This window comes from Oryzias latipes, chromosome 15, assembly GCF_002234675.1.
Source record: "Oryzias latipes chromosome 15, ASM223467v1".
NCBI lineage: Eukaryota > Metazoa > Chordata > Actinopteri > Beloniformes > Adrianichthyidae > Oryzias > Oryzias latipes.
Window position 1 is genome coordinate 30,330,120 of NC_019873.2, and position 71,369 is coordinate 30,401,488.

Below are 71,369 nucleotides of genomic sequence, written 5' to 3' on the forward strand. Positions count from 1 at the left end.
CTGATGGTGCACTGACAGGTAGCAGACCTTGTAGTCTGTCTGGGTCCACAGTGACCGGCTTCTCCACAAAGCACTCAGCAACAAAGCTCAGGAACTTTTGACAGTCTTCAAATGTCGACATGTAGCCAAAGGACACTCGAACCGATCCAGTGGGCTGGCCATCCACCAGGTCAATGCTGTCTCCACAGACGTGGCCCGCCTTAAAGAGCATCATGCTTTTTAAAGTCTGTGCAGACCCTGAACAGCCACTTTAGTTTTCCTCCGTCTCCCACCTGAAGGTTTCTCTTCATCTGCTGGTTTGTGATGCCGATCAAGGCCTGACAGGCCCCTGTGTTACAGAAACAGCCTGTGCGCACATGGATGTTGTACAGACTTGCCATCCGGTCCACCTGAGGGTAAAAGAGGATTTGCTGTCAAACGTAAATGTCAACAGTCGGAACCAGAACCAGACTCAGCAGAAGCTTGTTCATTGGAGGCACCTGGGAATATCCGATTATTCTCCCGTTAGAGTCCAGAAGGTTGAAGTTCAGGATCGATCCCTGAGTGGCCGGACTGTCAAAGTGTCCATCTGCATATATCTGAGCCGCCCGCCTCCCGTTGCCGTGGCAAAGACCGGAGAGCAGTATGAATGTGTACCGTGCCAAGCCAAACGTGTGCAGCTGGATGTTGTGCATGTTTCCTGAAAGCAGATAATGATTTACAAACGACACCAAAGCAAAGATTCTGTGCGTTAAGTAAAGAGTTCCAACTGAAATCCTCATGGTGCTCCTTCCCTTCACCTGCTATCCTGTAGAGAGACTCAAAGCCATGGTTTAAAGCAACGATGTCCAAAAATGATATGGTCCCATCTTCAAACCTTTAATGTGGAAGGAGAAGCAGAGGATTTCAGAATAAAGGTGTGGACATGTGTTTAGAATATTTCTACCAGGCTCTACCTGTCAGAAATGTTTGCTGCCTCCACGTAATAATCTTCACTGGTGAGGTAAGCGGCTGCTGTGCCTCCTCCAAAGTAGGTCTTTCTCAGAGATCCTGCTGTGCTGTTTCGGACCAGCAGAGCCCCCAGACCGGTGGGGAAGCCAAACATCTTGTAGAAGGAGATGGGGATGAAATCCGCAGGGCAGTCCCGGAGGTCCAAAGGGGAACAGCTGACATAGGAAGCTGCATCCAGCAGAACAAACCAGCGGCCTCTGCGGTGGCTCGCCGGGTACAGACGTCTGGTCTGGATGCCCCTCACATAGCTCAGGGGGTACTTTCTTCCAGAAAAATTGCTCTGTGCTGGGTAACAGAACAGGTGTGCTGTTTGGCAAAGAGCATCTTCCTCTGGGCAGTCCTCTTTTTCTTTGTTTTCCATTTCTTCTGGAAGGACAGACAGGGCAGCGACCCCCAGGGCAGAGGTCTGTCCCCTCATGCCCACAACCGAGGTATGGTTGTCCGTCAGATATGAGAAGACACTTCCTGTTTCCTGGTCTGTCTGTGGGCTCCAGGGAAAAATCTCAGCCACTAACTTGAGAGCAGCAGTGCAGCCAGAAGTGAAAATCACAGAGTACTCGTCAGGGCTGGAGTTAAAATGCTGCAGGATCCTAGAAGGAAACGCTCCGATTTCACTCACTTCCTCCAAAACTCAGTGGTCATTACGGAGGACGCCATGGACCTTACCTGTATCTGACCCGCTCCACGGTGTCATGGGTCAGCCTGCTGCTGGGGCTGTGGCTGTGGGGGTTCCCTGCAGGAAAATCCACCAAGTTACACACAGTGGAACAAAAAAATGGAAAACTGTCCAGTCTTACCATAAACGTTAGAGGAGATGTCCTGGAAGTAACCCCTGAGCAGAGAGTCTGGGTGCAGAGTGGCTGCTGCGTGGTCCAGGTACGTCACTCCTGTTTACAACAGCAGGTCAGCGACTGCAGAGGCTGCGTCTGCGCAGATGCTGCGCGTTAGCTGGAACTGCTGCGTCTGCGCAGATGCTGACCGCGGTGCGTGAGCCATTACCCGTCATCCTCGGAAACTCCCGCTCCCGCAGCTCTCCAAAGTCCCGCTCGTAGCCGTAATGAGGCCAGAGTCGCTGGAAAACCCCGAAGGTGTTCAGTCTGTGGAAGTCCATGCCGTCTCCTCCCGCACACGCTGCGGGTCCAAGGTCCAGAACTCAGAGAACGGACTTCCTGGTCCGTCTGTGCTCCCGGTTTGGAGGGCGGGGAATCACGGGAGGAGCCGCCACCTCCCCTTGTGTCCCCGTGGACGGGAAGCCCCCAACACGAGCTCGAGTGGAAACGGTGTTGTTGCGGGTCAAAGTCACGTGACCCGTCTCTGACCGTCACGTGGTCATACTCAGAAACCACGTGTTCTTATTTCCATCAATCAAATATTTTACAATAAAGTTGTAAAAATTCACGAAGACTGCGAGTGGATTTTTCCACAGTTTTTGTCAAAATCCTTGAGATTAGAATACCAACCTGGATGGAACCTGCAGGTTCTGCATACTTTAATCCACTTTGCTGATGGTTATTTGAAACTAACTTTGGGACAATCGAATTCAAATGAGCCAAAATAAAGACTAATGATCAAATTCGGTATATAATTGTATGACTTATGTAATTCGGTATAAAAGTGCTGAAACATGATCAGCACTGTCAGCTCTGTTACTGAGGCTGAGCTCTGAAGGTCACATCTTCACTATCAGCTGGACATTTCTGACTTCCAGCTGCTCTCCTCAGAGAACCATCCGCCTCCACCCTTCACACCTCCATGAATCTCCTCTCTAGTTGTCCCTGGTAGCTCCAACATCAGCATCTTTTTACCACCACCATCATCATCATCATCATCACCATCACTGTTCCTTACAGAAACACAATGAAACAAAAGGAATATCATATTTTTGTACCATAAAGCGCATGAAAAATCCCGAACTTTTCTCAAAAATCTGCATTTTATCATCCTGTTCAAAAAATACACAAATTGTTATTTCTGATGTGATTCTGAGTCTGTAGAATGAGTGAATCTATGTCTGCTCCTTCATAAACCACAATAATTCCCCAAGAATATGGTGAGTCTGTTTTAATGGCCAACAATCCACCTTGAAATCTGCTTTTACCAGGGAAACACATCTGACATGAATTCCACCTTTGGCCGGGACGGACGGACGGACGCCAGGAAGGACGTCCTCCTGACTCCATGGTAAATGTTTCTGTCCTGTTCAGCTGGTAGACGTTAGCATCTCCTTCAGCGTTCAGCCTGATGTAAACATGCTGGAAAAAGATGGATCAGGCTGAGTCTGCTCTGTCAACAATGACAGGAGGAAGGGCTGGTCTGACAGTCCTCCCATGTGTGGTGGGGCCAACTCTTCCAGAAGATTTCAGGACTTTACAGCAAAATAATCAGAGCTGAGGATTGATGCCAGCGATCAGTGAAATGATCACAAGACAAGGTTTTCTCTCCCAAGTCCTGTTAAACAGAGCAAGGAATTTGAACACAGCTTTTTCTAAAATCTCAGCTTTATTATGAATGCTTCCATTTCTTTCCTTTGCATGTAAAAACAAAATAATTTCACAAAAAGGAAAAACTACCAAAATGATTAAGAATTGACCTTTTAATTGACCTTTAGGACAAACAAATGTTGTGCAATAATGTCTTTTACCTTTGTTTCATATTTCTCTATTTACAGTCATAAAAGCGCTCAGTACAGGTTTCAGCTGTCACTTAAGAAAGCATCAAAAACAAACAAAAATCAGTTCAGACTTGAGAAAAAAGATCATTGGTGCTGAAAGCAGGAGGATTTACAAACGTATCCCAGCATTTCCAAGTGTCAAGAACCAGGGAACAAGCCTGGCAGAGGTGGGACGACAAAATGTGTCTAAAGACCCCAGAACAACTGCCAAGAGACTAATTAAGGACTTAGCTAGGTCAGGAATTGTAGTCTGAAAGAAGACAACCTCTCGATCTGGAAGGGAGAGGAACACAACCCAAAGAACACCATCCCCACAGTGAAATATGGTGGTGGAAGTATTATGCTGGGGGGAGGCTTCACTGGGTCTGGAACTAGGAATCTCCTCAAGGTGGAAAGAATAATGAAAGAAGGTGAAGATTTTGAAGGAAAGCCTCCAGCAGTCAGCAGCCAGACTGGGTCTGGGTCATCACTTTGTCTTCCAACACGACGACTCAAACATCCGGCGCTTCTGGTGAAGAACGACCTTCAGAAGACCACAGTGAACGTTTCCGGCTGGCCTGCACGCCTGAATCCCACTGAAACGGTGAGGGTGAACTGAAGCCTAGGTCTATGGCAGAAGGCCATCATCTCTGCAGGAGCTTGAGAGATTTGCTAAAGAAGAACGGCTGGGATTCCTCAGGAGACGGGTCAGAGAAACATGTTAGCATCAGGGGGCTAATCAGTTTTTTCTTTGTTTCCAAGTAAATCGCAGTAAGCATCCACAGTAAAGCTAGGATGTGAGGAAAAGCTGTTAAAATTCTTTCCTGTTTAACAGAACGTAGGAGATGGGGGTGAAAAAAGGACTTTTTCATGAAGATGAATGTGACAAATATGACAACCAACCATACATTTGCAGGGAAACATGCTGAGGAGAGAAGTGCAACGTCCTCCTGCCTTTTGGGAGGGAGGCCGTCCTGCAAAGGGACTGAATGAAAACCTTCCACAGATAAAATCACTTCAGCTGCAAAACTTGTGCTGAAATTCCGTCTGCTTTATAAAACTGTTGGACATTGAAATGTTTCCTGTACAAGGATGTTGTTTTATTTATTGTGAAAATAAATAATAATTCAGTGTGTCAGTTTTATGAGACAACAAACGCAACATTTTAAAAACCAGGCGAGGTCTGAGAGAGGACAGGAACGTCCGCCACACGCTGCCTTCACAGCACAGTTGGCGCTCTGACTGTATTTTCAGTGGAAGCTCAGACTTTTGTATATTTTTCTAATTTAACTGAACGCTTTCTGACCTTTATCAGGTAAAAATGTTGACCTCATGTTGAGCTCCAAAAGTGAAAAGCTGCGAAGCTTCAGCCGGACTAGAAAAGATGTTTGGTCTGCTCACTGATAGAAACTCTGGTTGTGATTCTGCTGAGAGGATGTGGATGACTGTGAGGCCATTACTGTGTCCACACACTGAATGTTAATTCAATTTGCCGCTTCTGCTTCACTGGTTGGTTTTCTTGGCAGTTTTGAGGCTCGGCTGAAAACATTTTTCTGTGCAGGAAAGGGCCGTATTGTATCCAGTATGCCCCCATTGCAAGGGCAGAGGGGCTTTTGTGTAGGAGGGCAGAGGCCACGAGGGGGGAGGAAACCCCCCATGAAGACATTGTACTTAACATCACTAAATACCTGATGTGGTTTTGTCCTCATTTCGTCTTCTTGTATGAAGCTGTGGTTTCATACGCAGAGACAGTTCCTCCTCGTCCTGTGGAGAAGAAGACCTGCAGTAATGGAGTCATAAGCTGGCAAACAAGCCTGGGATCAGCAGCAGTCTGTGCCGATGACTGCTTTCACGGGGGGTTTTCTCAGGACAAATACAGATTGTTGACGGCAGCCTTCTTGCCCTGCAGACCTCCTCTGCTCGTGGATCTTTGTGCAGAGGAACGCCTCTTTGGTGGTTGAGACACGGACACTTAGGCAGGAGATGCGGGTTCACTTGCCCTGCGTAGGGGCTTATCCCGGGTTAAGCTGAGGGACTAACAGCAAAGCCTGCCTTCGCTCCAGCCGGTCTGAGGGCAGAGGGAGCCATCTGTCCACTCCGGGGATAACTGAAAACAAAGGGAGCAAACACTGAACAAAGACTACAAACTGAGGGCCACTCATTTTGATGAGGCCGAAAAAGAAGACGAAGACTTTGCAGATCAGGTTTGTGCTTTACTCTTATGACTTTTCAGGCCTACAAGAGAGCGGTCGCTGCAAATGTCCTCATTGCTCACAGAGCAGTTTTTGTCGCTAAAACCGTCCTAAATCGTTGAGGCAAAGCTGAAGAGAAACTCAGCCATCAGTTGTGTATTTTTAGCAGAGGCTAAACAATGTGAGGCTTTGTTTTAATGCGTTACCCATGACTCCCATTAGATCGCAGAATCAGAGTTGCTTGTTTTTCTGCAGGTTGCTGTCTTGGGCTGTAAATGAAATGCTCTCCGGTTTTGATAGTTTTGCTTTGAATTTATGAGCACATTCAATGTGATACAAGCTTTATCTTTTCTACTGTAACCTTCGTGTTGACAGAGGAACGTCACGCAGCCTCGTGTTCATCGTCTGATTTGCTGTGGCGTACAGACAGTTATAAATAGTTTTCAGTCTGGATGCTTAGGGCGCTAATGGTCTTGTTTGGAGGAGATTTTTGTCATGACAGACCAAAAGCTGCTTGAATGTTGTTGGGTAGAAACACATTTAATGAAGTAGAGCTCTGCTGGATGCAGTGATGTCCTAAATGATGCTCTGAATGTGTCGTTACATGGTCTCACACGCAGCATGTTCTTTGTGTCTGCACCAGATCTACACATGAACACGCTGTGAAGGAAATCCCTCCAGTAATCCACTTAGACATTGTTCATCGTTTCTGATGCTGTTGTGGCAGAAACATCAAGTTTCTCTAAATGATGGGTTTTATCATCAAACTTGGTCAGGCCGCTTCAGAACCCGCCTTTGTTCACAAGTCTTGAAGGCTGACTGGCTAGAGGTGACAGAAATAGGTCAAAAGGGTTTTAGCGTTAACTAAATAAATCCGGGGCCTATAGGATTACAGACAGAAAGATGCTGCTGCTTATTTCATGCATTCATTGTAACTTTATAATGATGCACAGAGTGGGGGAGGCTGCAGCGGGGCTTTTGTTTGCAGATAGAAACACTCATTTGTTATTAAGCTGGTGTACTATCAGCACTGAAATGTAGCCGAACAATTCAGTCCAGTCTTCTCAGCTGCTTAGTTTGAAGCTGCTGTAGCTTTTTCAGTTCAACCTTTGGATTTGCTGGGATGTTTGATCCAAACACTTTTCTTTGCAGCAATAGGATGGAGAGAGTCCTGTAGTAAGTTGAGTAAGTACCAAAGGTTAATTTGTGCAAAGGTCAGACACAGTGGCGGTTCTACACTAACTTACTCCCTGGGCGAGTAACCCCACCAGCGCCCCCCCACCCCCACCCCCACATACAAAATTTGACAACATCCTGCTGTGTTCCCTATCTTCTATTTAGCTATTTTACACAAAAAATGCATGAATTTTCTAGACTCGTATTACAGGGGGGTCAAACTCAGTCACACAGGGGCCTAAGTTAAAAACACGCTTAAGGTTTTGGGCCGAAGAAGATAAATGTTTACTGAACACACTAAAGCTAAACTTTTAAACCTTTTAAACTGAACTTTTTGAACATAAATATGAATAAAAACAGGAACACAAGTTAAACCTTAAATAAATTGTAATATTTTGTTCTCCATATAAATATATTCTGTCAAAATTATACAAATATGAACATGCTGCAGAACAAAAAGCAAAGAAAGCCTGGAAATATTAATAAGAAATTATATCAAATAATTCCATTTTTTTTGCTCTATCAGTTTTTAGAGAATTTTTTTTTAGAGCTGGACTCCTGCTTCATTTTTAGCAATAATTTCTTAATGTGTGACGTCCTGTGTGTGTCTTTGTGAAACATAACAGAGGGATTAGATCTAAAAAATAAAACTTATTGTGATTAATATGTTTAGGTCTTATAAAACATTAAAGACTAAATCATAAAACTCTTCAGTGGGATTACTCCAAAAATATTTGGCATTTCCCTAAATTTGTGCAACACCAACAGCAGAAATCCTCCAAAAAAACTCAATCCTAAAAAAATAGTCTGATCTCATCCCCCCTCCCCCTCCCCTTCCCTCTGACACACGCGGCTCCGTCTCTATGACGACAGCGCGCAGCTGCGGCCCAGAGTTGATTGTCAGATAGAAAAAGACTCCCAATCACCTGTTAGTGTGATTCAGCCAGCCACCGGCGAGTTGCGCCCGCCTCTCGAGTTTTTTGACTTATGTTCCAAAGACTACCGCAAAGAGGTGTGGCCGCAAGCGTCTTGCAGCAGAGGGCGGTGGTCACGTGCGCATCGGGTCTGCTGTGTCGGAGCAAAGAATTGTGGGAAATAATCTCCATTGCCTGCTTTTTTCGAAATTGGGTTGAGCACGGGTGTTTGTTCTGCCTAATTCCTTTTCATGTGCCTGTTTTACGTTGTTTCACTCTGTGGTATTCTTTTTTTTTTTTTTTTTTTTTTTTTTGCACCATAAGTGTGAAGAGCAAATAGGAGGAAGACATTCTTAAGAGTCTGATGTGTCAAACAAAAAGCATTAAGTGTCGGCTGCTGAAGCAATTTCAAATTAAAAGCTCCAAGCTTCCTCTTTGAATATAGTATGTAGCACATTAGGTGTAACGCCCCAGGCACGGCAAATGCCGCCCCCTATGAAGTGCCGCCATGGGCGACCGCCCACATCGCCCATATCAAAAAACCGCCACTGGTCAGACATAATGGATTTAAGGAATAACTTTGATCAGTTCAGTTTTACGCTTCGCTCCGAAACATTTATTGACATGTAAGAAGCTGATGAAATTGTTTAGCACAAAGACAGACTGGCTGAGAAAAGGAAGTACAATAGACACGTTAGATGTCTATTTATTTACTACTAATTTACCACAGTGGAGATAAAAACTACCGAGGTTGAAGTAAAGACTGATTTGGGTCAAAATGTGGTTCTAAAGATCTGATGTAGCTAATGCTCATTTTTTAGTTCTAATATTGTTAATAACTAAAGGGTAATAGTCACCCCCCCACACCTAAAATAAAACAATGGTCATAGCTTTGGAAGGGAACCGTTTCTTTGCAAGGAAAACAGACAAAAAATTGTAAAACACAAATTTCCTTTTCCTTCTACGCTCTATACTTTTGAATTTTAATACTTCAGTCCAAAAGTTCCTGCAGTGAATATTTAATTCCGTTTCTGTTTCTTCTTCATGGATGAAACCCAGAATTGTGGGACATTTTGGGCTGAACCACTTGTGACCATCAAACCCTTCTTTGGCAGACAGACTGAAAGGCTGGAAAGCAGTTTTGGAGCTTCTCAGGTGATTCGGACCATTTTTGGCACATTGTGAAAACTTTTAATTTTTCAAAGTTGCAGGAATGAGAAGATGTAACAAGAAGTCAAAACAGCTGCTTCCATTTGGAGACAATCTGGAAGCTTTAAAATCTATAAATCATGTTTGTCTTGATGTATACCATCTGCAGAAAACTGTACTTTATTTTCTTTTGGGAATTTGTTCAGATCAATTCCAGATTCAAATGGTCAGTGATTCACAGCATTAACAGTTTGTCCTTCGCATGGTACCTTTAGAACAGGGATGCCCAAATCCAGGCCTCGAGGGCCGGCCTCCCACTGGTTTTCCAGAAATCCTGTCTCATCTGCTGCTGACTACCTGGATCAGGTGTGTTTAGCCAATAAGGATCTTCAATGGGAGGTTGGTTGGAAAAAATGTTGCAAATCAGCCCTTGAGGCCTGGATTTGGGCATCCCTGCTTTAGACGGTAAAACTACATTTCCATAAAGAAACACAACATGTAACGGTGGGGGGGTTGAGCTGTGTGGGGTCTCCTGGTAAAAAAATGAAAAATCCAATGAAGGACAATGTACATGAACATGTTTTCTGTTACCTCCTGTTCGCTGAGCGGTCTACCGCCTTGATATCTTGTGTGGGTCACCTGCGAGTCCCGTACAGGTTGAACTGTTTTTCACCTGAAGACAACCCGTAACCACCTGTAAGGACAGCCAGGACTACGGCTGAACCCAGCATGAAAAAATGCTGGAGGATGAATGGATGCAGAACAAAGTTTTCACCTGATATAAACATGGAGGCAACAAATGTATCATCTTTATAAATGAATTAGTAGAACTTCAGTTTACTTTCTCCGTCTAATTTAATTATTACTTTTCCAGCTTAGATCAGGTTGTTCCTTCGGCCTTCTCCAAAGGTAAATGGAAGAACCGCTCCTTAAAAGCAGGATAATCTAATGAACACAGTCGCCTTGGTCCTCCAAAGGATCCATCTCTGTCTCTGCGTCGTGGTTCTGTAAGCAGATATTCCTGCACTGCATACAGACATTCTGCTAATACAACAAATTGGATCCACGGCCACAACAGAGACCTCATTGTGCGAGTCACACACACATCATTTGATCTGCAGTCCTTTGCAGCACAAGTGGCTTCCTTTGTATTTCTTCTGATACCAAAGAGTCACTCAAATGGTATCCAGCTGTGACTAAAGACGCGGCACCATGTGAAGATTGCACCCAGTGATAGGCTTATCTCCCCACACACAGCCATGTGATCAAAACGAAAGCAGCAATGGTCTGTACATCTTCAGGAAGCAGCAGAACCCTGATAAACTCCGTAAAGGGCAACTGGCAGTGGAAAAAGCTCTCCTTTACATCGGCTGTAGTTAATTTAATGATCTTAACAGTTCAAGCAGATAGATTTCATCTCTACTGTCATTAGATTTCACAGCTGAAATGTACAAAAAGGCATTTCTGCAAGTTCTGGTTGTTCTTTACCATGAAGACCCAGTTCAGTCAAACTAATTATGAGTTTCTACATCATAAGGATTACTATAACGCTACGGTAACCATACCATCACCACTACCACAACTCGACCGTGACTTTAGTAAAACCTAACATAACCTTACCTTACTCTATGGTAACCCTACTATAACCCTTACATAACTCTACCATAACTACCATAACTATAATACAACTCTGTGTGGCAGGACAAGTAAAAGGGTCAACAACGCCAGAAAGGCAGGTGTAGGTCCTGCTCTAAACCAAGGCAGAGGCTGTGGTTTGCTTTAAAAAATAATTTATTAGATTTTAGTTAAAGACAATGTTAAGAAACCCCTCAATAAAACAACAATCCTTGATCAAAGTCGGTAAAAATATTCTGGAGGAGGATCTTACAGAGGGGGTTAAAACAACGTAAAAACAAAGCAAGGACCTTTTTGTGAAGCACTGCACACGTGATGGGAAACCACACAGCACACTGGGACCCACCACCAGACACAGCAGTCCACCACCTCGGGCTCCCACCTCCTGAAACAAGAATAAAACTGACAATAAAACCCACACAATTAAAATTGATTAATGTTCAGGGGCGACGAGTAAGCCGCCCAACCACTGTCGATCAGCTGGTGGGAGCCGTCCACAGTCCGGAGAGACGCCACAGCAACGAGAGGTCTCCTGGGTGAGCTGAGCCAATCTCTCCAACCGGTTCTGTCGTGGCGGGGGTGGGAACCCGGACAGAAATCCCAATTGAAAACGGTAAAGGCAAAGCAGCAGCTTTAATCCCCTATTTGCGGGAAGATGAGAAGGGCGTGCAACCAAAACACTTTCTGAAAAAAATAGGAAATAAATAGTTTGCAGGAGCCTTAATTGTACGTGCCGGAGGAAGGCCGGCTTAACGTACCAGTCACTGATGGGAGGGCGGATCTAGGTGAACAAAGTCACGTCACGCTTGCAGGCTTTTGCCGCCATGCCGCAGATGCACCAAAGCCTGGCTGATTGCTTGTGTACCGGGAACTGTGAACAAGTCTGCTCAGAAGTTCCCACTCCCTGTTTCAGCTCGGAGAACTTAAAGCCTGGCTTACCTGCCTCCCAACTCCTGTTCCACTTCCTGATGCCTTGATGTATGGCAACAACAAGAGTTCATGTCCGAACGGGGAGGAGGAGGGCTTTTAAAGCACTGAAACCAAATTAACACGTGTGTTGCCTGCAGCCTCATAATTAGTAGGTGTGTCCTACTTACCACTTCTGCCATAACTCTACCATAACTCTTATATAACTCTACGGTAACTCTATCATAACTCTACCATAACTCTATCATAACTCTATCATAACTCTACCATAACTCTACCAGACCTCTAACATACCTCAACCATAACTCTACCATAACTCTACTGTATCTCTACCAGACCTCTACCATAGCTCTACCATAACTCTATCATAACTCTACCCTAACTCTACCATAACTCTATCATAACTCTATCATAACTCTATCATAACTCTACCATAACTCTACCAGACCTCTACCATAACTCTACTGTATCTCTACCAGACCTCTACCATAGCTCTACCATAACTCTATCATAACTCTACCATAACTCTATCACAACTCTACCCTAACTCTACCATAACTCTATCATAACTCTACCATAACTCTATCATAACTCTACCATAACTCTATCATAACTCTACCCTAACTCTACCATAACTCTATCATAACTCTACCATAACTCTACCAGACCTTTACCATAACTCTATCATAACTCTGCCATAACTCTAATATAACTCTACTGTAACGCTATCATAACTCTACCATAACTCTACCAGACCTCTACCAGACCTCTACCATAACTCTATCATAACTCTACCAGACCTCTACCAGACCTCTACCATAACTCTATCATAACTCTACCAGACCTCTATCAGACCTCTATCATAACTCTATCATAACTCTGCCATAACTCTACCATAACTCTGCCATAACTCTATCATAACTCTACTGTAACTCTATCATAACTCTACCATAACTCTATCATAACTCTACCAGACCTCTACCATAACTCTGCCATAACTCTACCATAACTCTGCCGTAACTCTATCATAACTATACTGTAAATCTATCATAACTCTTCCATAACTCTATCATAACTCTACCATAACTCTGCCAGACCTCTACCAGACCTCTATCAGACCTCTACCATAACTCCACCAGACCTCTACCACAACTCTATCATAACTCTACCATAACTCTATCATAACTCTACCATAACTCTACCATAACTCTACCAGACCTCTACCATAACTCTGTCATAACTCTACCAGACCTCTACCATAACTTTGTCATAACTCTACCAGACCTCTACCATAATTCTATCATAACTCTGATATAACTCTACTGTAACGCTATCATAAATCTACCATAACTCTGCCGTAACTCTATCATAACTATACTGTAAATCTATCATAACTCTTCCATAACTCTATCATAACTCTACCATAACTCTGCCAGACCTCTACCAGACCTCTATCAGACCTCTACCATAACTCCACCAGACCTCTACCATAACTCTATCATAACTCTACCATAACTCTATCATAACTCTACCATAACTCTACCATAACTCTACCAGACCTCTACCATAACTCTGTCATAACTCTACCAGACCTCTACCATAACTCTGTCATAACTCTACCAGACCTCTACCATAACTCTGTCATAACTCTACCAGACCTCTACCAGACCTCTACCATAGCTCTACATTAACCCCGCATAACCCTACTATAATCCTAAAGTCCAGTCTTAACTGAGGTCTAATCAGATTGTAGTTGCATTTTTGCCTCCAAACACAGAGGTAGAGCCGAGGAAAGAAAGAAAACAATAAATATGGACAACATGCACGGCAGAAACATGTTTTTCGATGTGACTGATTACCTCCTCAATTTTACACATCATTTCCAGAACATCCCGCGGCACATAACCACCTGTGACTCACACACAATGTCTTTCTTATTGCAGAGTGTTTACTTTAAACATCTCATAACACAGAGGATGTCTGACAAGGAAGAAATGGCTTCAGATGGGAGTCTGAATGTTACCCTGACTCTGAGGCTGCTCATGCACGGAAAGGTAATTACCCGATGCAAATCGTCAAGATGAGTCACAGTTTTTCCCCCAGAACTAACCTGTCTTATAATAGCATGTAATTCTGCTCCAAATGATCACATTTGGCTCTAAATGGGAAGGGCTGTGGTTTGTTTTGCTCAAATGCTGATATCTTTTCTTTCCCAGGAAGTTGGAAGCATAATTGGAAAGGTATAAAATCCACACTCATCTCTGCAGATCTGAAGTTTCTGTCTCAATGCCATTATGGAACTAATAAAGCAGATTTTCTTCTGTATGATTCCAGAAAGGAGAAACAGTGAAGAAAATGAGAGAAGAGGTTTGCATCATTTTGACTTAATCAGGATGGGGTCGAGTGGGCAGCAGCATAACTCTGAAGCTTGGTTTGCAGAGCGGCGCCCGCATCAACATATCCGAGGGATCGTCTCCAGAGAGAATCGTGACCATCACTGGCCCCACAGAGGGAATTTTCAGAGCCTTCTCCATGATTGCACAGAAGTTTGAGGAGGTAGGCCAAGAAATGCGCCAAATCCATGCCAACTTTGTTCCATGTGCGTCACATCAGTCGCCTCAGAAAGAAGTATTTCTGAACTTTCTCTCAGGATATAACAGCAGCAATGACAAACAGCAACGTGACAAGCAAGCCACCTGTGACTCTCCGTCTGGTTTTCCCGGGGAGTCAATGTGGGTCACTGATCGGGAAAGGAGGCTCAAAGATCAAAGAGATCAGAGAGGTGCTCATCTTTTTCGTTTTGATGTTAATGCAGGACATAATTGTTTTTTTATTGTTTCTTGTGATGCATCCAAACAGACACAACACCACCCACCAACACCTTCAGATGTCACACATTCCTGTCTTTTTCTGTTTCCAAATATTCCAGTAAACATGACGGGTTTGAATCTTTACTCTGAACGGGGAATATTTATGGGGCCTCTGCAAATATCAGGGCACACATTGCCGTTTGTTTGGCAGCTGCTCACTGCACGCCAACACGTTTCAGCCTAATTTGCGTGAATGCTTGAAACAACATTTCAATGTGGCTGATTGTGCGCTGGGCTCTGCAGTAACGAGCCTTTGTCTCCTCTCTTGTCTGCTGACGTAAAGACCACAGGCGCCCAGGTTCAGGTGGCCGGAGACATGCTGCCAGACTCCACGGAGAGGGCCGTCACCATCTCTGGCACTCCGCAGGCCATCACTCAGTGTGTGAGACACATCTGCTCTGTGATGCTGGAGGTGAGCGCCATCATGCAGCCGCTGATCTTCACCTTCAAATCTCCGTTTAGGAGTCAAGCATGCCACATTTATTTAGGTCTTGGTGAGACATGTTTAGTGGCTCCGTTTCTTTACCTCGGGGTATTTTAAAGGCCAATGCAGCCGATTACTGTGTTTCTTTAAAAGATGTACGTTTCAATACCCGAATAAAGAACTGTGGATGTGTGATGAAGAAAGAATCAAAATGTTATAACTGTACAGGGATGTTTACTTTGCATCCTTGTCATAATCTGACTGAAATCATCAATCATTTCTAACTTTATATGCAAAGACACAGCCAGGAAAGACTTGTAGCAACATCTGAAATAGCAAAACGAGACATCAACGTACCTGTGACCTTCTTCCACCCTCCTTAAAAACACTTCTGTTATTGCAGTTATTGCAGTTCTAAACATGAGGAATGCAGAATTATCTTGGTAAAAGTTTGGTCACAAAAAAGCATTCATACCGGTAAAGGTAGAAATATGTGGCATGGGGTCCAGGATTATAGTACTTTTACTTCTAGCAGATTCCAATTAATAGAGTTCATCGTTACAATACACACTGGGGGGTGTCGATTTTCCACCCAAAATTAAAGAAATCTACTCTCTTTTTCTGCTACGGAAGTTCAAATCCTGCATGTTTGACCACAGATCATTTGTTCAGGATAAGAATGATCTTCATCGCATTTTTCTTTCTGTCTGTCTGTTATGTTGGGACGACATGCCTTCAATGGAAAATACTGGATTTCTATAAGTGTTTGCAGCTCTAATTCTGTTTACTGCATCACTTTAAATTGCCGAGGCCGCTGACTCAACTAAGTGACATGACAGATCCTGGATTTCTATTGGCTGCTGTGATCCAGATCTTCTGATGGATCCTGATCTTTGCTGTTTTAATCATTTGAGCTGAGAGGTTTCCTCAGTGTCTGGACCCGTTCCTGATGCTCTGCAGCTTTCTTTATTCCTTTATCTGTAGATCAAAGTCAACATTTTTCTGCACTGATTACTCTTCTTCATCCTTCATGATCGATTATTGATTACTGATAGTTTTGTAATGCGTAGACTCAGGTTTAATTTACGTTCATATCTATATTCTCTGTAGATTGCTTCAGTATGGATACATTGTAGAAATTCAAATGTCCTCAATTATCCAATATTTCAATTTTTTAAAAGGGAAACTTTGGATCTTCACTTTTTCTGGTCCTCAAAGTTATCAAGATTTTTCTCACAATTTTACAATTTTGACACCAAATCTCAAATGTAATCACCTATCACCCTAAAATGAAAGTATTCTAAATGTTTTGGTTATATTGAAGGTTAAAAGAAATCACAGAATGAATGAGTTAAATGGTGTGACAATTTTTTTCATAACAATAGGTTCAAAAGATAAAATAATCTTGATCTTTGTTTGAAGTTTTAGCTGCAGTTTTTAAATGGCTTTTCCAATATGCAAATAGCTTTTTATTGTCTTAAAACAGGCATATTAGGTTTTATTGTAGCCCCAGAAGGACGACCAAGCATTTCAATGCTCTATTTACAATAAAAACAAAAAAAACCCCAATCAGCAGTATTTGTTTTTTTATCTTAGTATTCTTTCCTGAGAGGATAAACAAAGACAACTATAAGACCATCACAAAATGGACCAATGCAAACATGTTTGCATCATTTCATGTCTGTAGTCTCCACCAAAAGGAGCAACTATTCCCTACCGGCCCAAGATCCTTCCAGCTGGAGCCCATGCGGTTTTGGCCCCGCAGCACTCTGCACACGTGAGTGTTTAAACCTGTGGGCCCACTGGCCTTTAGCATCCCAGCAACCACACATCAGCGTACAGAAGTAGGGAAACAGGAGCAGTTGGTGATGATGTTATAGCAACCTCATTTATTCACTGAGGTGAATAAATGAGGTTCAGATGAATAGTTGCGCTCAGAGAGAAAGTTGGTGGTTTCAGCGTCTGGTAAGCTGCTGCCCTGATTTTTGCCCGCTTTGCTCTGACCTATCAGACATCTGTTTATGTTATTGGATTTTCAGCCACAGTCAAAGAGGGCAGAAAGCAGCAGATGACATTTAGATGAAATTCCACTAGATCCATACACATTAGAGCTGGGGGAAAGTAGAAGGGAATTGATTTTTGCTGTTCTGAGTTTACTTTTCATTTGCTGTGAAAATGTATTTTAAATGACACGTTATAACATGTCAGCACCGCCCACATCTCATCTCCTGTCTTCTGCAGGCTTTTGCAATTCCAGGGCAGTATGCTTTTGCACATCAAGATGTAAGTAGAAGCATCACATCCATTCTTCTGCCCACCCCCTCCAAAACACCCCATCTGTCCTACTCTGCAAAGACGAATCTTCAGTAGTTGTGAACTTTTGACTTGACTAACACTAACCCAAGACTAGCGACATATTTGGATTGAAATGGAAATCTCTGAGTGTTTCTTGGCTGTAGACGTGTGGCCGTTTTAATAACTGTACTTGTAATGAAGCATGTTTTGGGAGGGACATGAATCTCCTTTGCTGACACCGTCTGTGATGTTTGTCAACTTCAGATTATATTCCAGTTTCAGCTCCTCTGAAATAATCCAGTTTGATTGGTTAGCTCTAACTTCCTTCCTACCCTGCAGTTGACCAAGCTTCACCAGTTGGCTATGCAGCATATCCCCCTCCCTTCCCTTGGGCAGAGCAACCCTACCTTCCCTGGTACGTACCCACGGCTCCCCGGGGAGGTCCATCTACCCCTCTGTCTTCACTCCTCTTCGACTCACATCATCAATACACTGCTGTCACTTCAGCCAGGATCAAGGATGTCTTCATTTCTGCGAATGAGACAGACTCACAGGTTTTGTTGTTCTTGTTGTAGTGGCGTGATGCAGTGGCTTGGCAGAGATGTGCTCAGAACAAATGAGCTGTCACGCTTTTGACCCGTATTTGCATTTATTTGCACATGAAGAGAAAAGTGAAATGATAACACGCTTTAAAGGTTGAGAAGCCACCAAACTATTTTGTTATGAACAGCCTTGAGAGTTTGCCACTGAAATATTTATAAGCCAAAGCACCATGAAGACTGAAAATAATTCAAATAAGCACAAAACAAACAGTGCAGCGTCACCTGAGATCATTGGGAAAAATGACAGAAATATTTCCTCGTTTCTTGTTTCCTTCCAAATTTCAGCTCTATTATCATTTAGCCTCTCAAGCCCTTATGTCTTGACCCCATCCTCCACCTTTACAACAGTTCTTCTCCAATTCTAACATCGACCATCCCTGACCTCAACCATCCCACATACTCATATCTGCCACAACTAACTCAACGCAAAACGTTGCAGCATTTTGCCTTTTCAGACAGGATTTGTGTTGTAGCCTACAGATGTGTGCCATAAATACTTTGTTCCGTGTAAATGTTTATATGAAATTCATGCTTTGGTTCTGGCATCGTAGCAGCACAAAGCTTGTCAATGTGGAACAGTTTGTCATGTCAAAGTGTAAGCAGCGTTCTTGTCCTACTTTGCAGGCTTGGATTCCTCTGCCTCCACCAGTACACAAGAGCTGGCAATTCCTAATGATGTAAGTACAGCATTGTTTGTGCTCAGCCACTAAGCGCGACTTCTCACGCTGCAGACTTCATTAAAACTTTCAGGAGGACTGCAGTAATGAGGCATTGTGGGAAACGCACCTTTTAAGCCCCAGAAAGTCATGTATTCATTTCCTCTGCTGGAACCGATTACAGGAGAAATTAAGAGAAGGAACCGCCTTTCTCAGAGTCTGCTGCTCTGTGGATGAAGAGAACACACACAAATACACACCCTGACTCACACACACAGATGGAAAACTGCTTGTGGATTTTCCGGCTGTCATCTCCGCTGACTGGACAGAGTGGCATCACTCCATCACGCGTCTCTGTAAAGATAATAACATTTTTGGAATCTGTTTATGGATTTTCTCATTAAAACCTGAGGATGGAGCCACAGCCAACCTGAGGCTTAAAGTAGGAAAAGTGAGTTATATGATCATCAAAAAAACAAGAAGGTGTGTTAGTTTTTAGGTGGGGTGGGGGGCGGGGGTGGATTGGCTGTGTGTACTGCCTGGTGTTACCAAGCAACCACTGGAGAATCCATCATGGTGTCCAAGAGACAAACACTTCAGGTTCATGTTCAGAGGATTTGGTGAGAGGTCCTGAATAAAGACGGATTTGACACGTTAATGGCGGTTAATTATGGAGAAATGCGTCCTGTTTTATTTGTTTCTAAAGACAGGAAGCTGATCTTTTTCAAAGGAAACTTTCTCAATATGTATAAAAAATGACCATTTACTCATTTTTCCAGTAAGTGAGATGCAGTTTTCATCTGATCAGACAGAATATTGCTGCATGCATGTGTTTACTATGACACAGAAAGTTGTGCCTCGACTTCCAGCTTTGCCGTCATTCCCATTTTCTTTTGTCCTTCCTGAAGAGCCTGAAAAAATGAGCGGTTCTGTTAGTTACATGTGTTCAATTCCCTCCTTCTTAGCTTATTGGCTGCATAATTGGAAGGCAAGGCAGCAAGATCAATGAGATCCGACAGGTCTCTGGGGCTCACATCAAAATTGCCAGCGCCACTGATGGCTCAGCTGTCCGCCAAGTCACCATCACGGGTTCGCCGGCCAGTATCAGCATCGCCCAGTACCTCATCAACGCCAGGTGAGCCGCTCTGGAGGCCGCCGTGCACACGAGTGCAGCATGAGGGCAGATTAATGTTCATGAATTTGTTGACACTCACTGCTCATCGTCTGCTTTTTAACACATTCCTTTCTTCATTCTTATGTTTTCTCCTCACCTCCCTTCTCTTCGGTGTCACCCGATCGTGTCATAACCCTTCGCCGTCATCTCAACGCCATGACGTGCAGCTTAGAGATGGCTAGATACACCATGCAGGCCGCTGCTTCCTCGACCCCCGTTGACCTGAACATGAGCTTCTCCCAGTCTGCTTCCACAGGCTCTTCTGCTGCTTCTTCAATGGCTGTCCTGGCAGCCCCCGCCCCGGCCCCCACCACCATTAACGTCCACTCCCCCTCCACCTTATCAGCAATCCAAAACCCACATTACGCTGTCCCCATTTCCAGCCTGCTTGGCATGAAAACGCTCCCCATCCTGGCGGTCCATCCGGCAGCCGCTTCCAGCCTAGCGCAGGGTTTATCCCAGTACACGGCAAAAATGCAGACGCCTGGCGGGAAAAAGTCTGACCGGCAGAAGTTTGCTCCCTACTGATTCCAGTTTTAGGCGGGGTTTCTGTAGCTGACTCAAATGAACAGATGTCAGACAAGATGAAACCCACAGACAGGTTGGAGTGTTTCTGTGTAGCATTTGTTTTATAAACTATGTCAGGAAAACGTTTTCAATGGAAGGAGACAGAGGAGAGATGCACATTACCTCAGTATTTTTGAGGACAATCGGTTATTGAGGGGAACTCAGGCTTTATTTGAATCCAGGGAAAAAGATATTTGAAATCCAGAGCTTTACACAAAAAGGTAATTTAGAAAACATCTTTTTCATTTTCCTTCTTTTTTTAATGTGTGGAAGTAGTTTCCTTAGAAAAGGCCATCATTGATCCTTCTAAGTCCTGCTGAGTTGTTGCAGCAGACTAAAGATGTTTGTGTTAGAAGTGTTTTTTCTTTTCATGCGTTCCTCTTTCTTCCACTGTTGGCTCTCATCAGTGTTTACAGGCTTGGGGGTTCGATAGTAGCTGTGCTGGGATTATCTTAAAGCCACAATGGATTGGAGTGGATTTCCCTCTTCCAGTAATCCTGTAGAACCGGACCGGCCCGACTCATTTACTGGTGTCTTGTTTGTTTTCCAACATGAACAAGTGGAGGGCTTGGACTGAGCACTGATGAGAGACTTTGAGGGACATTTCATGAATGTGTTTTTTGATGTGCGTCCATCACTGGACAGATTAAATCTGTAATATTTGTAAATTAAATTGAAATAAATTCATCTTTTTATGGCTACAGATTGGTTGTTTTTTGCATTTCTTAATGGGGGGGGTTTCTCTGCTCTCTGACTACTTCATTTAAACATCGCTCTGAAGATGGATCTCTTGTTTGATGGGATGGAGGCACCAGAGGGCATGACTCAAGAGCAAGGCTGCGAAGCAGACAGATTTGCTGGAAGCAGGAGCGAGGTGACAACCGGGCCTACACTTCATTAAACTGTCCAGATGGAACAGAGATCCAGTTTTCCGGTGTGCAGTGAGGTAGTATGCAGTCCTGCTTTAGGTTCAGTGTAGTTCAGGATTTAAAGCATTGGTCTGCCAGACGTCTGATCACGTGTCTTTAATCCCTTGTGAGGTTAAGCAGGATGACATGATGTCTTCATAGGAATCAGGAAACTTTGTCATTTTATCATGATAAAACGAAATAAGGCTCTCTGGTCCCGGGCCAGCCGTTTACATTCAGACATAAATAAATATAGTATCAATAATGATATAATATCAGACTGTTACGGAGTATTGCACAGAAGTATTTTTCAATTGCACAGTATGTTATGTTAAGCATTGCACAGCCCTGTGATATTGCACTTGGGAATTAGCTTGTTGTCCATGGAGAGGGGGGGGGGTGCAGTGATCAACCGGAGTTCAGCAGTCTGACTGCTTCAGGGGGGTTTTATGCACAATACTATGTTTGTGCATAAAAACCCCCCTTTTTTTTAATTGAAAGGTCGGGGTTAACGCCAGCCTTGACTTTGTATTTCTTCAACTGAAAACAGAAACTTGCCTTACAAAAGTAGCTGTGCTGAATGTGTGGCCTAAATCCCACATTTCTCCTATAAATCTGACAAACTTTTAGAGGTTTTTCTGTATCAAGCAATTTTTTCTGACATAAAACTTTATCTGCTTTTACAACAATGTTGCTAAACGTGAACATTACAGTGCAGTCAATAAATTTACTACAATTTAGACAAAACTCAATGAATAAATGTAAAAAAGGTAAATCAGTATTTAAAAAAACAAAAACAAAAAAAAACATCAAATCTTTATTCTGCATCAGTTGCAACAGTTTGCCATCTTGGGATAATAATTCATTGTTGGCGCAGGAACAGATCACACCGCATAAGGAACCCCACGCATTGCTCCGGGTCCCCGTTAAATTTGTCCAGAAGCGCCATTCTGGCCCGGTGCGTGAACGAGAGTTGCTCTAGTTACTGCAGTCGGCCGTTGTTACCGGAGGAGTCGCGGCGGATGTGTTGCTGGCAGGCGGGTTGACATGATGGCTTCGGTCGCGGAGTTCAGACCTTGGAGCTGGTGACTGTGATAACAAACCCTGTCGGGTTCATTGGGCCAGGAACTCCTGCTGCTGGATCCATGGTTGGCAAAGGATTCTGTCACAAGAACAGGCAGATGGCTGGTTCCAAATGAAGGAGGGTTAATAACTCTGCTGAAGGTCCACAAAGCTAAATCAGGGTGGCAGGAGTCAATAACGGGCATGAGATCATCAGAGGAGAGACAGCGTAGTCAGGATCCAGGTGAGGGTCCGGGCAAGGAAGCGGGGTCAGAAGACAGAAGATCCGGTCCAGATATAACACTCAGTAATGCCGGCAGAGTGGCACAAACAAAACTTCACACTGCTCTTCACTCATTGCAGTGCTTAAGTATGCTGTAGTTGATGAATGAATGACAGTCAGGTGTGCAGCATCCAGGAAGTGAGCGCTGGGGTTGCTGGGAGTTGCAGTTTAGCAGAAACTCTGGGGACGGCTCCCACTGGTGACCAGAGGGGGAGACAGAGTTCTGACTTCTGACACCACCAGACCGGCAGACGTTTAATCCACCTAGTCAGGTGCAGTGTTCCCAGCCTGAGGCTCTGACCTTTTAGCTTTGAACCTGCCTGTCTCTCAGACTCCAACCAAATATCAAACAGAGACCTTGTCCTGTTTGATGCCAAAAACTGTATTTTTTCATTTTCACACCCACCTCCTCTGTGGTCGTTTTCATGTTTTAGTGCCATGTTATACGTTTTTTTTCAAGGTGTTGTGTTGCTTTTAAATGGAAAATCATTTATTCAATTCAATTCAATTTTATTTGTATAGCCCAAAATCACAACAACAGTCGTCTCGATAGGCTTCGAAGTAAAACATGAAATCAGAAGGATCATGAATACAAAGAGTTCAATAGGAAAATACTAAAATGAACTAACAAACTGACTAAGCTATACTGGCATCCCTGCCCTTAGACCCCCCTTCGCGGTAAGGAAAAACTCCCAAAAAAAACGGATTCCGGAAAAAACGAAGAAACCTCAGGGGTGCCCACATGAAGGAGGGATCCTCCCCCAGGACGGACAGGCGATTTACCAGAACTCTTAGAGAAGAATTAACTTATCTAAATCTACAACTACATATATAAAAGTCCAGCAGACGAGCTTCATCCAGCCGTGGTTGGGGGGACAGTCAAAGGCGCGAGTCGAGCCGGAGACAGGAACCACAGCCAGGTGTAGGAGCAGGAGCAGAGACGAGGTAAACGGTCAGGTACAGAGCAGAGACGAGCCAGAGATGAGCCAGAGGCAGGATCGGGATTTATCGGGAACATCGGTTACATCTCTCACAATATTTATCCCGTACTTTCTGAATTTTTGAAAACATACACTCCTGGAAATCCTGGAAGATGTAGGTCTAAATAATTTGTCCTTTGATTGACTTTTGCTCCAGTAAAACTTGGTCTTTCTGCCTATAAATGCAAAAAGCCTCTTATTAACAAAAGACCATGTGAAAGTTTAGCTTAATGGATTACATCCTGATATATTGATGGTTACTAAGACGGCAGTGGTCTCTGGGGGTGAATTCATTGCAGGAAAACAACTGTCCTGTGTTCTGATAAGATCTTTGTCTTATTTTCCTTGGTAATCACAGACAGTCTCCCTTGAGAATATGTTTGTTAACTGCATCATGTTGTAAATTGTCCTTAATTCAGTGAGAATGATGAAACTTTCATTTTTTGAAACGATTTGTGCCCCAGAAAACCTAAAGTTCTTTCAAAAGGCAGGCAGAACATCTTTCCTGACCGGCTTTTTTGAGCGTCGAAGTGAAACTAAACTAAAATATACACACATAAAGACTGAACATGTGAGATATCCAACCAAATGGAGAAATGTTCAGCCAAATAAGACAGAAACTACATACGGTTGACTGTTTATAGTCTTAAAGGAAAAATCCGTCTTCCTGCCATGAAACGGTTTTCTAAACGAAGGAGAATCGGAAGTTTGATGTAACGGATAAATAATTGTATAAATAAACCAAAACACTGCAGGCTAACAAACAACCCAACAAGACAATATGATAATTCATCAAAATGAACGCTTTCATTCAAAAGGTCATGTGACTGACAGGACTGACAGGAACAGGAGCTGCAGGTGAAGCCAAACCTGCTCAGCCTGAGAAACAAGCAGCTGATCTCCAGGAAATCTCAAACATGGCATTAAGTCACATGGATCCTTGACTGTGACGCGTCATCCACTGCCTCCTTGCTGCGATAAACTCTGCACTGTTTCTAAAAAGCCTAATCAACAGGCTGAAAACATCCCTGATGCGTCTCCGCCCTCCCCTTACCTTTGTTAGGTACGAGCTGAACTTATGGTCCCTGCACTGTTGGACAGAACCCGGAGCTCCGACTCCATGCATTACAAGGAACTGGTTGCTGTTAATTAGCTGGAGTTGAAGAATTATTATTACTTCAGGGATCCTCTCTCCTTCCATTCAAACTTGGACTGAGTGAGGCGCTCTCAGGTGCTGCTGTGCAGTCAGGATGTAAAATGTGAAACTTTAATGAGCTGAATGAGATTTAGGACCAGAGAATCTCACAGAGAAGAAAATGGAGCAGTCAACAATCGATTCCATCGTGTCTGTACCAACACGCCTCTTTGATTCCACAGATCCACATCCTTTAAGGAACAGTACCAACATGTTTGGACTCGGACCAGGCTTTGACTTTACAGTCTTTGTACTTTTATTTGGAAGCCTCCACAATTAACCAGCCGTACAGATTTTTGTGGGAAATAAATGAAGCTAAGGCCCGCAAGGTGTTCAGGTTCTGAGTCTGAAGTAAATCCAACTGATCGACCTTCAGATGATCAAGTTCTCATAAAGCTTTTTTATTCATCCTTCATCTTCATTGGGAGTGGTTCGGGGGCTTGATGGGGTCCATCTCAGCTACCAAGTCTGTGGCACGACAGGCAGAAACGGAGAACCATATGGTCAACCCTGACGACAAAGCATTATGGATCAAGAAGGTGCAAACTCAACAGTGAGGCGACGGTTCTGACTGCTCTGCAGCCGATGACGTATCCGGCTTTTTTCACATCATGCGTGACGTGTTGGGTCATGAGGAGGTTATTTCTGTCATGCCGAACTACACTAGGCAGACCCAGATGCTGGAACCCGGAAGGAGGACAGGAGGAAGATGAAGGTAAGCAATGGAATTTATTTCTTTCCAGAGATAAGTGGTTTAGTTGTGGCAGTTGGGCGGCGTGGTAGGAGAGCCATCGAGGTTTCCGAAGCGTGACTTGCGGTTCGGCGGAGGCACGCGATGAGAGGGAAGCTTCGGCTGCGGCTCTTGACGTGGCTGGAGGTTCGGCTGTGGCTCGGGCTAGAGGCTTGGCGTTTGGATGAAGCTCTGTGGAGAGGTTGGTAGCTTCGGGTGAAGTTCTGCTCGGTTGTAGCTGATTCGGGGCGTCCACTCGTGGGCATGAGAGTCCTAGACACAGGATAGAGACACGTGAGATAATGACTAAGATACTTGGCATGAACACTGAGGTAAGACTAGACTGGCACCATCAGGGTTAACGAACTGGCGATGAGTGATGATCCTGGAGCTCCTTATGAAGGTCTGGTCGGTTGATGAGTAGAGTGGACGCAGCTGTGATGAATCAGTGGCCAAGCAGAGAGGAGAGGGGGAGAAGCTGACAGAGGCACCATGACAATTTCTCTGATACTCTGTTTTCTTCATGTCATGACCTGTTCAAAGAAAAAGTGAGCAGCTGGTAAAATAAGAAAAAACACGTTTGAATGAAAGTCAAGTCTGAAGACACTTTTGTTTCCTCAAAGAAGAGAATGTCGATGTTTCAGTCTGATCGGAAGGAAAACCACAGCCAGACTTATCAGTCCAAAACCCTTCTGTCCTCTTCAGATGAATTTCACAAACACACAGCTAAAAATCACAGAGATGCTCAGGAGACAACATCAGCTCTTCTGCTGCATGCTTTGGCCAGACAATTCTCCCACAGCAGGCTAACACAAATGCATAAATGAATTTGTTGAGGGCGCAGAGCCCAAACAGGTCTTCCTAACTGCACTCTCTGCAAACAACAGAAGCAAACCTGCAGTTTGATGAATATTCAATATTCGTGCTTTAGCAAACTTCCCATGGGAATAAAAAAAAAAGGAAAAGCATCTACTCAACCCTGTTGTAGTTCGCTCATGCATGCAGCTAATGGGCAGGTGGGGCGCAGCTTTGCCTTTCCTGCTGTCCTGCTTTGGCCCCGCCCCTCTCTGAAGCCGACTTCTGCCCATTTCCAGCACAAAAACACCGAGCTGGGCACTTTTGTTCTGCCTGCTCTGTAAAGTACCGGAACTGAGGCATGCGGGCCATTTCCACAGCTGAGCTCCAACTGCTGAGGTGGAGAGAATCAATAGTTAATGGGGGAGAAATGTAATGACAGTGAAGGATGACATTTCAACCTCAGGGAAGGTGTGGCTGCAGAGAACAGTGCTGCGTGATGCTGATGTGTGCCCACGGCAGTTAGCAGTTCACAGCCACCCTCTAATGCTGTATTAATGATTTCCCTTCCACAGCGCGGGTGTGGAGCGGACCGCCACCATGCATTTCTGCACAAACATAGGTGTTGGGGTACAAACCCATTTCTCTTCTGAAACTTTGTCACAATTTGTAAGCAGTGGTGCCAAATTCCTGCAGCAGTCTGGCAAACCTGTCTGTGCTTGACTACATTTTGTGTGAAAAATGGTTGAAACGTTTTGGTGCTGTGTCCAAAGATAATCTTTTAGAATGCATGGACCTTATTGGAGCGGTCCCTTTGAAATATGTTTGTGATCCGTGTGAAAGCAGCGATTGACATGTCCCACTGGGCTTCATTATGAACTGCAGTGGATCCGATTAGTGGTTCTGTAAAGCATCAGATAACCGCTCTGTGGTTATGCAGCTGTCTGCTTGACGTTATAGCTTCATATGTCTGAAAGCTTTCTAAGACACTTCATCCATCTATTATTCTAAGAGTCCAGATAAGAATAGATTTTATTTATTTGCACCTTTCATGACCTCTGCCCTCCCCAGATAACTAACCAACTATAAAGACCCACTATGATGAAAATTGTCTTTTTTGTGTTTTATAACATGTGATTGTGGCCTTTTTCTGATGATGGAGTACATAAAGAAAGAAAAAGAAGCTTAAAATTGCATTTCTGAGTATTCCTTTATCCAAATCAGGAGCAGAAAATAATACAGTTTGAAAAAGATGGAATTTGGTATGATGGGCGGGGCCACATCCTCTCTGCTCCGCCCCACTCTGATGCATTATGGACGACTTTGTTTTCCTGGTCTGAGGTGGAATCTGGATCTGAACTAGATGGCTGGATAGCTATGATATTGCTGCCGTTTCTGTTGCACCACTAAAATTATGGTTTTGAGGGGCTGTAAGCTAGTGGGAGAGAGTGTGGACAGATGACTGATGGGAAATGGGGGCGGGCTTACTCCACCCAAATAGTCCCGCCCACAACTCAGAGGTGAATTTCTGATGAACTCCTGCCGCTCTGCAGAAACTGTCCTAGAAAACGACACGTTTTTAGAGTAACACCATGGTGAGAATGAACAGACCAATGGGAACGCTTTAACCACGATGATCCGACTTTAATGCTAAAACACCAACATTTGTGGTCTCCAGAGAAAAGTTACAGGAATTTGCTAAACAGAAATAAAAAACAGCCAATGAGCAACAACTTTGAAGCCGTTTAATATTCACTGACACATTAATTTCTAATCTAAGTTCACGTAAAGGAGTGCAGGTATGTATAAACACAATATATTCACGAATGAACACATATGTTCATTAATGATTCTGTTTCTTGGGGTAAAGCGGTTCATCAGAGCAGAGTGTGAATCACGTGATCACGTCAGTGAAATTTCAGTTTGGCTCACTAATTGACTCTGTGGTTCCTGTCGGCGAAGCGCCATCTAGTGGCCGCCGGAGTCAGAGAGCGGTTCCGAACAGCCCCCACCTCTCAGGGAGACTGTGGAGCCGGTGTGCGGCGGGGACATCAGCATCTTTGCAGCCACACCGCCGGACTCTGGGGCGCTGTCCTCCAGCCGCGGTGCAGACTGAAGTTACGCGCAGCGCGCGCTGACCTGCGCGTGCCCCGGGACGCTGTGCATGTGAGCGGCTGTGAACGCGAAGGCTTCCATCCCTTCTCCGCACAGCAGTTGTTGCTGTCACCGCTCGGTCCGAAGGCTGCCTCACGCGCACGCGGATCCGGACAGACGCCGAGGATCGCAGGTGAGTCGGAAGCATGACGCTTTTCTTCATTCTGTCATTTTTCTGCGTTTTCATGAACTTTTGCTCTTTAAACCCAGCTTAGCAGCCTCGGAGCTTCTTGTCACGTCTCAGCTGCAGAAAACTGAGTAAAGCATTAAAAAGCTGAGGAGGACGGTGCACCTGTGGAGGCGGCAGAGAACCAGCAAACTGTGTGGAATCCCAGATGTTTGCAGATGTTTCCTAAATGATGTCAGTGCAGGTCTCAGAGAAACACCAGCACATTATGCATTTAGCATAGCAGGCAGGTGGAATTATCTTTATGAATGGCTTCATTAGAAAGTGACTGAAGGGAGATTTGTGGACGTCTCTCCTTTTTTCTCTCTGGTGTGTGTTGATTGAGAGTTGAAGCGAATGCCGATCCATCACATCCTGTTCCTTAAAGCATGCTGGAACAGCCATGCCTGTTTGCACTCTTCACACAAACATTGTGCAGGAACAAATGTGCAGCCTGTTCTTCTGCAAACAAGCCTAAGATTTTAGGACAGTTTTTCAGAAGTGCTCAGTGTTTTTATGCGTAACATGTTGCTGTAAACTTTCATCTGATTTGGGTCACTTGCCAGATTTACAGTGTGAAGATGAAATTCAATCAGACATCCCTGCAGCAGTCTTTACTCAATGGCAGATGGCTTAATGCTCTTGGATCTTGCATTCGTGCCTCTTCATGCCCTCGTTGGCCTTCATCATTTCATTCTGTCCGTCAGAATAAAAAGGAGATTGCTTGAAAGCCGTCCTCTTCAGGTCCAGCCCCACTAGCCACCACTGTCTAAACATTTAAGGTGGGATTGTGATGCGTTGTCAGAAATGGAAGTGGAGCTCAGAGTAAATGCTTGGAGTCCCTGTGTGTCTTAGATGTTGGCTTGCTGGAACAGTGGAAGTTGGAGAATCTGTAATGCGCGGTAAATGAACTGTGCTCTCTGGTGAGGGCATGTTTGTCTGTCTGAGTTAATTCCAGCCCTGAGGAGACAGTTTTCCTCTCTGACATCTACAGCAATTCTGTCAGACCAACATCCGCTTCAGTTTCCGTTTGAAAAATGGATTCAGCTTCTCTCTGTGCGTGCCATCACCTTCAAACAGGAAGTATTTTCCCTCACTGCTTTCTATTTACCTTTATTTTTCAAATGAAGAGACACGTTTGTGCTGCTCCTCTGCATCAGTCCCTGCTTGCAGATTTATTGTGTCATTGTCAGAGCGATCAACCTCCCTGGAAGAGACCTTTCTGAGTGATATCAAAGATGAAAGCAGGGAGAAGCATTTGAAGCCATGCCAGGTCTATCTGTATGAATAATAGGAGCGTGTTTGTCAAGGCGAGGCTAAACTCAAAGCTTAGATTCTGGTGTCAGGACTGATTGTCCAGATTCACTGTGCTGTGGAATAAAAATGACAACATTCATGAGTCAGACATCAACGGGATGCTAAGCATCCCTGAAGGGGGACTCTGCAACCAGGTTGAAGCCCTGCTTGATTAGACATTGTTGCTGCACTCAAGTGGTCATTCTGGCTGCATGTTGGAACGAGAACTTTGGCCTTTGACGGATGGATTTAGAGCTGCAGCCACTCTAATGACGGAGCGGCTGCTGATGCTGAGTTCATTCAGTCTGATGCTGCAAGCAGAGACATTTAAATGTCAGAGGAAACACGCTCAGTCCTCAAAGTCAATATGTAATATTAATGGTGGGGAATAGAACAATAAAATGCAACTTCACAACTGTCAGATGATTCAAATATGTGAGAGCTGATGGAGGACAGCAAAGCAGGAGTATTGCTATGCAGGGTGAGACATAACCAGCGCTAACTCTTATGACAGTTGACAAGCGTCACTTGTAACATAACAGCTTTCCTTCAGAAATGTGAATGAATGCTGGAAACATCTGCCGTTCTGCATGGCACTGTTTCATTTGAGCTGTGGTCAGTCACCGTCTAATGATGCATCATTAAGAACCAGTCTGCAGGGAAGGGTTGTGGTTGAAACCAGGTAACTTTAATGAAGCTTCCAAAACACACAATTACAACCAAACATCTCCTTATTCTCCAATAAGGAAGAATGAAACTGCAGATGCAAACTCTGTGTGATGCAGGCTCTGTCCACACAGATGGAGTAGAACTTACGTGGCAGAAAGCCATTTGCAGGCAAAGTAATATAGAACATTACCCTCCATCCTGACATAATTAATGTTTGAGCTCCATTTAATACCCCAGAGACGTTACTCTGGCTTTGTCCTTCTACACACTGAAATGTTTCACTTGGAAGCAGAATGACACTTTTATATTGTTAAATATTCAAGTAAATCAATTAAAAATAGTGTTTTTTTTTGTTCTGACTGCAGCATGCAGGTCTGTAAATGTAAATAGAGTGAAATGCAGACATGGTATGGAAAAAGAAAGAACACTGAAAAAAGATCAACCATAGAAATCCCAGTGACTGCTTTTCAGGGCTGGAATAACAGAGGCAGCCGCCGTTATTCCCACCAGACTCCAGAATGTTCAGACTTCTTCAGGGAGGCTAGCTCTTCATTTTCAAAATCCCTTTGGATGTTTGCAGGTGTGTCTTGGGTGAAAACCTTTCGGACGTAGCGATGCATTTGTTTCAGTCATTTGGAATTGCACCGTGATAGCTGATGAAGAATTTTGTCCTTTGAAGATGGTAGTGTCTAAAGAGTCAATTTCCCTTTGAAGAGTTATCGACAAATCACTCAGGTGAATTTAAAACCTCCACAAAATGCCCAAAGTGGTTCTTAGAACCCGTCCAGATACTCCACTGTCATCGAAATAACAGCAATAGCATCTTGGTTTCTGCTGGCCTTTTGACAGACTTCTTGTTCCCAATTGGACATAAAAATAAATGTAAATGTGCAGATTTCTACAAACACAACAAGCCCACTGAGGTTTTGACAGTCAGAGCTTAAGAGGAAGCCAGAGTTTAAGAAAGAAACTCTTTCCATCTTTGTCATGACAGAGGATCTTTAAGGTGTCTTTGACAGCAGAATGATCATGGAACCATGAAGAGCAAGTGAAGAACCACAGCTGAGGCTTGGAGATGAAAGTCGTAGATGCTTAGTTTTGTCACCAACTCTACCTGGCCGAGCTAAAGATGCTCTTTACTCTAAGCGGTCACATTTAATCTTTGGAAAGTGGGCTAGAATTTTAGCCCAAACCTTCATTTCAAACGTCGTCCCTTCTGGTGCATTCAGATGACACAATAAAATGAAGGAAGGTTTAGGAAGGAAATGTTTATCAATTCAGACTTCTGTTAGACTGAAGGGGGTTTTGTCATTTATATTTGCTGTATGACCAACAGTCTACAGGGAGTGTGAGAGGATCATCAGACGTAGAAACATCATGAAAGTACGGAAACATAGAACAAGACAAACTAGATGGGGTTTGGCTCTGCTTCTCCCAACTCCAGCGCAGAAAAATCCACAGCTGTTCTCCTTGACCACGAGGATGGGAACATTTATGAAGGCCAGATCTCACTGAAGTACTTTTGAAGATGCTTTTAGAAAAAAAGGTGAGGACAATGATGGAGCCGGGAAGGAGGGAGGGAAGGGGCACAGCAGGAGAAGAGGGGAGGCAGACGAGAGACCTGCTGAAACTAAAGCAGCGGTTGCCACAGTAACAAAGAACATCCATCCGTGTTCAACAGCAAAGCCACCTGCTGTCATTAGTAAGATGACAAACATTCTCCATAGACAGTTGGACATGTCTTCACATAACCTTTCTAATGTCCTACTGTCTTTTAAATCTGAAAATCTTTGTTGTGTCTAAAATATTAGATCTCAGTTCTCTATTTTCAACCTTTCTTCTTCTGGAGGTTTCAGGTCTGTGGCAGCAGCACAGATGTCCTATTTCCATGTCATGTATTTAAAGGAAAGTCATTATGTTCTCTATTCAAAATCAAAACAGCCAAACCAGATATTTTGAGTATTTAGTTTGAAGTTCTTAAAAGGATTTGGATCAGAAATCACATCTGAATTTTTTCAAAGACCATAAGTTGAGCCAAAGAACATCACATTTAAATATTGATCTTCTCTGAAACTGCCTTGTGTTTTTTCCCAGATATACACATATTTAAAAAACGATTAAATTAGACTCACTAGTATATTTGTCATTAGTATGTTTAGTTAAAAAGATGGTTAGTCTTTTGGGGAAGGGGGCGTTGGGGGGCCAGCGGGAACAACATGCTTTTACTGAGGCATCTGATTGGTCAGTTTAAAACTTGAATAACTCACGATAAAGAAAAAATATCTTCTTTCTCTTTCCCCATCAGGGGTCGCCACAGCGAAACAACCTCTCTTTCGAGGACGAGTCGCATGGTTAACTTGGCAATGTTTTACGCCGGATGCCCTTCCTGATGCGACCCTCTCAATTTAACCGGGCTTGGGACCGGCACAGAAGCAGAGAAGGGAATAGGGAGCAGCCCGGATTCGAACCCTGGTGTGACGGACGGAAGGCGCCGCAAACCAGCACCAGCTAAACCGGCTCCCGTGATAAAGAAAAAATATAACAGAAAAAAATAGGATTAGCAAGAAATGTTAAAAAAAAGGGATCAGAGCAAGAATGTTTCCTCTGACCAATAGAATGACTGAGTAACAGCTCTTGATTTCTCTAAAAACCTTTGGGATTCGGCTCCTTGGAGCCAGCAGGTATTTCCTGTTTGGAACGCCAGGGGGGAGGGGCCACTCAGTCGTCCAGTTCTCAAATACAGTCAATGCTACCCAACCGAATACAACGACACTTCCGCTATAGCGTTTTACCGTCAGGACATGTCTACGGATGGTAAATCAAAGTAATAACCTCTTAAAATGTTTATTATAATAAAAATGTTCATAATGAGGAAAAGTTTACTTTAATGTTGGCAAAAAAAGAAAGAAAAATAAATGTTATGGTTCAGGACGGCACTATCCTACTAAGGATTATAAAACGGACTACAAATGTTTTCTCCCTCCCCTCTCCACATGACTAGGGGGGGCGACCTGAGCCTGGGGCCTTGTTCTGGCTCATCACTCTTTTTCTGGCGCCCTCCTCCTGGGTGGAGCGATCGGCCCCCCTCTCGACTCTCTGGTGGACTTCCTGTGGGGGCGGCTGCAGGTCTGCTGGGATCACTTTGTGGGTTCCTCTAGGGGGCTCCGGTTTATGTCTGTGGTTTGGGAATCTGGGTGATGGTGGGCAATAGAAGGATTGTTGTCATGGCAACAGAGCCAGTAACATAGTAAAAGTTTGGAGTGAATGAGCTTGTCTGTTCAGTTTGACTAAATGCAGCTTGAAAACCATAAATACATATTTAGACAAATCTCTGCATAGAAGCTGAAAACAAAAGTAACGTCTCTAACTTGAAGGAAGGTCAGACAGCAGAGCAGAGAGGAGTTCAGGTGAGTAACCTTTTGAAGGAAAACACCTCTTAAGTCCACATTTGGAGTTTTATTTGTTCTATTTAAGAGAACATTCCTTTCATGGTGACGGCACCGATCTTTTATTCAAAGCTTAAACTATAAAACTCTTTGTTGTTGATGTTAATACGAGCAGCTTGATAAATCCGATAGGAATTAAGGATTGTAAGTAGTCACTGCGACATAAGGCAATGCCTGCCGGCCTGTTTTTATTGGTTAATGCGATTCTGAGACTGAGTTTGTGTGAAGTAGAATTAGAACGTGCTCAGCGCTCATCGTATTGACCCGTCCAGCTGCTGTTCTGCACCCAGATCCAGCCCGCAAATATTGTAAGTCCGTTGAGAGCCATTCTCTGTGCTCACCTGCTCAAGACGGAGTTTAAGTTTCCGAGCAGAGTTTTTCTCGGCTCAAGTGAACCCACGCACATCCCTGACCAGGAAAGCACAGTATTTCCTCCTACTTTAGATCTCTGGAAACTGTTTTCAGTTCCCTTCCAGAATGCCTCTTAGAGCTCTGCAGACCCAGTTCAGCACCTCCACATCAACGCAGCAGCAGTCTGCCTAAAGGTCACCTTTTTCTTTGTCCCTCCACATTATCTTCCAGTTTGGTGTTCAGAATTTGCAAAAACAAAAAAGATAAAGGAAAAAGGAAATTAAAAAAGTTCAATAAAGATTTAAGTCTGAGAGCAGCTGAATAACGTAGGGTTTGTTGTTTAGACGATGACAAATTCAAATGTTATGCTTCAGATTGTGTGTAATGAGTTTCTAATGCGTTAGAAACTTCTGCCGTGGATCTGAGCTTTCTTTATAAACACCAGTTGGAACTTTAGTAATTCTCTGTGCCCACACACAATTAGTCCTGCGTTCTTTCAGATATTTCTGTTTACAACCATCGACCAGAAACATCCCATGTTAATACGAGTCACCATTCATTTATGTTTGTCACACACTTAAACACCCACTTCCCGGAAAAAGGAAAAGCTTAACTTTGACTGGAAAAACAACTTTCTTCATCTTTTTGCAGAGAATTATCTATAAAATACAAACAGTGAATTATGCTAAACATTTGCTGAAGCCACTTTTTATCCCAGTTTCCACACTTTCCCATCAGTTTGACGACGGACGCTGCAAGAGTCCAAATAACCACCAAATGAATATCAATCGGCAAAAGTCTGGGGGAAAATCCAAAAATCTGTCAAGAACCGTTTAGTTAAAGCAACAAAAAAGAAAAACATTGAAGTAATAGTCTGTTTTTTCTCCATTTGGAACTAATCTTTTTATTGCTAAATTGCGAGAGTTTGTATTACTGCAGCTCTAAAATCGCAGTTGTTCCTATAAAGTCAAAACACAGCTGTGCTTAAAATAATCTTAGTTTTAACATTTATAGTAGAAGGAATCTTGAAATCCGAAAAATAGGAAAAAGAATCATATTCGTTGATAGAAAACAATACACTGTACACAATAACTGACTCCAGAAATAACACGGACAGTGCATTTGTGGTGTTTTCAGCTGTCAGTCTAAGGATGTGAAAGTTTTGCTCTTCAATTCAAACATGACGAGTCAAACAGCAGAAAACATGTTTAAAATTTTCAAACGCAAACTTTTACAAACCTCAGCCCTGTGATAAGAACATCCACACATTTACAACTCTGGTGTGTCAGAACATTTTAGCCGACTTTTAATCAATAACACATACAATTAAATGTCAACTTGGAAACAATGAGATGCTGCTTCAGTCCATTTTTTGTCTGTATTCCAACTAAACTTATTCATTTTTATCCATCACTATAGCCAGCTGTGAATGAAAAAACCTTTATCCTCCTGCACACGATCATAGAGGGGCAGGGGCTCAAAGTCCGAAAAGCGTTTTGGTCCTTTATACAGTATGAAGTAAGATTTTAAAATAAAGTGTTAATGGACAACTTCTTAGCCATGTGACCCGTGTTGGTGAAAGTTTACAACCTTCTCCCAGGTTGTAAACTTATAGGCACAACTATAAACTCTTATTTCCATCTGATCCTCTAAACTGGATTTGCTGTGATTGGCCAGATTTTAATCCGAAAGATGGTGAAACGGAACAATACAGAATTTTAAAAAGCCAATTCTAATCAGGAAAAAAAGACATTAAACATAAACATTATTAAAGGCTGGGAGAATATTAAACAAAAGAAACTCTTATTGCCACTCAACTGGATTTAAACAACTAGATTTAACGGAAAATTGACGAAGCCACGTGGATGAGCGGTCAAACGTTTCAAGGAAGAAGATTGAGTCCAGCCTCTTTCATTTTCTTAGAACTGCTTTTGGATGTTGCATGGTAATGTTTTCCCACTGGCTCTTAAACAAAAAGATGTCAGAGCAGCACAGTACAGATGACACTTTTATAGCCTGAGGGCAATTAACTAAAATGAAGACAGCTGTGGATCCTAAAACTAGTGTGACTGACAAAGGGTAAAGAAGAACATGACCAAACTAAACCACAGAATCCTTAAAGTTTGTACAAACAAGAGGACCGGCTTTATGTACGATTCTGACGGCTCGTTTTGGAAGTAAAAACAGAGGATGTGGTGAACTTTTATAATAAGTGTGTAATATGGAAATATTAAAGAGCAGTAAAATATCTACAGTTTTATTCTAATAAATACTTGGATTTATTTATTTTTGAAATACTTGACACTTTAGTTTGCTTAGTTTGTTGTCAGTAACAACCCCTAAAAATTAGATTTTCTGTAATGCTTTTGATTGATACGTTGTTTATTTTAACTGACAGCTCTGCTTTTGTCATGATACGTATGACATGGCAGACCCAGATGCTGGAAGCCGGAAAAAAACTCAGACGAAGTAGATAGTTAACAGATTTATTTTTCCAGGTGGGATAGGTAATGACGTATAAGAGTTCGTGGATAGAATGATGGTTATTGGAGTAAGCAGTCTTGCCGATACTTCAATGGCGTCGGAACTGGACACGAGACTTGGTGACGGATTTGGGGACTGGCATTATTCTTGGCCGGTGTCGTGGCGTGGCAGGAGTAAGCGTCGCTGGAGTGAGGCGGACGGCAGCCCGTAGAGATGTGGATTCCAGGTGGACACTCATGGTGATGAAACCTGAGATTGAAGCGACAAAGCGAGGTAAGTACCAAGGTAACGAGACAACTAGACATAACTTGGCGACCAGACTTAAGCACCATTAGGAGTAACAAACTGGCGATGAATGCTGGGGCAGGATCTCCTTATGAAGGCTGGAGGTAGATGAGGTGAGTGTCCACAGCTGGTTCCAATCAGCAGAGCAGAGAGGAGAGGGGGACAGTAGACTGCCAGAGGCACCATGACAGCTTTGTCAATATAATTATCAAAAAACATGACTTCTGTTTTGTTCAAGTTCAAGGATAGTTTATTTTAACCTCTCCATGTTATTTTATTTAATTGTGTATTCACAGCATTGTGAAGTTTCTGATTGTCTGTAGAATAGAATATATTTGTGTCAGCAGCAAATAATGAGTTTTAAAAGTTTTCAAACATCGAATGTATTATTGATGTCAAGATTGAATAGCAGCGGGCCCAGAAGTGATCCTTGTGGGACACCACAACGAATCTCCTTGGCCTCTGATGTCTATTCATCAATCTTAATAGTTTTCTTCTTGTTAAATAGTTCTTGACCCAACTTAACGCCACTCCTCTTATCCCATACACTTGACTGAGAATCAAATAGTTTTTTAAGTCAATTCAATTCCAGCTGCATTTTTGTGTGCAGAGTGTTTGTGATTTCTTCCACTGCATCAATAAGAGACATTGAATTTGATCTGTTTTCTCTGAAACCGTCTTGACTTTCATTTATAACTAGTTTAGCTTGCCTGCCACTGTACAATCACTAGGTTTTATGTGGTGAGGGCAGAAACAAAGCTTTATAAATCTACGCCGAGTTACAGTTTGTTCTAATTTGATGTGATTTAACCAGGAAGGTGGTGGAGGATCCATGCACGTTCGATGCCAGATCAGATTTTTCTGTCACCTCTTTGTGGGGTCTGACACACACAGTCAGGCCGTGTACTGATTTGGGGAAATGAAAAAAAACATAGCAAATATGAATCTGGGAGATGATACAGACGTCAACACAGGTAAACATCAGAACTGTAAAGTGGAAGTAACATTTCTGTCTGAAGACATTCCTGCTTTTGGAACTATTTCACTTGAGGAGAAAAACATTCACACATGATAAAAAAAAGACAGTAAGGAACCAGATCTGTCTGTGAAGGAGACGCATGCCTGAAGCTGGGTTTAAATTGCTCTTAATTTAAACATTTTCTTCAGTTTGTAGCTGGTACTAAAGGAGTTTTTTTTTATCCGGTTGGGGGACTCTTCCCATGGTCCCATTTCATGAACTTTTGTCTTCAGCATCCGCACAACTCAGAAGAATCACACTATCACACTAAAAGTTGTTGCACAATTAGTAATCGGCCTTTGTGTCAGTAAAATAGGTGCCATGACCCAAATGCTTTTCAAATCCTGATACGAAGAAAAGACAAGAAAACGTTTGGCATTAAGGATAAAGATAGCAGCAGCTTTCACTCAGTGAGCAGAGACTGAACTACAAATTTCTTCAAGTTTCCTGGAGGTGAATTTAGGTCAGATTAGACCCTCAAATATGTTGTTGATTTTTGAAAGAATTTGTTTGCAATGAGAAAAGCTGTCATCTGTCCTGTCATTGAACACAACTTTGCTGTCGGTTAACATCCAGCTGGACGACTAGTCAGAGCTCAGCGAGAAAGCACATGTAGTAGAGCAGCAACATTAGAGTAACAGTTAACAGCTGTTAACGTGCAGAGGTCAAACTGACCAAAAACCCTGAACGAGTCTGTTTAAACTAAAATCTAATAACCAGGTGCCGTCATAGAGCTGCCAAAATCAGATTCCACAGAGTACACTTCTGAAAGTTTGGTTTTAATCTAATGTCTGATTTCTTTCAGTTTCTAGCAGTTTCTATCTCCATTCTATCCTTCAAAGGTCATCTGCCAATGACGTTCCAAGCTTCTGCTGTTATTATCCATAAAGAAAGCAACATCTCTGCTTATTTCCATCTAAGGTATAAAAGAAAAATATCTGGTAAACTGATGCATAGAGATTATTGGTATAAGTTGCATTATGTGATAAAGAAAATGATGTTTCATTCAGATAATAAGTCAGATGGGATGTGGGTGGGAATGGCTCTGCTGCGCCGCTCCATGTCCTGCTTCCTCCATCTTCCACAGCTGCAGCAAAGGTTGTCCCTGAAACAGAAAAACATTCCAATATCTCAGATGTGCCACGAGCGTCATCTTCTTTCCCTCTGAATCCTGACTTCATAAATATCAGAATGTGACTTACCCACACAGAGAGACTTTGATTTCCTTTGACTGAAACACAAGAAATGCTTGTTCTTCTTCTCTTTCCACAATTACACTCTTCCTGGTGCTTCCACTCTGATGATCTTTCAGTGTTTTCAATCCTGGTCCTGGAAATAAGGTTCACTGACAGATGAATCAATAAGGGGAAGGATTCCCAAACAGTTAATTGTTAGGTGACTCAGTAAGGAGTAATCTAAGCTTTTCCACAGCATATAGTGCATTTTAAAATGACTGCAAGCCACTGCAGGACCTTTAGTGGGAGTTTTAAAACAGACCACAAGCAAAGAATAATTGCATGGCAAACAATTTACATGCATGAGAATAAAGTTAGGCAGGAGAAAAAAGCAAAACAGTTTTGATGAGTTAAAAAGGCCGTCTGTTAATTTGAAGAATTAGATCCACTTTGGCTTTTGTGCACAGAAAAGATGCAGCCTTTGAGCTTTGGTGCGATTCCCAAAGCTAAAGCCGATTACTTGAATTTGAAATTGACACTGCAGTCTTCTTATGGCAGTGTAGAAGTTGGTTCTCCAGAACGGCTTCATGTTTTGTTTTCAGATCAATGTCTCTTTGTGCGGTGAACTGTGAGGCATTGAAAAACCCACATTGATCCCTGCTTCATAGGGGGGGCACAGGCGTTTAGTGTCGTTTGACTCCCCTCCAAGGCCGCTTTCCTTCAATCACTGCAGTGACTGATTGATGCAGGGAGGTGTTACAGTGCGTAGCCTCATTGATTTTCCTAACAGCCTTGTGACCGTTCCTTTCCTGATGATCCAGTTCAAGCCTCACCTTCTGTTGAGCTTTGCTTGACACGATGAAGCGCAGTTTCTGAGTTGACTCATTCCAGAGGCTAAATAAAACAAAGCCCACATCTGGCAGAAACCAAGATAACCGCTGTTTCATTTTCTCTTTCCAGATGGACTGGATTACACCTGAGATGTGAAGTGTGTTATGTGAGCCAAGGTGTTTTTCCCACCTCACTGGTGGTGGGGAGAGATGCTGCACTCCGTTGCCATGACAGCAGAAGTTCTTTTTGTTCTTGGGTTCCTGATGAGCTTCAGTCTTTGTAACCCTATAGCCACCTTACCTGCGAGTCGAGGTCATCTTGAAAGGGTTCTGACAAAAGCCAGGGAAGACAAACATGGGGAGCAACAGGCGCCCAAGGAGCCACCAGAAAACACTGCACTGCAGCAGTTAGAGGAGATCAATGTTCTGGGCCTAAACAGGACAGCTTTAAACAATGCCAAGCCAAACTTTAGCCCTCTAACAAGGGGAGGATCTAAAGGGGGGAAACCCCCAGAGCTCTGGAGCGAACAGGACAGCCTGAACCAAATAGACGAGGGCCCCACCAGTGATGTTACCCTTTCATTGGATGCCATTGATGAGTATGCCTACCCAGACTACAGGGGGAAAGGCTGCATGGATGAGAGCGGATATGTGTTTGCCATCGGCGAGCAGTTCACACCGGGCCCTTCAACGTGCCCTTGCCTCTGCACAGATGAGGGACCTCTGTGCACTAAGCCAGAATGTCCCAAGGTTCACCCTCGCTGCATTAAAGTGGACACCAGCCAATGCTGCCCGCTGTGCAGGGAGAAGAAGAACTACTGTGAGTTTCGGGGCAAAGTCTACGCCTCTCTGGAAGAATTTAAGGTGGGCTACTTAACTCTATTCTCTCATTTTTGACATGCTTGAACTTGATAGAAGTGCTGACAGAACAGTCCTTTCCGCCTGTGGAGGATATTATAAGCAAGAGAGCCAGTCTTACTGCATGCAAGTGTGCATCCAGGCAGATTTATAATGGCAAAGGTCAGCACTTGTCTTTCCTCTCACACAGAATATTACCAGAGGTTGAATGCAGCTTCAGCAGCCTTTCCATTCTGGCTTTGTTGATGCACATACAGACAGACATGCTAAAGACACAGAGCCTTGAATGCTTTTATCCCCTGCTTCTACTGTGAAAGGTTGGACACGGGATTGCACTGCTGTCTTAGTATTCCATTCCTTATGACTTAATACATTTTACTGACCCAATAAGGCTTTTTATCTATGTAGTCTCTGGCCAGATGGTTGAGACTAATATAAAATATGTTCTTCTAACTGGCAGCATTTCCAACATCTCTTTGTTGAGTCTCAGCTGAGGGAATTCTGCAGGACTTCCACTCCTGCAAGCTGCATACATCAGCTTTTGAGTTTGGTAGAGGGCTTTGAAAGTACACGACGGGCTGGTTTTTGTGCTTGATTGCTACATTTTGGGATAGTGAATGAAGTGGCACGTTTCTCCATTTTTCACAGAAAACCACCATGTGCACGCACAAGCCTCTGCAATGCTTGCAGGATTAACCTTTGTGTTCTCAGTATGATGAGACTGAAAAAGCAGCAGAAAAATGAACCCAGTATTGTCGTGGCTGAATGTGAATCAAAAGGGGCCCTGTCAGTGCTAGCCTTTGTCTTCCTCCTTTCTTGGACTTACAAGAATGCTTGGATGGTCAAGTGCCTTCAAACTATGTTTGTGCACCAAGAAAATTGAAAGCATCTTTCTTTAGATTCTCATTTTCATTGATTTCTTCCTCTGTCCCTTGAGGAAGCCCTTTTGAAAATGAGGCTTTTATCGGCAGTGAAATTGAGAGAGCTGAAGGTTCCCCATAGATGTGTCTTTGTGACACAGAATCAGCCCCTTAGCAGAGCATCCTGACTTTTGCATTGTATTCTTCTGCTTTGGTCAGGCTGTGATGTTTGTGTTTCAATGACACAATGATAGTGAGGAGAGTCTGCTGGTTATTTGCTGGTGTTTCTGTGTATTAACTGTCTGTAGGTGTTAATCAACACTGCTTGTTCTCTTCCAGGTGTCTCCGTGTGAGAAGTGCCGGTGCGAGCCCAGTGGGGAGGTGCTGTGCTCTGTGTCAGCTTGTCCTCAGACTGAGTGTGTGGACCCCCAGTATGAACCCAATCAATGCTGTCCCATCTGCAAAAACGGTCAGATGTGTTAAAAACTTGCCTCCAACACAAGCCTCCTAATGGAGGTTGTGGGTTTGAGATCTTTCTGCCACAGAGCGCTTTAGCTGAGGAAATGAAGTAGCGCAGCACTGATTCTGCTGATGCGAAGCATGCGGGATGCTGGCCTGCAGTGTTTGCAGTATCTTACCACATCAGCTTGGATTTATTTAAATGAATTCTGCTAGAAAATAGGGTTAACAAGCTTTGAGCTGTTTAGTTGTAAAGAATAGGCTCAGGTGTCATCTTCAGTCTGACAGGCTCTGCAGTCTCCTCTGGATCTTTCGTGTTTCCTGTTGGCTGGACAGCTTTGGCCTGTCCGTGCAGGAGGCAGTCTGCATCTCACAGTCGATTAAGCGAAGTTCTTTGCGATGGTTCCCGACAGCGTGTCCTAGATTATGTCCCCTTGTTTTCTTTGTGTGAGTGTAACGCAACATGGCAATGTCAGCAGCACTGCCTCCTTCAGCAAAAAGAATGATGACTTGCGATATGTATCTGTGACTTGGAATCTTAAAGCAGCTGTCTGAGATGAACAGGAGCAAACAATTTGCATGAAAATAGAAAATTCCAGCCCCACATACATGTATTTTTGAATCAGAGATTAAGGAACCATTAATTCTGTTTTATGATGGAAAGTGTGAGGAGCATATTATATATAGCATATATATATAATATGCTATTCATGTTACTTTAAACTGCAATAGAAATGTTGAAAGTCTGTGTTTTGCCTACACTAACTTTCAGATCTTTATTCTAACTAGATATTATATCAACATAAATAAATGGATCAAATCATGAAAATATCTTTTAATTGCCCCATTCAGCATTTTATTACCATCTGTTTATTGGATTTTAATTACCCTCCAAATATGACAAATTTAGCATTTGCTTGTAATAAATGGTCATGACTAGCTATTCATCAAAGCCTATCCAACTTCAAATTATAAGTCTGGTTCTTGTAATTAAAAGGTAAAAAAATGTCTTTTATTGAATGATATAGTAGCTGCTCGCTGTAATCTTTAGGAAAACAGGATGGTCTTGCTTTTTCTTTTTCTTCCTCTACCTTTCTTTTTCTTTTTTTTCTTTTTTTTTCTTTCTCTACCTTCCTTTCTTCCTCCTGCCTGCCTCTGTTTTTCAGAGTCCCACCAAATCCGAAGAGGATTTACTTTTTTATTGCAGGATATATCTTTTGTGTTTTGTGCTGTGATTACCACAGATTACTGTATTAACAGAGCCATCCATGTCAGGAAGTCAGAGAGAAACTGACTGGAAGGAAAGCAGCTGGTGAATATTGAAAAATGCATTCCGTTCTTTACTGCACAAGATTTACCCACAAAGCAAATTCAACCTGTCATTTGTATTTTGATGGATCTAAACTGTAGCTTTTTTCTGACTTTGATTATTTGGCATCTGGTTGATTGATTGATTGACTAGCCACCTAACCCTAATTCTATCCTATACTACCAATTTATTTTCAGTTCTCTCCTGCTCTGCAGATCTCTTCCGGTTCTCACTGTCACTGAAGTGCATCAGGGTTTATTTCCAAATAGAAACTAGCCCCTCAGTTAGTTTATCTTCAGCAGAAGTCAGATGAGCTTTTACCCTAACTAAACAATGCAAACCATCTAAGGCAGGGGTGTCAAACTCATTTTCACCGAGGGCCACATCAGCATAGTGTCTGTCCTCAAAGCGCCAGATTTAACTTTACATGTAACTAAATGTAATGAAAAATAAATGTAACTACTGCTTAATGTTAAATAATTCATTATTTATCTATTATAACTTTTTAAAGTGACAATTACAGCTGCATAGAAACATATGTTTGCCTGCTACTCTAGCATAAATCCTTTTAAATTAGATTCTGTCAGGTTAGGTCATATGGACGGTGTTTAAGTCCTAATGTATAGTTGACAAATCCAATATTTCAAGTCCAATTCCCCCTAGATATGAATAAATACACACCAATTTTTACTTTTTATTCTAAGAAAATAAAAACTTTTATGCTCTCGCGGGCCACATAAAATATCATGGAGGGCCACATTTGGCCCCCGGGCCTTGATTTTGACACGTGAGATCTAAGGACATTAACTTTGGTGTGCACCAAACTAGCCTACATGTCCTTCCTTATGTCCAATGGTGCTCAAAACCAAATGACAGGCAAACAGCTAAAAACAATGTCAGGACCATGAAGTCAGACAACTGTATTTCATTTTACACAACCCTGTTAGCCAACAGTCGTGGGGCAGTCATGGTGCAGAGGAAGAGTGATGGTCCCAGGTTTGGTTCTCACTTTGCTTCCCCATATGTCAAAGTGTCCTTGTGCAAGGCACTGGTGGTCTGGGCAGGGTCTTGTCAGTTCTGGTGCCATCGGTGTGTAGGTGAATGAATCTAAAGTGGCTTGACGAAAGTCCAAAAATTACAGTGGTGGACAAAATAGTTGTTACCCCTCAGTTAAAGAAAGAAAGTCCACAATGCTCACTGAAATGACTTGAAACGTTCAAAAGTAACAATAAATTAAAATTTATTGAAAATTAAATAGTCAAAATCAATGAGCCTTCTGCACCTGTCCACAGGTATTTTGGCCCCCTCCTCATGAGCAAACTGCTCCAGTTGTCTCAGGTTTGACGGTGTCTTCTCCAAATGGCATGTTTCAGCTCCTTCCACTGATGTTCAATGGGATTCAGATCTGGACTCATAGAATCCACTTCAAAATGGTCCAACACTTTTTCTCTCAGCCATTCTTGGGGGTTTCTGGCTGTGTGTTTTGGATGGTTGTCCTGTTGGAAGACCCATGACCTGCGACTGAGACCAAGCTTTCTGACTCTAGGCAGCACATTTCTACCCAGAATATCTTGATCATCTGGAGATTTCATGTTACCTTCACAACTTCCAGACCCCCTGTTCCAGATGCAGCAAAGCAGCCCCAAAACAGAACTGAGCCTCCTCCATGTTTCACAGTAGGGACAGTGTTCTTTTGGTTGGAGAGTCTACCAACATAGAGCTGATGTTTCTTACCAAAAAGCTCCAGTTTGGTCTCATCATTTTCCCAGAAGCTTTGTGGCTTGTCTACATGCATTTTTGCAAATTCCAGTCTGGCTTTTTTAGGTCATCTCCCATGAAGTCCACTCTGGCTCAAACAACCATGAATGGTGCGATCTGACACTGATGTACCTTGATCTAAGAGTTCACCTTTAATGTCTTTGGAGGTTGTTCTGGGCTCTTTGGATACAGTTCCAACTATCCGTCTCCTCAATTTGTCATCAATGTTCCTCTTCCATCGTCCAGGGAGGTTGTCTACTGTCCCGTGGGTCTTAAACGTCTGAATAATATGTGCCACTGTGGTCACAGGAACTTCAAGATGCTTAGAGATGGTTTTATAGCCTTTACCTTTACCGTGTTTGTCTATAATTGTGTTTCTAATGTCCTGGGACAATTCTCTCCTTGTGATGTCAATCAAAGGACAAACCTGAGTTCATCATGACCCCCTGGAAAAATTAGTTCTCAGTCTTCAATGGAAGTACCATCATTTTTGTCCAGCCCTATTTCATTTTTATTTTTTTAATAATTCTGTTAATCAACAATTCAAAAGTAATGGCTGATTTTGATTATTTAATTTTCATTGAATTTTAATTTATTGTTACTTTTGAACATTTCAAGTCATTTCAGTGAACATTATGGACTTTATTTCCTTAACTGAGGGATACCAACAATTTTGTCCACCACTGTACACACTCAAAGATACAAAATTTGAGGTCAAAACTAAACCAAGTGAACAAGGTTTTTTAATGATCTTCTTTCAAGACAAAGATTATTTTTTTGCCACAAATTGAAGATTCTGTGACCTTAGTGGTGGGGCTCAGACAATGAGGCTGTAGTGAGGAAAAACCTTTGAAGAAGTACCGGAAAGTTCCTCCTCAGGTTCTGTTGCTTTCTGATCTACAGATGTTGTTTGGTATTGGCAGATGTTTGGACCTCCAAGGAACTTACTTGCCTTCAAAGTATTACATCAAAGCTCAGCCCTTTAATAAGAAGTTTGAGCTAATCTGCATGTGTTAGACACCAAAAGTAAGGAAAATGAAATCATTAAGTGGACACAAGATTCACAGAGATCGGGATAAATGTGTCAAGCAAATGTTCGGTGTCGAGTTCACACATTCCTGCCTTCTGATAAAATTGCTGTGAAATATTTTTGTGTTTGATGAATTCATCAATTACACATGGGCATTATCTTGGCCTTTTCCAAAAAGAAAAATCAATGCTTGTGTCAGCGCACGGCTTGAGATGTGTTGCCTCGACGAAGGGCGACACCTGGGGAAGAGTCTGGGGAGGAAGATGAAAGTAAGAGGCGTTGCTGACATCCATCCCAGACAGTTGTTCATGAATATCAAAGACCAGCTGTGAATGGCAGCAAGGTCTCGTTTTTTTCTTTCATCCATTATCCTCAAGCACTGGAACACATTGCAATGAAACAGTTTCCTGCCCTCTAAAGTTTTCCACCATCTTGCACAACCAGCCGTGGCATTTCATTTACCAATCATGATTCGAGAAGAGAAGTTGATTCTTCTCCAGCAAAAGCACATTTTTAGTGCTTTTACTTTGTGCCTGCTGGAAAAAAGGTAAAGAGTTGTTTTAAGTTGGTAAAGTTAATTTATATAGCAGTTTTCCCAGAAAGACAAAGTATTTAACGCAATGACAATCAAACCATGTCAAAAACAAGATAAAAAAGAATTCATTACAAAATCACACCAACTTGAAAACTCACATTTAGCTGCAATCTGCTGAAATAAAAAGGTCTTCAGCTGTGGAGCGCAGTTCCAGACTTTGGGAGCTGTCACTTTGAGTGCTTGATTCCCTCGGGGTAAAAATGTTGATGAAGGACAACCAATAAAACCTGACCTGATCATCTAAGAAGCTCAGAGATATAATGAGGAGCCTGACTGTGTGGGGTTTTGAAAAGAAGAACAACATTTTAAAATGAATACTGAAACGAACCAGGAGCTAAAACTGCAGTGATGTGTGCCCTTTTGCTGGTGTGGGTTCACAGAGATGCAGCAGAGTTCTGAACAGCCTGGAGACGGTAAAGCTCCTTTTGGCCTAAGCAAGTAAACAGACCGTTACAAGAATCCAGGCGTGTTAAAACGAATGCATAAATAATCACTCCAAGCTCTGCGTTTGATATCAGAGACCTCAACTTGGAGATGTTCCTTAGCTGGTTTGTATGTTAAGCTGGTGACTGAGTCAAACATGAGAAACCCAATATATTCAAAGGCCTGACTGCACAGATGGGCCAAGGGATGTGATGCCTGATCAGACAGGTCTTCTCATGATTGTTGTCATAGTATTTCATCTGAAGGGAATTAGCCTTTAACCACTGACTGATGCAGGTCAAAACCTTTGATTAACAAGACAGTTTAACTCAGAATAATTACACGAACAGAACAGCTGGATGCTGTCAGTATAGAGGTGATGTGAGATGTTTGTGGACAGGAGATGGCTGTGCTAGAGCAAGTATGTTTAGTAGAAAAAACATTGTTCCTTAACCTTGATGTCATTCACACAAAAGCTTCTTTTTTCCCCCCAAAACATTAAATCTGCATAAGCGAGGAAGAAAGAAAACCATCTTAAGACAGAACCAGACGAAGGTGTTAACCCTTGTGCTATCCTATGACACCCCCCCTTCCATTGAGGTGTTCTCCCTACCATGACAAAGGTGGATAAAGGTGGAAAGATTTCATGTAATCCATGGACACCAGTGAAGATCACATATCATTGAAGAAAAAAGGTTCAGAGCTCGGTCTAGTGGGTCTAGATGACCCAACTCCCAATGTTTATGTGCCTAGGATAGCACAAGGGTTAAGAGAGTGGCCAGATAAAAGCTTGAGGCTCCAAGGATGACTAACTTTGAATCACTCTTCTTCCTGTGACACTACAGCCCAACTGACCTGTAGTATTTTGTGCTGTCTCTGCGACCCCCCCCCCCATCATCAGAATGAGAGACCGGTATCGTTTGTAAGGACGGACTCTTGTTGCAGCTCTAAGATGCTGCAGTGACAGGCTGTTTGTGACCTTACCAGGCTTTGAATGTGCCTCAATTGCATAAAAGGCGTGTAAAATTTCAAATCAGAAGGGTGTGCTATAGCAGAGTTGGGTTCAATTACAGCTACAGTGGATAATGAAAGTATGTGGTCACGTACCTCATTGGTTTCTGTTGTGCCAATTTTAAAACAATTTTTGGTCCCTGATCCTTATCTTACCTTGGTGACATCAGAGTCACAAAACCCACTGGTTCCCTAAAAAGGAAAAGGACAAACTGGCAGGATTTGAAGGCTGTCATTGAAAGATCCCGTCTCTTTATGTGCACAACTTCAAAGTCAATCATAAAACAACGCTACCCAGGACAGTTTTTGTTCATATACCATAACCGAGCAACAAATACGAGGAAAACATTGCCTTTTTTTTTACTTTGGAATGAACTGAGTTACTAATTCACTGGCCGGCTGGGTGGAGTTTTCCAATCTTTTGAAGCCGTGGCACTTTTTCCTTGACAAAAAAGACAAGGCACAACACCAACAAAGGATGTTCAGAAAAAATTAACTCTGTGGTCTGTAAATACTCCAATACAGTCAATAACATTAAAGTGTTCTTAAAAAAAATCAAACACACAAAGGGAAACCTGGTCCTGTTTGGATGAACTCAGAGCTGATTCTGTCAATGAAACAAACAATTCCCCAATGCACACCTGATCATCTCCCCCCACACACCAGCGTACCGCAGCACACTGGCTGAAAAACACTGGCCTAGCGGTATTGTCTGCCCTTAGACTCATAGGTCATAGGTTCAAATCCACATATCAAAAACTCAAAAATGGTCCCTCCCTGTTCAGCACTTACAGCTTTGTGGGGGTTCCCTAGGGCAACTGCTATAGCAGGTCACAACTCCCCCAGACGAGGGGTCAAATATTGGGAAGACATGTTGCACACTCACAGATTGGCTCCACTTTTGTGACAAACCCTAAATGGTTACCTGATGAACCAAACTTGGCTCCAGTTGCTGTTGCTTTACAACCACCTTGGCAGTTGGTTAGCAGTGTAGCAGGTCTGATCCCATAGATGCGCCCCTTTATTGCAACCTCAGTAAGCTAACAAGCAGGGCTTCTTTGGGTGTGTTTGTATCAACTGTACATTTTTAGTGAAGTTAAAAACTTAACATGTAATTTGCTCTCAGTTTAATCCTAAACTATTGTGTAAAGGTGGCAATGGTGTCTATTTATTAGGGGTGTCAAGGTAGTCGATGAATTGATTTCTATTCCTACGATCCAACCAGATCCATCTGTCTGCACCCAGTTGTTAATCTAATCAAATCAAAGCAACTTACACCATCAAATAATTAATGTTGGAAAATACCATTTTCAGTGCCTTGCCCAAGGACACATTGATACATGGGTGGGCAAAACGGGAACCTGTGGTCATATGATCAGAGGTGGGTTGCATCACAGCCGCCCTGACATATACTGATATAGGGGTTGTCTGACCCCTCACCCCCAGCACCACCCCACCATCACCACCTTTACAAGCAATGCTCATGAGTGTGGGAAGGTTGCGGGTTCTTTTCCGTACTGTCTGCCTTTAGTGAAGTCGATGCTAAAGGAGTTGGTCCCTTTGGCAGCTCTGCTGCAGCTCAGCTCAGCTTCTCCTATACTCTCTAGCCTGGGTATCACCTTGGCAACGCATGAGGAAACAAATGGTGCTCTTCAAGACTCAGACATTAGGGTCAACACTAATCTGGGAGAGGGGGGGGGTGATAAATAGTCTGAACCGGAGCCAGAATCACTTCAAATGGAGCTGCAGGATACATGATACCCTGGTTGCCAAGAGCATTAGAAGCTCATTTAAATCACGGGAGGCATGATTCATGGAGGCCTTTCAAGAAGTGGCAGGTTTTATTTTTAAAGGAATATATTAGAACACCTGAACTGAAGAGAAATCGGTTTGATGGACCAACATTAAGCATGTTTCCCACATTAAGAGATGTTTGGCCACATTTTATCAGCTCAGATGGGGACTTCTGGGTCGTATCAGTCAATATGTGCATCAATAAAACTTTATTTCTCACCCTTCCTATCATTGGCAATGATCATGCTAAATTAGTAGTTCAATTGACTTAGCATCGGGCCAAGTGTTTTCTTGATGGAAATTTTGTCAAACTATAAAACAATATTATCAATCAGATTCTAAAACAGCAAGAAATCAGAGAATTCTGAACAAAACTGCCGTAACAGTCAGGAAGGATGCTCCTGTACTTGAAGACTGGCTCTTAAGAGTTTTGATTGTCAAGTGCTGATTCACAGTTTGAAAAGTCATGACTATTTGGTTCAACTTTGATATAGCGCTCATCACTAAAGAGAATGGAGCCTCTCTGTGTCACTGCCTTTCCCACATGCTGGGTCTGTCTGAATGTGCATGTGTGCACGCAGCTGGGAGGTTGCTTCCTGCAAGCAGAGTCGACTTCCTCGCTCCAAAAATACTGGCATTATGTGCGCCATGATGATATAATAGCACACAGAATGCACAGAATGGAATGGCTGCACAAACACAAGACTTTCATATCTGCTTGTTTATACACAGAAACTTTTATTTTAGTATCACTAGAAATTCAAGTTAGTCTTAAACCCTGAAGATGACGAAACGCTGCATTAATGCCGCAAATGTATCCATTTGATAATATTCTCCTTTTGTATGTTATGACAAACAACAAACTAAAAAACATGAATGTTCTTTGATAAAATTAAATGTGAGTTTTTGTCTTGACATCAAGGATGCTGCATCCCTGGCTCGAAAAAAGGATTAATGTACATAAAATTACCCTCAAAGGATGACTTCTCGACATGACTTTTTACCTGATGCAGATGTGACTCATTCAAACTTTTTGAGGTAGAATAAAAATATTTCTGCAGCAAAAGATTCCAGATTCTAATCTAAATTTTTGTCAGATGATTTATGAACACAGAACAAGTCACCTTTTAAGGCGGATTTGACATCCAGTTTTACTCTCTTAATACATATGCATTATTTTGTCTGTTAAAATAAGGTCTGCTGCTAATAAAGACATTAATATATTTTTTTTAGTCCCGAAATGTTTGATCTAAAGGAAATTTTCTGTAACTCTGTGTCAGAGTTTTGATTACAAAAAGAGAGGTTGTAATCATGATAATAATATTCACATTATGTCTTAACCATTATGTTGCTGCAGAGCTGTTTTCAGCCTTTAGTCTGCTTGTTAGAAGTCATTTTCTCAATTTGCTCAGCATAATGTTCGGCTTTAATATGACTTTAAACATCTTTTCCTTCTCCCAGCAACCAACGGGTTTTCTGTCTGAGCTCTGCATCTCTAGTTTAGAGAAGTGAGGAAAGGAAGGTCTTTCAGTGCTGTGTGTCACCTGAGCTGTGATGGATGACTAAGGTTTGTGGCTCTGTCCCTGTGAAGGACGTTGGTTATGTGTGGACTTCAGCTTGTAGCACAGTAGCTAATAACATACACAAACAAACATTCTGTGAGACTTTCCATGTGCAGCATTGGTGACGGCTCATATTCAGAAGTCAGGACCCATCTCACTGAGCATCCCTGAGAGAAATTATTAATTTTGTTGTTAAATCTGGCTAAGCTTTCCTATTTCCTGTCCTTAGACAGCTCTGTCATTTTCATTCAGCATTTATAATGCAAAGTACGGCATAAGTGCATTAGGATGAGCAATTTTTGCTATTTTCTCTGTCCATTACCCTATACTGTAGGGAGTTTGAAATTTAAGGCCAGCCGTGATCAGGATGTGTCCTTTTTTTCCATGTCCATTATCAGTGTTACAGAGCTGAACTCCACAGGTGCTAATGGCTGTTGCTCTCACACGCTTGCATGTCAACCTCCAACATGCTGCAGTGACAGTTGGGATCTAACTGTTCATGCACACGCACAATCCATTTGTATTTCCATCCTCGGCTGTTGCAGCGAAGTGCTCATGAAGCTCTTCTCCTGCAGCAGAACAACAGAGCACGATGTAGAGATGGGATTTGTTAGATTAATTGAGCTCCGACAAAAGAGCTAGGTGTGAGATGAAACCTGAATTATAGGGTGACAGTAAGGAGTAAACACTGAGACTCCTAATCCATTAACACAAATGACTGATACTACTGACTGGATGACTGTTTTAACTGCTGGAGGAAGTTTTCTGCTGCAAATGACCAGGTTCTTGTTATTTTCTCACCTGCCGTGTATTGAACATGTGCATGTTTTATTGGGGTCTTTTTGTTCCAAATGCTGCTAATGATGATTAATCAGGAGTGACAGCAGCCTGTGCAGAGGATGAGTTGTTATTCAGATAGGCTGTGCGCGTGCTCATCTGAAGACTTATGAATGTGTAAGGGTTGACATTTTGGCCCCCCTCGGCAAACTCTTCACATTGATTGATGTGTCACCGCTCTCCTTCTGGGTGCTGCCATCCAATGAAATGCTTTGACTGCAGCTGAAAGACTCCCCATTTATCTGCATCTTAATTATACAACAGAGTGGCTCAAGACCTTGTTAGTCTAAGGGAAATAGCAATTGTTATGCTATACCTGTTGTTGTGGAAGCAATTCCCAGTGTTTAAATTTTGCAGCTTGAGCGATAATGAACGGTTTAGCGCTTTTTACCCACTGGTGGAGGACAAAGCTACATTCACTGGACCAAATCTCCCCATTACACATGGGGACTGATACAAGGAGGACATTCATGCATTGGATTTGCAGGAATTGAACAAGAAACACAAAAGCAACCTGGTTGTGTTTTAAATGATCTTGTCCTTTAGTAACTTACCAAGCTGAACAACTAACAGAAAGCGGGTATTTCTTGCAAAATGCAAAGAAGCAGTCCTGTGTGTTTTATCAGTACATTGTGGAAGAGCCCTTCATTTTTTCGGTATAGTTCAACAGTTCACACTTGGACAGCAGGACAAGAGTTTCCGTGTTGTGGAGCCGATCCAAAAATTGTGAACTAATATGTGATTCAATACTTAGCATTTGCACACAGTACACTTAAACTAACACTAAGACTGAAAGAAAACACTGTGAAAAGAGGTCTGAGTCCCAGGAAGGGATAGCTGGTTCTTAAGTATTCAGTGTAATCACTATAATCCCAGGATGGATCTGCTTCCTGCTGGGAGCTCAGAGTTTCAGGGTAAAGACGCTTGTCTGCATAAAGCATGAATGGCCGCTTAGCAATCTGAAGGGCATGTATCCAAAAATCTCTTGTGCAGACACAGGGCATTTAATATTCAATGGCTAATAACAAATGCAAGAAATTATGAGGAATGCAGTGATTCAATTTTCAATTTTATTTGTGATCTAAGTGGAAACTCAAATGTTAGATGTGGTCAGACCAGCCAATTTCAAAGTAACTCTAAAAAGCTGCACGGATGTCAGCTCACAGAGCTTCACTTTCTCTATCCAGTTTTGTGCCTCATATTTTCCCCCAACCAGGACACTATTTTGGGAAAGAATCAATGAAAGCCCAGATGTGAGAGCCCATTTTCCACCGAGAGAAAGGAAATGAAGGGCAGTATGTTTGGTCTCTTGTGCTTCCTCCCGTCTTTAACTGTGTTCATGCTTACTGGGATGTCATGCATGGACAACTAACTTCTCTGAGATCCATGTGGTGATGTGGCCATAGCAACCGATGTGGCATCTGGACGTAAAACAATAACTGAAGTCCTGTCCTACTTTCAGCTTGGCTCGTCTTCATTAGAACAAAAAACGGATTTTCATGTCACCAGTGTTTGTATTCTCTTACATGTTTCAAAATATCAAATCGAGCTGAATTTCCTCACCGGTAGTAATTCTCAGAAAAACAAAACTGATCAGCCCTCAATTCAAAAGTAGCATGAGTGAAAGTTTTATCCATTTAATAACAGACCTGCATGTGGACACCAGTGTTTGAAGACCATAACATGAGAAAAAATTTACCGTCATTTTAAAGTTCACCTATTTTGAGTCAAGCAATCATAAAAAATTCAGCTATAAATACCTTTTCAATTAAGGCCCGTTCACACCGGGACGAATTTCGTGCGCGATATTTGCCGGCGTTTAACGCCTCGTGACTAAACAAAGGGCACCAATGTGAGTGTGCACACCGACGCGAAAAAACGCCACTCGTAAAAGCGTCACTTTTTAAAAAACACGTGCACATGCACACGTGTCTGGAGCTTCTGAAGTAACAGTAAAACACAACTTGGGGGCGCTCAAACACAAAACTGCCTTGCTGAGCACCCATACCAGCGAAGAAGATAGACGCCAAGTTGCATCTACACTGCCGCGAAGAAATAATGACGGACATTCTAAAATATCCCCAAAAATGCTCATGATACATTTTCAGCTCTTGTACCAGTCGATAAAACTCCCCATGTTCTTCTCTTCTCGTAACTATGGGATGTACCCAAAATCAACGTCTTCTCCGGCGTCCTTCATCATTCAACAGAACAATAATTTCTTCATCGCTGGAACTGGAGCTACTGGTGCTGGAAATATTCATGTTTTCTTTGTTTGATTCTGACAAGCGTGTAAATACTTGCTCTCTTCTTCTGACTGAAAAGCGACTTTAAGAAGCGTAAAGTTGCGCAGCGCCACCTTGTGTACAGGAGTATTTCTGTTTTCCATTAAGCGCCATCTAATGTCAGGGAATGAAATTGCATTTTCGCTCGGCTCATCGTCAGCGAAAATCGCCTGGGTGTGAACACAAAAACCGTGTTGAAAAACGCTGGCAAAAAACGTGCGCCGATATACGTCTCGGTGTGTACGGGCCTTTACACAAACTGATTACTCTGTTCACATACAACTGCTTAAAGTTTTTAGTTCTCTGAAACTGATGAATGGTGCAGCAGTACCAGAAGTGCCTTTTAAATATGGGGTCAAACTTCTTTAACTTCCCAGCCAGAGATAAAGCTGCTGTTCTTCAGGGGCTTGTTTTCATTCTCACCAGTGCGCTTTTCTTCTTTTAGTAGTTTTACCTCAAACTTTGAACTCCTGTTCCATTTTTGTAAGTTTGCTGTGTTGTTGGCAAAGCAGCAAAAGCACACATGAAGTAATGTTGATGGCAGGAATAGGGGAGAAAATATAGTCTAGGAAAATCTAGTACCAATCCTCAATCTTTAAGGGTTTGTGTGTTCTTGCATCAATCAAGAAACTTTTTGGGTACATGTCGAGAAATGTCTAATCTACTATTTATACGATTTTGTGACTGTAAAGCGCCTTGGGTCTCGAAGGAAGGGAAAGCACTATACCATATACCATTTTGGAGGATTAATGCCATCACATGTATTCATAAAATATTATATTATTTATTTGGCAACACTGAAGTGTCACACATCTTTCTTACCTGTTTAGATTTTGGACATTTATGTCCTCAGAGCAGTCTGTCCTAACATACAGGTGGATTGACCTAAGAAGATGGTGAACCTCAATACTCAGAAGCAAAGAGAACACAGTGGATCTGGGCTTTTTTGTAATTTTTAGAAAACGATTGAGGCAAAAAGGGTTAGGAGGAAGGCACGTTGGTAAGAAGGGATAGAAGAAGAAAGTTCTGACTGACAGATGAGACTTTGAATGTGACATGGAAATGACAGGAAAGAGTTGGTGGACATAATGAAGAGGAGGACGGTAGACATGCTGTGTGTCCAGGAGACCAGGTGCAAAGGAATGAGGGAGATATGCAGAGCTGTTGGAACTACAGAGGAATAAAGCTGACTAAGAGCAGAAGTGAACATTTGTGAGCAGCAGGAAAGTTTCATGCCAAGAAAGAGAACTACAAATTGAATCAAATCAATTTATACTTTATTTCTATAGCATTTAAACAACCCATTCTACCCAAAGTGTTTTACATAGAAACATAATAACATTGGAAAATTAGAAGGACAATACGTATATTTTTTTTAAAACCCACACAATGCCACCCCCCCCCCCCCCCCACACACACACACACACAGACACACCATGATAAGAAGAATGATAAAATGATGCAATGTAGAAATCTGGCTTTGTACTGAAGTGGTGAAACAATATTTTGGGGACCTGTCCACATCAGTTACTCCCACTCAAGTTCACCAAATACACTACCACTGGACCCCCCAGGTCTGAGTTGTAAACTGATATGAATTCTGTGACTGTCTGAAATGTATAACTGGCATTTTGTGAACAGCACAAAAGATGACATCGAATTGCTTGGTCTGTCCTTATCCCACATTTCCAGGCACCTTACAGTATCTGCTGCTGCACGATAAAAAACTAAAATGAAATTATTTTTTCTTTCAAAATGACTGCAGGACCAAAAACAGCCTCAAATGAAATCAAATCAAATCAAATCAAAGCAAAACAAAGCAAATCAAACTTTATATATACTGTACTTTTTCTATAAAAATATAACACAAGGTGCTTTATATTTAAAAAAAAATAAATAAATAAACAATATATAAACAAATATTAAAATAGAGCCCCCTCCCCAGGCCTAGACACAACACCCCACCCCTTTCCCACCTCCCACCCCCTTACTGATGGGGATTGTTACGCCCCCATTGTGTCTAGGGGCACAGAGGCAGCATAACATAAAAAAAGTAAAGTTTTGGCTAATAATTTAACTGTAACAAAACACCAATCAAATGTCTCCATACAAATATGTCAAATTTATTTACAAATAAACAACCAACAAGAACTAAAAGTGAAGCTAAAAGGCTTCAGGGTGAACCCAGGCCAAAATAACAAACAAAACCCCAACTAACTGAAACATGTAATCTTACCTGCAAAGAAAGAAAAGGGAAATCAAAGACAGAACGCTAACCTCCCTAACCTAACAAAACCAGGAGAAAACATGTACTAAACAAAATGGCGGTTCACCCCTTAAACAAAATCATAAACCAAAGGACTAAACAGAGTGGGCACAGACAAAACTACAAAGAACTACGAAGTGCAACACAAACTAAAACAAGTGGAGAAGACATAAACAAAAATGGAGAAGAGTGCCAAGCTGCAGTGGAGACTGTTGCAGCAAGGCTCCCCTCCCCCTGACTGGATGTCCAAATGGTGGCTTTAAAGGCTGCCTCCACCAGCTGGTCCAATGGGAGGCCACACCCTTTCCACCACACCTGAAAATAATCAGACAAAAACAGACAAAGATCCACAAAAAACACAAGTCCCACTCTGATACAGAAATACTACACAAAACACAAAAACAAACAAACAAAACAAAATCAAATACGGCCACAGCCGTAACAGGGATAGACAGTAGGACATAGGCTGAGCACGAAATGTTGGTTGTTGGCATCGCTAGTATTTGGGACCACCCTTTCTGAGAATAGCTGCATAGCAGCGAAATGCAGCATCACAGGCGGGGACCAGCCTCGCCACAGGCGGGAAATACAAATTAAAATGAGAATGACAAAGTAAACATACTAATAAAAGCAATAGACAATAAAACCTTGAAAATAAGGAATATTAAAAACAATTATTAAAAATCTAGCGTAAATTAATAAAATAAGATAAAATAGATAAATACACAATAAAATAAATAAATAAAATAATAAAAGTAGTAAAATTAGCTAAAAGCCAGGTTAAAAATATGCATCTTGTGCCTTTTCTTAAAAGCAGCTATGCTTTCTGCGGCCCTCAGGTCCTCTGGCAGGCTGTTTCACTGACGATGGCCAGAGTACTGAAAAGATGCCTCTCCGTGGGGTTTGGTTTTTACAGCTGGAATGGTTAGAAGAACAGTGCCAGAGGATCTATGAATCCACAAGGGTTCATATTTGACTAAAAGATCTGACAGATAAAAAAGCGTAAGACCTTTAAGACATTTTAAAAACTGTTGCCTCATGCAAAGTTGGTCCTCCTCATAATTTTGTTGATTTTATTAAACCCCTTTATAATATACCAAATCAAAGGCACTTAGCATTTTCAGGCCCTTTCATGACTTTTCATTGACAACAAAGAGGAAAGAAGAGGAAGTTCACAGGGACACCCAAAAAATGTCATGTTTCAGTGTATTGCAAAGCTTTTGTCTGTCTTAAAGTGATGTTCTGATCCGCCACCTGCAGGACCAAACTGCTACGCAGACACAGAAGTGATACCCGCCGGCAGAGAGGTGAAGATTGACGAGTGCACGATCTGTTACTGCACCTACGAGGAGGGGACGTGGCAGATTGAACGTCAGGCTACCTGCAGTAAGAATGACTGCCAGCCAAGCTAGAACACAGCACAGCCAGGGGGAGCAAGACCAGCACCCACACATGTTCAATGTCAGCATTTGCCCCATCCACGGGGCGTCAGGATGGGACAGGAGCACTCAAGCTTTTTGAACTGTGGTCACTTCTGTGTTAGAAAACAAAAAAATCTTTTTGAACGTTTCTAATCTTCACAGAATATCTATTTAAATTTGTATTCAATTATTTAAGAATATTTGAAAAGGTTAGGGGTATGCTGAGCTAGTGAGAACATATTTTTTTATAGCATATGTATTTTACCATGTATTGTTCTAGACCATAGGTCAAACAAAGCAACAGAATGTAAGGATCTCTGACACACACACTCCTGTTTTTAGCAGTGAAAGCCTCCAGGTCTCCAAGCGGGGACAAATCTGCTCCTCCACTCAGCACCAAAGTATATCTCTGGGATGGACACATCAGCTGTGAATCAGTGGAAAACAAGGACAGTTGGAACTTTGAGAAAACTTGACTGTTTCCTGAAAATGTCTCTGTTTTTTCCTCTTCTTTATTGTGCTTTTTTGTATTTCTTTCAATACAGTGTGTTGAAGTTATAAAACAAATCCAATCTGTGCTCTGTAAATGTCCAAACCAAACCTTTTTCTAGCTCAATGTCTTCATGTTGCTGGTGTTTTGCATTTACAGACTTAATAAACATTTTCCCACTTTCACATATTTTGTTCTTAGACGATTCTCTGAAAGTGTCGTAGGTTACCTGCAATTGTGATGAATCGGATCAAATTCAATCTGCAAACATATTTATCCTTTTTGAAATTTCAGATTAAATTTGTAAATATTTATTAGTATACTCACATATATATTAATGATATTTTACAAGTTCATATTTTTAATGTCATGAGCTGCTATCTGTTGCAATTTTTAGTTTTAATCTGCACCAAAAAAGTTAGAAATGTTGAAACGGTCAGGATTTCTGTCTGGAATACCACTGCTTATTAGAGTAACCCTTGTTCTATCCTAGGCACTTTAACATTGGGAGGTGGGTCATCTAGACCCACTAGACAGTGCTCTGAACCTTTTTTCTTCAATGATTTGTGATCTTCACTGGTGTCCATGGATTACATGAAATCTTTCCACCTTTATCCACCTTTGTCATGGTAGGGAGAACACGTCAATGGAAGGGGGGGGGGGGGGGGTCATCTAAGATAGCACAAGGGATAAAGAATTTGGACACAAAAGGGTCACCAGGGCTGCTCATAACTTTTCAAGTCTTTATTTTCAGTCAGAGCATGAGTTCTAATGCATGCAGTGCTGTGTGGCCCATCGACCAGGAGACCCAAACAAGCATGAATAATTTAAGTTGAGGTTATGAAGATCCGTAGGCTAGCTGCGATAAACGGATGCAAGGTTGTTGTTTCTGCTTTCTCCGGTTATCATTTGCATTAGCGGGCCAACGTTCTGTCCCCCCCCCCCCCCCCCCCCTACACACACACATGAATTGTGCCTGCCACGCTTCACAACTCTTTGATCAAGAGGTTGCCAGACAGCGATGTTGCATCTCCAGCAGTGAGACGTGCTCGTCAGACAGCCAGCAGGATGGAGGTAAATAAGCCTAAATGCGCACACATGCTACGTGACAGGCTTCTGTCAGATCGGGGGGGAGCCACAGCACACATCTATTAAGACTCCTGCTTGCCTTAACTCCTCTTTTCCTGCTATGGTGAGGTTCTCACAGCCAGAGATCACTCTCACATGAGAAGAAGGACTTGAGATCACACAGAAAGGTCGGCAGCTCTGTTTGCTGTAAACATACGTTTGACTTTCATTTAAGGGAATCGCTGCAAATTCTTGTTTCTGTTGAGTTACAGAGGTTTGTGTCCCTTTATGCCTCATTTTCTGAGCAGACTACCTAGTTTGCCCTGGTTAGAATGGTAATGTGCCTTGATCATTACTCAGCTGTAAATCAGTTCATATTACAGCAGTTCTTCAAAACTGCATGTGTGCATAACAGGAAAGAGGGAAGCTATGATTAAAACAAGGCTTGAAGTCCCAGAGAGACATGCATGTAAACTCCATCAAAGATGAGACGTTAATTGGACACATCTGTTACAGAAACCCGGGTCTCCCTCAGTGCTGGAACTGCGCAATTAGGCTGCTGCCCTGTTCTGGACAATGCACACCGCTGCACTGAGAAGAGATGTGTTCATGCTGGAAAGATGATGAAATACATAATTCATCTGAAGCAATCAGCCAATTCAGTCAGTTACAATTAAAGCATCCTCTGAATTGGGAAATGATGAAGATGTTTCAGTGACTTCTCTTAGGGCTTTTAGAGAAGGACTTCATTTTAACTAATTCGAGAAGCCAAAGAAGCAACATTTCACAAGGCGATGGCAGAGATTTATTTGATAAAACATCTCTGTTTTTTTAAAGGAATCACATTCACAGAGGATGGAAAAAGTGTTTGAAATTTGAACAAAGCTTATATGAAGGCATGAAGAGATCCAGATGAGATGAGCTGTTAAAGAAGCCGATCAGAAAAGGTCTTTTCCTTTGTAAAAGATGATTTACTTAATCTGTTTTTAGAAAGCTGCAAGAATTGTAGTTTAGCTGTTGTCATCTGAAGAAAAATATGTGGAATTATGAAAGATGATTTGATCTCAAATACTAAATTGAATGCCACAGTTTGCTAAACAGTTCTAATGCTAATGTTCTAATGTTCTAAGCTCTAATGCTTTTTCCCAAATTATTTCAGTTTTAAAACCAAATTATCTGGTCTCTGTTCCCAACATACACAACGTTTTTAAGCAATATATGATGCAATCCGGCTGTAACTACTGTCCCAGCTTTTTGGAAATTGATGCTGGAATTGAGAATATTACTATAATACTTAAAAACTGTCTTTGTTTGGGTATCAGTGAAATGTGAATATTGAGTTGCTTTTAAATCTCGAAGCACACAGCACAGCTTTTTCGGGTTGTTTGCTGTAATCTGGATGACAAACGAGCCTAGCTGAAAGCAGCGTCATATTTGACATCAAACTACTTTATATGCATTTATTTTCCGCTTTGGTTAAGAAAACGCCCCCTCTGCCTTTCGTTTGTAGCACTGAGAAATCCTAAGAGTATGCAATTATTGCAACATTGGAATCCTTCTGCTGTCATCAGAAACTAAAAGAAGTAGTGTTGGTAGAATTACTCGCCTTGTATAAACTAAGAAAATCACAAAACTTTTCCCCCTTATGAGAAGAAAACCTCACTCTGAATCAATGCCTGGCTTGAGGCTCACAAGTAAGCACCCGTTGTCCGGTGCTTTTTCCTCGGGTCTCAGTGGGGTCCACCCTGAAGTGATGACGTTGGATCACTTCCCCGTGGGCCCACACCCTCGGGGGGGTCTGCTGTTTCTCCACTTGCGCTAATTTTCATTTGTCTAGATACTGTATTATCATTTTCAAAGGTACAATGATCATCTAAAAATGCTCTTAGATCAGTGGATCATTCGTTGATTAGAAACAAAGACTTTGCAGCTGATAAGAATTACAACTAATTATGACTAAGATCCAGTCCAGACCCTAGTCACTGGTTTATCTCTTGGTTCTGTGTTGGTGTTCTGGCCACCTGCAATCTTTTTTCAATGCCGGTTTCAATAAGGGTTATATACTTTTCTTTTTCTTCCTTCCAAAATTCAGTGCTGGCCTTCTGGGTGTGGCCACCCAAAAGAGCTGTGGTAAGAAACAGTTGATTTCTATTTTCACCATTCAGAAACTGTTCCCAGCTTCCACAACCTCATCTCTGGCGAGATGTTTCCCTCCATTATGCATTGGTAGAACTGGAGAATTTACCTGCTACTGTACTTTCAATCCAAAGATTGACGCTAATACTTTTTTATTTAACCTCTCATGCTCAGTTTTCTAATGTGTGTAAAAACATGAAACACCGGGGCCTCCGGTGCCTGGCGGGGGCGGTGGGGGCTCCGTTGGTCGGGTCCGGTGCCTGGGTGGAGCGGGCTGGGGCGCTGCGTGGTCCTCTGGGCTTGGGTGTGGGGGTGCGTGGTGGGGGGGTGGGGTGGTGGTCTGGCTTGGCTTGGGGGGGTGGTCCCTTTGCCTGCGCTGGGGGGGGTTGGCGGGGGGCCCTGCTCGGGGGGGGGGGGGGGGGGCAGATGGCCCATCTGCACATGGGGCTGGGATCGGCCCTTCCCTGGCTCTGGGACGGGACAACCCTCTCGGGGCCCCCGGTCGCTCTGGGTGTCATCCGCTTCGGCTGCGGGGTCTGGGGTGGGGTGGGGTGGGGGGCTTGTCGGCCCTGTCCTGTGGGGGGGCGTTCAGGGGGGGGGGGCATTATTGGTACGGGTCGGGGGGGCTAACGGGTCGGGGTCTCCGCTGAGGCAATCAGTGGTTGCCTCGGCCGGTTGGCCTCCTCGGTCCCGGTCCCGGTCCTCGGTCAAGGCCTGACCAGAGCTCCTCTAGGGCCGGCGTCTGGGGGTGGGGGCCTGGGCTTGCTCCGGGGGGGACGGCGCTCTCTGGCTCCTCTCTCTCTGTGTGGGGTGGGTGGTGCCGGGCCTGGGGTGTCGGCGCCTCCGGGGGTGGGGCCCCTGGGCTGGGTGGCCCTGGCCTCTTTGCTGGGGGGGGGGGCTGGGGGACAGCTGTTTGACCACCGGGGGACAGTTTACCAGCTGTCCCCAACTTACCCCCTTCCTCATTTAACCTCATATTAGGGTGAGGGGGTGGGGGGTCTAGCCTGCGATGCGCCCTGGGGGGGGGTTACTTGGCAGTGGCCCCCCTCCTATGGTTGCCGTATGGAGTGGGCCCCCCCTCTTTCGGTTTTATTTGCACCTTAGACATGAAGGGTCCTTGGTAAGGGGGGTGCTTGGACATCACTGCAAGCAAGCAGCAGATGTCCTCCTGGCACCCTACCCGCCAATTTTAACCGCACCTTAGACATTTAGGGCCCCTTGGTGGGGAGGGTGAGGGGACATCACTGTGAGTAATCAGGAGATGTCCCCCTAGTGCCCTACTCGCCAATTTTAACTGCACCCTCCTTAGTACACACACCCCTCCCCCTTCAATATATACATTCCAACATAAACACACACACATGCACACACACACCCTCTCAAACACACATACACGCACACACATTTTGCAAGGAAGGGGGGGACCTGGGTCCATCTGTCCCCTACCCCTTCCCTGGTGGGGGGTGCGGGCCCCTTGGCGATGGTGGCCGTGTCCCTTGGGTGCCGGATCCCTGGGCCCGGCGGTGCTCTCTCCGCACGGTGGGGGGGTTCATATTACACCTGAGCCGGGGGTGTTCGTGTCCCTGGGGGGTGGGTCCTGGTCCTTGCCCCTGAGCGCTGGGCCCCGCCAAACTTCCAACATGGCCGAGCCTGGTCGGGCCATATTTATAACACCCCTTGTGGGCCACCCTTTTTTCCCCGGGGTTCCCCCCTCCTGGGCGGGGGCGGCGGGCCCCTGCCTTGCTCCTCCCTGGACCAACCGTGGGCCGGGTGGGTGGCTGCCTGGAGTGCGGAGCGGGTCTCCCTAGGGGGGTCCTGGCTCGTACCTGGGGTTGGGGCGGGGGGATGCCCGGAACTCCTGGGTGGTTGTGGGGTGCTCGTCTGGGGCTGTGGGTGTCCTTCTCCGGTGGGGCCCTGCGTTGGGCTCTTCCGGCGCGGCGGGGGGGCTGCTTTCCTGGCTGGGCTGGGGCGGCGCTCTCTTTCCCTCCGCGCCTCCCTGCTCTCTGGCTCTGGGGGCCTCACGGCGGTCCTGCTGGCCCTGGCCTGGGTGGCGGTCTTGGTCGCCCGGGGGGCGGTTGTTCCCTGCCTGTTCCCGTGTGGCGTTGGGGGAATTCCGGCTGCCGCTGCTGCTGCAGCGGGGGTCTGGTTGTGGGGGTGGCTGGGCGCTCCTCCTCCTTCTTTTCACATTCCACCATCCATTTTAGAAGAACATAAACACTCACCTGAGCACAGGTGTTAGCTCACCTTTGCACTTATAGTTTGCACGATTGAATGAATGAAAGATTTCACACTAGTTGGTTTAAAGGCATAGGTATGCGTTCGTGAACACTATCTGTTTTGTGTACATGTTGACATGTGGACATTTCTTCCAGCTAGCAGGTGTGTTGATAATATTTGAGTGTGTGTGAACAGGCCCCGCCCTTTTGTACTACATTTGAACCGTACCGTAATGATAAACAACCAGTAAACCTGTCTGCTCTATGCTGCTTCATGGTCTTACCCCCCCCCCCCCTCTCACGATCACCCCCCCCCCTCTCTAACATCCCTCTCTCTTCTTCCCCTCTTTCATTTTCCGTCCAGTCCAACACCAAAGATTTTCAAACATGGTTGAAATGACGATTTATCGTATTTCGGGCAGATACTCGCAGTAGTGTTTTTCAGGTAAATACCCTAGGGCGGTTCAGTTAATTAACTCACCTGCTCAGCGTCCTATTTAAGCCAGGTGGCAGTTGTTCATTCTTTCTTACTTTCAGCGCTCATTCTTCGCCGGTCTCCGAGCCCGCGGGTCTCCTGCTCTTTCGGCGTCTTACTGTGTTCCCCCGTCCTTCGGATGGATGATCCCCATCTTTCTGATGTGGGGTTTTCGTTTCGCCGCGTCTGCTCTCCTTAATTTCTCCTCCGATCCGCGGGCGGCTGACGGCGCACAGCGCGTTCGTTTCGCCGCGGTCGCGTGCATCTGCAGGGGGTGGGCTTTCCGCGATGTTCGGGATGCCCGTGCCCCCCGATCAGGAGTAGTCCGGGTCTTCTGGTCTGCCGTGGTCACCCCAATTATCCACGGTGAGCTTCATGCGGTACTTTTCCCGTGTAGTTTTCTATGGCTGCGTCTCACTTCCTGTTTACTTCGGTGACGTCACGCCCCTAAGGACCCTGGGAATTGTAGTTTTGTCTCCGGGTCCTTCATGATGCACTTCTGATTCCTTTTCTGCTGCGTAGTTCTGCGTCGTCCGGTTGTTGTTGTTTTGTTTTTTTTTTCAGGGTTGTGGGGTCCTTTCTGTGGTTGTGAAGGCTGGCAGTCCTCGTTTGGACAGGTTTCTCATGCTGGCTGAATTTTCGTGGCTTCTAGCATTGTTTCCTGTTGCTGTTTTGTTCTTTGGGAGCTGGGTGTAAATCTTGATTATCTTTAATTTGATGCTGGCTTTATTATTATGGCGGTTCTTCTGTTTGTTTTCTTCGTTGTTGTAGCTGCTGGTTAGTCAGAATGTGAATCAGTGTTTCTTGGACCCGTCCCTGCTCTGTGGACATTTTCCCCTATGATTGGTCTCTCTTATGCAGCGTCTATGGCTCATTTTATTCACTCAGCGATCCTCGTTCATTGCCCCCGCACATTCTGCATCTGGTTCTGCTCCGCCTGTTTTTCCCCGCTCTGTGTACCCCAGTGGGTCATGCCCTGGCTTCAGGGACTTGCGTCGGCCGCATTAGTGAGTGTGTCAGTCTCGTCGCGGCCTTGTTTTCTCGGCTGGACAGTTAATTTGTTATTCTCTCTCTAGTTTGGTTGGAGGTTTGTGGGGGCTATGTGATGGATTCTTCCGGGGCATCGTTTTCAAAGCCGCCACTGAGGGTGGCCCCTAGGAAGTGTTCAGGTTGACGTGACTTGATCTGGACCTGCTAGCGCCTCACAGTTAATCTTCTGGGCATCAGTGGCCTGGTTCCCCATGCGCCTTCAGGATTGGTATATATTTTCTTCAGCTCCCCATGCTGTCTCCACGAATTTCCTCCGAACGCGATATAAGGCTGAGGATGACTGTCACTGATGGTCTCACTGTTCTGCCTCTATGCCTCTCAGTGGCGTCTCTTGGCCTTCAGTTGGCGCTCGAGGTGTTTGTCGGTTTACCTTTCCGTTGTCGTGGCAGTCCTCATAAAATCGACTTTATCGCCCTGTACTGGATATTTGTAGGCGATGGGTGCCCTTCATTTTGCATGTTATTGATGATTTCTTGGTGGCCAACTTTCCTCTGTATCCCTGGTCTTTTGAATCTCTGTGGAAAAACTTTATTTTCAAAATTGGGTTTCCACGTTATCTATAATGTATGGTTCTCCACCCGTCCGGATTTATTTTTCTTCTATAGATTTGGGTGGTTCATTGATGCTTGTCTCTCCCCATTATGTCATCTCTAGCTTTTGTGCAGCATGTCGTTTGTTCAAATTTTGGTTGGATATGATTCGTCAATGATTGGGCCACCTGACATTGCTGTATGTAACACTTTTGATTAAGGATACATTAGACTGGGCAGATTCGTCTCAGGGAGGAAATGTGGAGATTCAAAATCACACAGGACTCCTTCAGCTGATTTGAAGTTGATATATTTACAGTGAACAAGCAACAAAATAATTGACAGACAATATGTACAATGCGAAATAACCATATATATATATATTTTTTTCTTTTTGTCCAGTGTCCAACAAGTTCACCCTTTTTGGGTGATTCAGAAATAGTCTTTGGAGTCAGCTGAGTTAGCTCCAATGATTGGTGCTTGAGCAATGCCGGTAAAGTTATTGATGAGGGTTCATGTGATTGTATCCTACCGCGTTAGTAGGGACAGTTGGCTTTTGGTCCAGGTGGGCTCTGTTAACTTGCCATCAGCAGATGGGAAGAGGATTCCTCCCGATGGAAAAAAAACCTGGCCTGTATGAACAGGACCAAATACTTATTTAAAACATGGAATTATGCTTTAAAAATAAGTTCATGACAAAAGCTTTCCAAATATGCATTTTTCCTGTGATTTTCTGATCTGATCCTCTGATCAGAAACAATGCAATCACTACAACATAATTCATAATCATCAATTCATAATAATTAACATGCGCATGATTATTAGTTCGGTTTGTTTAGAGTACTCACAATTGATTTTAAAATAAACAGTTCATATAGTTTTCCAAACAATTTGTTTTGTTTACATGATCTCAAACCGGGATCAGCTGTGAGATCAGCTGGCGCCCGCGCCTGCTGACTCGCACACATACAAAAAAAAACTGTCACTCACCAGTTGCAGCGTGAGAAAAAAACGAAAGTTGGAAGACGAGTTAGATGGCTGTCTGATGCAGGGCGTTGTGTAGCAAGGATATTGCTGAAACTCCCGAATGTATGCATCCTGTCAACCATCCCCGCCACTTATTTATAACTGAATGAAACACGGAAGTTGAGTGTGTCGTCACGTTCGGAAGTCTCGCGAGAGTTCCCAAAATCGCGTGTGCTTTAAAGGGACAGTGCCAGGAAAACATGTGGGTTACATGTAGCTTTGGTCCTATGGTCATCCATTCATCTTGTGTTCTTGTTCTGGGTAGTTCGATCCTGGGCCTCGTGTTCCTGTTCTGGATTTTCGTGTTTTGCGTTTGATCTTTCCCTCTCTATGCCTGGAGTGGTTTTGTGATACATGTTGTGTCTTCAGGCTCCCTCCACTTGTTCTCCTGAGTCTGCGCCTTCTGGTTTGGGGGAAAAAGGATTTAAGAAGAGTGGTTTGTGTTTGTCCGGCCGCCAGAATCTACAGCTCTGATGGTTTTTAAGGGGTCGTCCGGTTATTTCATCCTTGGAGATTATATTAAGGCTGTTTCAATATTGAATGATAGTATTGTGTCATCGGTTGACTTGGTTAATGTTTAAATAACACCTTGAGCAACTTCTACCCTGACCGTAGGAAATATATCACTTGCGCTCTCAAGCTTAGTTCAAGAGTTAAATCTTGTGTCCACAAGTCAGTCTTCTATCTGCCTTGCTTAAGCAGATGACACTCTGCTAGATGCATCCCCATTTAGAGGCTTGTTATACTCCGCCTCTAAATGCTTAAGGTTCAGTCTAGCAAAAATACTATCAAAACCTATGATCCCTCATGGCTCTCAAGTTCTCTTTTGCAGTATCCAGTCGCCCTTGGCTAATTAAAAAATTTGAGAACCACTAATATCAAATACAAGGCATCAAATCCAGCCGAGCTGTAATCCTTTGCTACGTGGGATGTTGACCTTCCTCATCTACAAATCTCCTTGGCTACTCTTCCCATCTACTACTCCTACTCCTCGATGGCCTCCTGAAGGTGCGTCCCTCTGAAACTGTCAAAGGTTACTTTTCTCATCATTGGAGTATATAAAAAATTGGTGTTAAGATTTCGTGCAGGTCATATATTTCACTATCATTTCATTGTTGGAATTTGTAATTATGGTGGTTTCTAGGGTGCGATAAATCCGCAATGGGTCTTTACCTTAACTATCTACTAAATTTCACTTTCTCAGATTTGTTTTTTAAAAGCACTGTTATTTAATTTATCTCAATCATTTTGAAACTGATCAGTTTCTGGGTTATTTATATATTCTTGTCAGGACTAATACTGCTTTGTTTTTATCTATGCATCGCATCCTGAGCCTTCGAACCCCTACGCCCCGATCAGCTTCTCCGTTTCCAGGAAATGATGTCACCCATGCATTCCTTGATCTGGCGCTGCAACGATGACTGCTCGACGTACCTATTGCTGCACTGAAAGTGACGGGGCGTTGGAGCTCCTCTGCATTCCAATGACACTTCTGACTGAATTAATTAATCAATGTCAACCGCAGAATGAATGTAAATTCTTTGATTATAGATGTTAAAAGAAAATTATAGCCAGGTGGAAGCCTCAAAATTTAGGTTGCTCTAAGTTGTATCATAGTATGCGCGGAGCTCGAATCTGGTTCTTAAGCTCATTTGTTTGTAGTATGCCAATGAAGCATAGTAAATATGGGCGTTGAACTCGTTCTTAATATTGGGATGGAACCTCAATTATATGGCTGTTCCTTGAGCGCTTATAATTGGCATGCCAAATGGAGAAAATTATGGCTATTAAGCTCGTTCGTGGTACTGTCGTTGGGAGCTTCGAAATAATGGATGTTACTTAAGCGCGTGTATATATAGTTGCGAAAATGGAAGAGTTTATGGCCATCAAACTTGTTCTTAGTTTAATAGAAGTTTGAATAAAAGCTGTTAAGCATGTCATACGCCACCGGAAGCTTTGGATTGGATGTTAAGTTAGTGTATCATACGGGTTGTTTGGCGGTTTAAATTATAGTTCTGCACAGCGTTTTGCGGAAGTGAGCTTACGTTCTAAGATCAGGTATAAGTAATTTTATGTTGGCTCCCCTTTTATTTCTTTCCCTCTCTCTTTCAGATAGTATGTTCCTCTAGTGGTTTCCACGAACGGGAGCGACCCTACGGTCAATGGTGCCGGGTCACACATAGCAGATCCACTAGATAGCATGTCCCCTTCGTGGCGCTGTACTCGACCGGGGCGGCCCAACGGTCAATGGTGCCGGGTCACACATAGCAGATCCACTAGATAGCATGTCCCCTTCGTGGCGCTGTACTCGAACGGGGCGGCCCAACGGTCAATGGTGCCGGGTCACACATAGCAGATCCACTAGATAGCATGTTCCCTTCGTGGCGCTGTACTCGAACGGGGGCGGCCCAAACGGTCAATGGTGCCGGGTCACACATAGCAGTCATACTGGGAAATGAAATGAAAATGGAATGTTGCCGAAAACACACCCCATTTTATTACACACTGATTATACATTCACATTTTCTCTTCTTCTGGATGATTTTAGTGTTGGGGGTTTTGTTACCCGAAAGTTTTATGGAAATTATATGGAATTTTATGGAAGTTTTATGGAATTGAACGGAGCCTTATGCCAAACGAAAATATGTGAATGCCAACTTAAAGAATGTGGAAAAATGTCAAATAAATATTTCTTACTGCAAGAGTTGTCTGACTGAAATGACGATTTATCGTATTTCGGGCAGATACTCGCAGCAGTGTTTTTCAGGTAAATACCCTAGGGCGGTTCAGTTAATTAACTCACCTGCTCAGCGTCCTATTTAAGCCAGGTGCGCAGTTGTTCATTCTTTCTTACTTTCAGCGCTCATTCTTCGCCCCACCCTCCTCCCCGGCTTCCACCTGTGGGCTCCGTAAAGGGGGGTTTTGTTACCCGAAAGTTTTATGGAAATTTTATGGAATTTTATGGAAGTTTTATGGAATTGAACGGAGCCTTATGCCAAACGAAAATATGTGAATGCCAACTTAAAGAATGTGGAAAAATGTCAAATAAATATTTCTTACTGCAAGAGTTGTCTGACTGAAATGAATAAAGTTTGGCCTCAATTACAAAAGGGGTTTATTCAGTCACACCTTTGGTTTGTCTGAAGATTAATAACCCCTCTTGTTAAAGTAAAATATGTCCAACACAAGAGGCCCTCAGCTCTCATCTGCCTGCCTAGCTGTTGGACAGGACAAGTTAAAAAAAAAAAAAAAAATAAAAAATAACAGGAAAATGTGGCAAGCCATTAATCATCCTTATCATCTTTCTTTGTAAAGCACCTTAACACAATTGAAACTGGAACAATGTGCTGTACATTAATGCTAGACATGGTAGAAATGGCGGGGGGGGCTGGCCCCCGTCTTGCACCTTTCTGGACCATCTGTGGCCCTGATGGGTGGCTGACTGGAGCGCGGAGCGGGTCTCCCTTGGGGGGTCCTGGCTCGTACCTGGGGTTGGGGCGGGGGGATGCCCGGACCCCCTGGGTGGTGATGGGGTGCTCGTCTGGGGCTGTGGGCACCCCTCTCGGGGGGGCCCGGCGTTGGGCCCTCCTGGCGCTGCGGGGGGGCTGCTCTCCTGGTTGGGCTGGGGCGGCGCTCTCTTTCCCCCCATGCCTCCCTGCTCTCTGGCCCTGGGGGCCTCGTGGCGGCCCTGCTGGCCCTGGCCTGGTTGGCGGGCGTGGGCACCCGGGGGGCGGTTGTTCTCCGCCTGCTGCTGCGTGCCGTTGGGGGCTTCTGGCTGCCGCGGCTGCTGCGGCGGGGGTCTAGGTGTGGGGGTGGCTGGTTGCTTCCCCTCCTTGTTTCCACATTCCATCATCCATTTAAG

General features: G+C 43.5%; 3 protein-coding genes across 7 annotated transcripts in view; 2 read left to right on the forward strand and 1 right to left on the reverse strand.

Moving 5' to 3' along the window:
* Positions 1–2,302, reverse strand: part of mocos (molybdenum cofactor sulfurase) — an 8,007-nt gene extending 5,705 nt beyond the window's left edge. For 2 of the 4 annotated variants that reach the window (XM_011484800.3, XM_020709819.2), the window contains exons 1-8: positions 1,990–2,301; positions 1,788–1,877; positions 1,657–1,723; positions 936–1,580; positions 780–856; positions 480–679; positions 273–389; positions 1–199 (exon numbers count right to left, since the gene is read on the reverse strand). The exon at positions 1–199 is cut by the window's left edge and continues 146 nt beyond it. In XM_011484800.3, coding sequence (XP_011483102.1) covers positions 1–199; positions 273–389; positions 480–679; positions 780–856; positions 936–1,580; positions 1,657–1,723; positions 1,788–1,877; positions 1,990–2,101 — 1,507 coding nt within the window. In that variant the 5' untranslated portion in view covers positions 2,102–2,301. Of the gene's footprint in view, positions 200–272; positions 390–479; positions 680–779; positions 857–935; positions 1,581–1,656; positions 1,724–1,787; positions 1,917–1,989 lie in introns of all 4 variants that reach the window. The other 2 variants (XM_011484799.3, XM_020709821.2) reach the window with 2 other exon arrangements.
* Positions 2,303–3,508: 1,206 nt separating this feature from the next.
* On the forward strand, positions 3,509–20,926 carry LOC101159528 (poly(rC)-binding protein 3). Of its 2 annotated transcripts, none has more exons than XM_004077523.4 (13): positions 3,509–5,844; positions 13,577–13,687; positions 13,850–13,873; positions 13,968–14,000; positions 14,073–14,189; positions 14,284–14,415; positions 14,787–14,915; positions 16,615–16,704; positions 17,169–17,210; positions 17,562–17,637; positions 18,449–18,501; positions 19,446–19,615; positions 19,822–20,926. In XM_004077523.4, the coding sequence occupies exons 2-13, from the start codon at positions 13,610–13,612 to the stop codon at positions 20,180–20,182; spliced, it is 1,305 nt and encodes a 434-aa protein (XP_004077571.1). In that variant the 5' UTR covers positions 3,509–5,844; positions 13,577–13,609; the 3' UTR covers positions 20,183–20,926. The 2 variants fall into 2 exon arrangements, with proteins under 2 accessions (XP_004077571.1, XP_023819388.1); XM_023963620.1 differs by having other exon boundaries at positions 3,511–5,844; positions 20,629–20,926.
* Positions 20,927–27,944: 7,018 nt separating this feature from the next.
* Positions 27,945–59,193, forward strand: vwc2 (von Willebrand factor C domain containing 2). Its single transcript, XM_020709822.2, has 4 exons — positions 27,945–28,461; positions 40,179–40,912; positions 42,106–42,235; positions 58,356–59,193. Exons 2-4 carry the CDS (start codon positions 40,259–40,261, stop codon positions 58,505–58,507), a joined length of 936 nt encoding a protein of 311 aa, XP_020565481.1. The 5' UTR covers positions 27,945–28,461; positions 40,179–40,258; the 3' UTR covers positions 58,508–59,193.
* Positions 59,194–71,369: the final 12,176 nt, after the last annotated feature.

Excerpts from the sequence above, each read along its gene's own strand:
- LOC101159528 (XM_004077523.4), top strand. The coding sequence starts at position 13,610 with ATGTCTGACAAGGAAGAAATGGCTTCAGATGGGAGTCTGAATGTTACC. Across the intron at positions 17,638-18,448 it reads GAGCAACCCTACCTTCCCTG|GCTTGGATTCCTCTGCCTCC; the intron begins GTACGTACCCAC and ends CCTACTTTGCAG. Across the intron at positions 19,616-19,821 it reads CAGTACCTCATCAACGCCAG|CTTAGAGATGGCTAGATACA; the intron begins GTGAGCCGCTCT and ends CATGACGTGCAG.
- vwc2 (XM_020709822.2), top strand. The coding sequence starts at position 40,259 with ATGCTGCACTCCGTTGCCATGACAGCAGAAGTTCTTTTTGTTCTTGGG. Across the intron at positions 40,913-42,105 it reads CCTCTCTGGAAGAATTTAAG|GTGTCTCCGTGTGAGAAGTG; the intron begins GTGGGCTACTTA and ends GTTCTCTTCCAG. Across the intron at positions 42,236-58,355 it reads CTGTCCCATCTGCAAAAACG|GACCAAACTGCTACGCAGAC; the intron begins GTCAGATGTGTT and ends CGCCACCTGCAG.